General features: G+C 47.3%; 1 long non-coding RNA gene across 2 annotated transcripts; it reads left to right on the top strand.

Annotated features, from left to right (window-relative positions):
* The first annotated feature begins 22815 nt into the window (after positions 1–22815).
* On the top strand, positions 22816–31158 carry LOC129645045 (uncharacterized). 2 transcript variants are annotated; one of them, XR_008711130.1, is made up of 3 exons: positions 22816–24485; positions 25119–25254; positions 30266–31158. It is a non-coding gene; the product is annotated as an uncharacterized LOC129645045 (long non-coding RNA). The 2 variants fall into 2 exon arrangements; XR_008711131.1 differs by lacking the exon at positions 30266–31158 and adding an exon at positions 29289–29419.
* The last annotated feature ends 40772 nt before the right edge of the window (positions 31159–71930 follow it).

Raw genomic sequence — 71930 nt, 5'->3', positions numbered from 1 at the left:
AAAGATTGAAGGTAGGAGGAGAAGGGGATGACAGAGGATGAGACGGTTGGATGGCATCATCGACTCAGTGGACATGGGTTTGAGCAGATTCCGGTAGATGGTGAAGGACAGGGGAGCCTGGAGTGCTGTGGTCCATGGGGTCGCAAAGAGTGGGACAAGACTGGCTTTACTGAACAACAACTATCCAATTCATATTTAAAATTTCCCAGTTGCATCAGAAATGTCTTTTATGGCTGTGTGGTTTTCTCGTGAACCAGGATCCAATCAAAGGTCAGCATGTCTGTGTTGTGTGTCTTTGTCTCTTTCAATCTAGAGCAGTCTCTCAGCCTCTTTTGTTATGGCTTTGGTTTGTGAACTGCCCGGTCTAGTAATTGTATAGAAAGCCGTGTTCTGGATTTGTCCTGGCTGTGGATTTTTTTTTGCTTAAGCAATGTTAACAACCTTGTTTAATGTATCAAGCTGGGCCTCTGCCAGTAGACAATTTCCTCAAGATACGGTGCTATGCAGGTTTATTTATAAACTGTCTCTTCCTAGAAAGAATTTAAGGCCATTTACAATGAAATAGTCTGTTGAATGAAAGAGAAAATGTTTTTAACATGTAGAAAGATGGTGGAGGGGAAGGAGGGAGCAAATATATCATAAATGTATGTTAGTGTTGTTAGTGTGATGAGACGTGAGATTTAACTTTGAGTTTAGAGCTGCCAAAGCTCAAAGGAAAAAAAAATTTTTTAAATCATCCGCAGGAAACAGTCTTACACTTATTGATAAAAAATAATCTGTCTCATAGATCCTTAGACAAATGACACCAAGCAAAGTCATGAGCAGCTTCTTTAATACCTTCATAAAATGATTCAGGGACATTCTTCATGGAGCTGCTTCTCCGGAAGTCAACGTCAGGGATGTAACATTAAAATGTAACGCAGTGAAGTCATTTTTCTTTTTTTGGCTGCACTGAGTGGTATGCGGGATCTTAGTGCCCCAGCCAGGGATCAAACCTGTGTCCCTTGCATCGGGAGCTTACATTCTTAACCACTGGACTGCCGGGGAAGTCCCAAGTCATTTAAAAATAATAATAATAATTTTGTTTCTTTTTGGCTGTGCTGGGTCTTCGTTGCCGCATGGGGTTTCTCGTTGCGGCGAGCAGGGGCTGCTCTCTGGGTGTGGTGCGTGGGCTTCTCATTGTGGAGGCTTCTCTTGCTACCGAGCTCGGGCCCTGGAGCACAGACTCAATTGTTGTGGCGCATGGGCTTTGTCGGAGAAGGAAATGGCAACCCACTCCAGTATTCTTGCCTAGAGAATCCCATGCACAGAGGAGCCTGGTGGGCTGCTGTCCATGGGGTCGCACAGAGTCAGACATGACTGAGCCAACTTAGCAGCAGCAGCAGCATCGGGCTTAGTTGCTCCGCCGCTTGTGGTATCTTCCTCCCGTCAGGGATCGAATCTACATCTGCACTGGCAGGCAGATTCTTCACCTGTGAGCCACCAGGGAGGGCCCCCCCGCCCCAAGTCAATTTTAAGTAAGTTGACTTGGGCATCTAACCTGATACAGGGGAGAGCTGGCAGACTTGGGGGTGGGTGGGCTGCCCGGCCCTGCCTCTTGTACTCAGTTCTCCACTCTGGCCGCCCCGGGACGTGTCCTCAGGACCAGGCGGGTCTCAGCTGGATGCTCGATCCCAGCTGGACCCCGAGGACAGACACCTAGCAAGTGCCAGGCTGGCCCTCTAGGATGAAGCAGAAAGCCAAGCCATGGGTTCCCCAAGAAGGACAGCCCCCGGGTCTGACAACCTGTGCCCAGAGGTGACCGCAGCTGACTTTACAACCTCTGTCAAGATTTTCTGATATGTATTTTTTTCTTTCTGCGTAAGGGTCAAACCAGAACTCTGAACAGCACAGCTGTGCTTCTTCCCTCCCTCCCCAGGAAAATGTTTAGAGAAGGTGTAGCAGTGAGGATGGGTTCTTCGTTCAACATGAGGAGGGAAGTCTGGGTCCCTTGGGGCCATCCTGCCTTTGCCTCCAGGCAGGCCACCAGGATGAGTGAGCTGCATGATTTAGTTTGTCTGTCTGAACTTTGGAAAGTAGTCTGCCAGAAAACAAAATGCATGCTCTGCGTTATATATGACGTTGTAAAAATTGGGGGCAATAGAGAAAAAAATCCCCCATGATTCTGCCACTTCTGAATAATCAGTCTGCTCAGAGAAAGACCCTCTGCTCTCTGTCACTGCACCTGTTAATTCTCTTTGACAATACAATGTGTGATTATACATGGATTTATATTTCAGTGTTTATGTGTAAGCACATCTAAATTTGTATTCCTTTAAAGCCTTTAAAAAGATTCTGTATATTTCCAATCATAACCTACATTCAATTTTGCACAAGCTTTCTCTCTTAATTTTGCATCCTGTGCCCTTTTCCATTACCATATTGTCGTTACAGATGTATTTTTTTACAAATACGGTAGATAAGTGATTTTCCATTGAATGGATGTCCTGCCATTTAATTAACTGCTGCTCTGTTTTTGGATAGTCTATAGTTTCACCCCTCCTTTTCATCCTACATAAATCACAGTCCTGTGGCTCTAATTATATAGTAAGATCATGGCTTCCTGCTACACTTCCTGGCTTCGGATGGTTCCGTTCTCCCGTCCTGGGGGGCGGGGTGGGAAATATTGGCCTTCCCTCTCGCTGGGACTGGGCGAGATGGAGCCAGCACGTCTAAAATCACGTCCCGTTACCGCCATGTAAGTGTTGGGGGACGGGCAAGGATATGAGCCGTAGCATGAAGGAACCCAGAGCCGGTGGCATTGTGAAGAAGGGACACTGGGGCTGGCAATGGCGGGTAAATCAGAGGCTGCCTGCTTCTGGTGGGGGGCTTTGGGCAGGTGTGGCCAGGCCTGCACGTGGCCGGAAAGGAAGCTGGGGGTCGTCTTGCTGGGAGAGCTCTGTGATTGCGTCACCCGTCTCTCTCTAACACATTTGCACTGAACGCACAATGTGTGTTCAGATGTGAGGGTGACCTCAAAGGTCTCCGGGTATCACACCGGAAGATGTGGTCCTGTGAACTGTCCGGAAAGCACATGTTTCATCCTCCTGTGCCTGTCAGAGCACTTTCAAGTTCATGATTCTCGCTCTGGCTCCCCCAGGGGTTGTCCTGTGTTTCTATCATAACCGGTTTCAGCGGTTGACCTGGTGTCGTATTCCTACGTCACTCCCATGCCTCCCCTAGGACTCTGCTGCTGCTGCTGCTAAGTCGCTTCAGTCGTGTCAGACTCTGTGTGACCCCAGAGATGGCAGCCCACCAGGCTCCCCTGTTCCTGGGATTCTCCAGGCAAGAACACTGGAGTGGGTTGCCATTTCCTTCTCCAATGCATGAAAGTGAAAAGTGAAAGTGAAGTCGCTCAGTTGTGTCCAACTCTTAGCGACCCCGTGGAACTGCAGCCTACCAGGCTCCTCATCCATGGGATTTTCCAGGCAAGAGTACTGGAGTGGGGTGCCATTGCTTTCTCCGCCCCCAGGACTCTAGGATTCCTAAAAAGTGGAGATCGTGTCTTTAGAGGATGCATTTCCATCCCTATAGCTTCTAATCATATACTATAATTAAATGATGCATTTCTATTAATAGAATAGAAAAGCTTTTGGAAAGGAACACTTCACCCCAGTAAGCTGAATGACTCCTCTTTGCGTTCACCTCTGGTCCTGGGCTGCGTGTCTGGTCTCACTAATTTATTACCATAGTATCAGTGCTGCCCTGGTTTCTTTTGCTCTTTGTCTCTGGTTTAGTCTGATCGTCAGTATTTTCCCATGATGGCTCAGCGTCTATGGAACCATCATTTTTAAAGACTCTGTGATACTCAGAGACAGGCGGGCCTTACTGAACTCTCCCCACCAGGTTGGACACAGAGCTGAGTCCATAGTTGTAAGCTGTGAGCGTCTTCAAATACAGCCTTGATTCCTGGGGTTGAGTGTGGCGTTCCCCATCTCAACAGCCTGGAACCTAAGAGGTGAGCAGCACTGGGAGTGTCCTGACCACAGGGCAAAGAGCAGACCCCTCCCCGGCTCTCTATCCACCTGGCCTCTGCCGTCCCAGCTTCCTTCTTCCCACACTTGCTCGGGAAAGATGCTGCCAGATGTCCAGTCCTGCTTGAGATAAACCCCGCTCCATTACCAAGCGGCCCCCTCAATGTGTTCTCTGGACAGTTGGTTGCTATGCCCGGGAATTTTAGACCATGCTGAATTTACTTGTTTTATGGCTCGGAATTTCAGGAGCAGCAGCCCAGATGTTAACTCTTGGTGCTGGTAAAATAAACCTTCATCAAACAGGGGTGTCCTGACACCGGGTTCCCTAGCCCTGAATACATTGTGTCAATCACCAACGCAGATGGGGCAGTTGAGTCATCGAGCAGCCTGGTAACTTGATATGGTCAGAGAGCCAGCTGTGACTATTTAAGGGGGGGAGAACCCCTTTTTATTTCTAGACAAATATATTTCTGATCATAACTTAAATATTTTCTTTAGTCCGAATACTGACTTCTCTTTCTCACCGAAATCTCTAGAGAAGCCCTTGTGTTTTTCAACCCTACCAAAACGCAAGGCTTAGATTAGACGCTCACTTTTGAAATCAGTTTGAAGCACATACTTTTAAGGCTAACATTCTAGCTCACAGATAAAAGTCCCCCACCACCCCCACTGACCCATCTTGTTGTCAGCGGAGTAGTCTTCTCTGAGGGTGCAGGAAATCCCTGGTGCTGGAATGGGGACACTGAGGTTAGCTTATGTCAAGGTCCCGTGGTGGTTTCTGGGCAGAAGTTAACCTGTTCCACTCCCATCCCAGCTTAGACTATATTAACACTCAAGCTTTGCAATTGAGCACCCCTTTTCAGAGAAAATGGCTTTTGTGACTGAGCAAATGAATTTTGGTGGAAAAATAGCATTTTAATGTAGCTTTCATAGCTGCCTCGAAAACTTAAAGGCAACAATGACTTTCCCATGAATTGTTTTACATTCTTCTTCCTGTGCTTATAAATAAAGAGACCCCCAGAAACCCACATTTCCTCATTTGTAAAAGAAGGGAATTAGACTCTGTGAACTCTATACCTTTTAAGGATCAGTAATTCTGTTTGTTTTTTTTTAGAATCCATTTAGAAATACCTAGCATAGATGGACATAGTGTAATATCCTTAAGTGCCGTGTGTTATAATGAAAAGTAAACACATTATTGATTTAATTTTTAAAATGTATTCTAATTACATAGGTAATACAGAATACATTCTGCTAATTATAAAGAAAACAACCAGTATAGAAGAAAAGTGCAGTCCACTCAGATCCCCTCACCCCCAATCCTAATTCCTTCCTGCTCCTCCTAGGGACTGTTATTGGTTTGGGATGCGCACATAATAGAGATCTTTGAAAAATGCATTTACAGACACAGGCTCTCATATACACCTCTAAAATACACATAGTATTGTTTTTAGCGTTTCTTTTTTATGTAACTTGTTTCACATCTTGGTTTTTCACTCAACAGTCTATCTTAGGGATCCATGTTCATTTGAATTAATTTAGCCCTAATTCCTTTATGTGGGTTGTTGGAAGGTTTGCTCTGGTTTCCCATCTCCCCTTCCTTGACTCCACTGGGAGCATCTAGTAAGGCATAGGGACTTCTCTGGTGGTCCAGTGGTTAAGACTTTACCTGCCAGTCCGGGTGGGGTCAGATCCCTGGTCAGAAAGCTAAGATTTCACATGCCTCGTGGCCAAAAAACCAAAACATAAAGCAGAAGCAATATTGTAGGGGCTTTCCTGGTGGCTCAGTGGTAAGGAATGCACCTACCAATGCAGGAGGCTCAGGTTTGATCCCTGATCCAGGAAGATCCCACGGAGCAAGTAAGCCCGGGAGCCGCAACAACTGAGCCCAGGTGCCACAGCTGCTGAAGCCCCAGCGCCCTAGGGCCGGTGCTCAGCAACAAGAGAGGCCCCTGCAGCGAGAAGCCCATGGACCCCAGTGAAGAGTAGCCCCCGCTGATCGCAATTACAGAAAAGTCCATGCAGCACCCAAAAGCCAGCGCAGCCAAAAACAAATTTTAAAAATTATCTTTTTTAAAAAAGAAGAAAAACTTGTAACAAAATTAAATAAAGACTTAAAAATGGTCTACATAAAAAAAAAAATCTTAAAAAACAAAACCTCCTCCCACTGTTAGAAAGCACGTCCCCTGTCTGCCTGTTCGTTCTTCATAAGCCCTGTCAGCCATGCTGGGGACTCTCCCTGCCCGTCCACCTGTCGGAATTCCTCACTCCCTCTTTCTGTTATCTACGCTTTGTTATCTACACCTACACTTGGATTTTGCTTACTTACGTTTTTATCTTCACATGGACTTCCCTTAATTATGAACATAATTAACCTAACCCTAACCCTCTGACTCTTTGTGACTCCTGGACCGCAGCCCACCAGGCTCCTCTGCCCATGGGATTTTCTAGGCAAGAATACTGGAGTGAGTAGTCCCTTCTCCAGGGGATCTTCCTGACCCAGGGATTGAACCCGGGTCTCCTACATTGCAGGCAGATTCTTTACCATCTGAGCCACCAGGGAAGCCTAACCCTTGGACAGAGGAGCCTGGTGGGCTGCAGTCCATAGGGTCGCAAAGAGTTGGACATGACTTTGGGACACAACTTCCCAACCCATGGGTGGAACCTGCGTCTCTTGTGTCTCCTGCATTGGCAGGTGGGTTCTTTACCACTAATGCCACCTGGCAAGAATACTTGAGTGGGTTGCCACTATCTTCTCCAGTGGATCTTCCTGACCCAGGGATCGAACCTGTGTCTCCTGCATTGGCAGGTGGGTTCTTTACCACTGAGCCACCAGGGAAACCCTCTGGCACACAGTAGGTGCTGATAAAGGTGGACTGGCCTGCCAGGGTGGAGCACATGAGCTCGTGGGCAGAGACTGCCTCATCAGTTGAGGGAGGGAGAAGGCGAGATTGCCACAGACTCCTCCCTGAGTGGGGATGGTCCCCTCAGAGACCCCCAATCTCTCTCATTAGGGAGACTTGAGGCTATCTGTGGCTGAAATGGAATCCACAAACCAGTCCCCACAGTACTTCTGCTCCTGTTCAAAATAAACCCCATTCTATCTATGAGGGGTTTTATTTTTATTAAAAATATATATATTCCACATCCCTCCCAAACCTGCCTTTGAGCAAAAGCTTGATTGTTGCTGTTCAGTCACTCGGTTGTGTCTGACTCTGCGACCCCATGGACTGCAGCACATCAGGCCTCCCTGTCCATCACCACCTCCTGCAGTTTGCTCAATCTCATGCCCATCGAGTCGGTGATGCCATCCAACCCTCTCATCCTCTGTCATCTTCTTCTCCTCCTGCCTTCAATCTTTCCCAGCATCAGGGTCTTTTCCAATGAGTCGGCTCTTTGTATCAGGGGGCCAAAGTAATGGAGCTTCAGCTTCAACATCAGTCCTTCCAATGAATAGTCAGGGTTGATTTCCTTTAGGATGGACTGGTTGGATCTCCTTGCAGTCCAAGGGACTCTCAAGAGTCTTCTCCAACACCACAGTTCAAAAGCATCAATTCTTTGGCACTCAGCTTTCTTTATAGTCCGACTCTCACGTCCATACATGACTACTGGAAACACCATAACCTTGACTAGATGGACCTTTGTCAGCAAAGGTCCTTTGTCTCTGCTTTTTAATACGCTGTCTAGGTTTGTCAAACCCTGATCGAAGACTTACTCTTTAACTGAGACGCACGGTGCTGTGTAAACTGGCAGTGGTGGTGCAAATCCTTTAAATCTTCCCACAAAACCCGCCTCCCTGGAAGTTGTGCTCTCCGGTACCTAAGAGGCTGGGTCCATGGGAAGGGGACAGTTAGCAGGCACTTCTATGACACTAACATAATATCCGAGTGTACGGCAGTATTTTCTCTGCTTAAACTATGTCAAATGTCTGTGCCTTCTGTGCGTGTGCATGCTCAGTCGTGTCTCACTCTTTGGAACCCCATGGACCGTAGCCCTCCAGGCTCCTCTGTCCATGGGATTCTCCAAGCAAGAATACTGGAGTGGGTTGCCATTTCCTTCTCCAGGGGATCTTCCCGACCTAGGGATCAAATCCACATCTCCTGCATTGCAGGAGGATTCTGTACCACTGAGCCGCCTGGGAAGTCAGGTAGCGCTAATTTTTTAGACTAAGAAACATAAATAAGAAATGAGAGAAATAGTATGGGAAAGTGTCTAGATCTCATACAGCAGGTGAATGCTATTTTTTACATCAACAAATGCAAATAAAAGATAAGGGGAAATCTTTTAAAAAATCCCCCTAGCTGTTTATTCCTCAGAACCTCCTGCAAGTTACCAAGGAAGACTGTGATCACAGGGTCATATATGTGGGATAAGATCTGAATTTTTCAAATGATGGGAATGAGATGAGGAAACAAAGCAAGCTGTGCATTCTGAGTTAGAAACCACTTAATAGAAGTACAGATTGGGGAGGTTTTTTTTTTTTTTTTTTTTCCATTTAAGAAAACCCTTTGTATGAAAAGATACATCCTTTCAAACATGATTTGTGTGTCTTACCTGGAGCTTTCTGCTCAAATTATTTCTAATTCTAGTGAGGAGAAAGCATTTCTTTCTAGCCAAAACAGCCGTCTGGATGAATACAAATGAGCTTGTAAAAGGCTTGAGTTACTAATGGGGTATAAACTCCCGGCAGGTGACCTTCTTCGTTTGAGCTTTGTTGCTGAAGCTGTTCTAAGCCACCGCCTGGCTTACGTTCTCTTTGGCCTCAGTGGATGGAGGGCTATGGCCAGGTGAGGCTCACTCCAGAGCAGATTCTGCCTGTGGCAGAAATGAGGGAGAGGAGGAGAGCAGAAGCCGTTTCCAGAACCTTTGCCATCTCCAACGTGCGGATTATTTCACTGAGCACAATCGATTTGCCAGCAGCCAACCTGGGTCCCAGGATGAATCACACATCTCTGGGACAGGGCAAGGACAGACGCTCCCGCACGGATGGTCAGTTCGGGGGACCCACGTTCTTTAGGATCAACGGAAGGGGAGCGAGTCCCAGGCTAGCTCCTTCGTCTCAGGTGGCGCTAGTGGTAAAGGATCTGCGCGCAATGCAGAAGACCCTGGTTCGATCCCTGGATCGGGAAGATCCCCTGCAGGAGGGCATGGCAACCCACTCCAGTATTCTTGCCTGGGAAATCTCATGGATAGAGGTGCCTGCTGGGCTACAATGTATAGGGTCATAAAGAGTTGGACACAATGGAGCGTGTGCGTGCACACACACACACACACACACACACCAGTGAGAACCAGCCAAAATGAGACCTGCAGCCCAGTGGGAAGAACAGAAACTGGGAAGTAACTAGGTTGCCTTCTTTCTAAGAAGGGGAGTGTTAGCCTGTTTAAGAAAGAAGAGTTGCCTAGCACTTGGCTTCACCGATGCACAGAGGTTAAAAGTCTGAAGTCATTTTTGTGGGTTCAAATCCCAGTCAGCTGTGGACTCAGGCAGGTTAGTTTCCTCTCCAGCCTCCCTGCCTTAACTGGAAAATGATGGTAATAATAATGCTCGCCCCAAAGGGCAGCAGTGACTATTATATGACTAAAGTGTGGAATTCTCTTACCACACTGCTTGGCACATGTTAAAGATGGAAGAAACGTTCCTTTAATTGTACATTCTTTATTAACAAGTCTGCCATTATTACTTACTCATCTTTAGAAATAATTAGAGGGTGTGATAGCTAAAATAAATGTACCTCCTAGGGTGAGGTGAGAGAAACTGAAAACCAAGCCTAATCTTACAATATTGACAACATTGTGTCAAATAGTGAAGAGTAATAGCTAATACTTTAAAATGCAAAAAAAAAAAAAAAATTTGCTGACACATTTGAGTCAGTCTAGATGATAAAGTTGGACTTTTTTTCCACTAATTTTTCCCAGGTGGCTCAGTCGGTAAAGAATTGCCTGCAATGCAGGAGACCCAGGTTTGATCCCTGGGTCCGGAAGATCCCCTGGAGAAGGAAATGGCAACCCACTCCAGTATCCTTGCTTGGGAAATTCCATGGGCTGAGGAGCCTGGTGGGCTACAGCCCATGGGGTCACAAAGCACTGGGCACAACTTAGCGACTGAACTACCACTGCCAGTAATTTTCGCTACTTCAGCTCTGCATCAGACTGGTGTCTAGAAAAGAGACGTCCCAGTATTGTGACCAAATCCGGGCATCTGGGGACGCCTTCTAAAACCTGAGCTTAATTGTTTTAAGCAGCAGAAATAAGTTCCCCTCCCCACCCAGTAATAGGAAAATAAGCAATGAGGGGGAAATAATTAGGAAATTAAATCGAGATGTCCTGCTGAATGCCTGAACGGTGACGATTCCTTACTCCTGCCAAACCTGGGGACTGTTGTTTCTCCTATTTTCTCCCTAGAGAGGGACTAAATTATTGCATGATAAGTCATTTATCTTCAGTGCAGGTACGACAAGAATCTAACCGCATATTACCCAAAATGGGGAATTCCCGTCACATTATTTTCCATCAGTGAGTAATAGACGGGAAATGGGAAATGTCACCACAAGGCTGGCTGGCCATCTGGTCAGAGCCTCTCGATGAATACGGCAGCTGATCTACATGGAAATATTAAGGCAACAAAGTCTGAATCTGTTTTGCTTCTCCAGGGAACGTCAGTTCATGCATGGGAGGAAGGCAATAAAGTCCAATTATTCTGGACGGGGCTACACAAGGACTATGAAAATTATCTCAGGTTGTGTAATTCTAAAGCTAAGTATTTTTTAAAGTAGCCATCAGTCACTCCAAGTAACTAAATCAAACAAACCGATCAATCTCTGAGGAGCTAACCATTAATCAAAAGATGGTGGTGAGATGTTGGCAATTTTTCATGATTCCACGTGTAATATTTTACATCTGACACGCTGACAGGGTGGTCCGAATAGATGGAATGATCACATCCGAAAAGAAGAACAGTTCAGTTACATATGTTGGGCTACCTATGCACTGATCATTTAACATGGATCCTCAAGTTTCCCCTTTTCAAGTGTTTGCTTTCCTTTTATTTGGGGTGCACGGTACCTGTAGGTGTCAGTGACAATGATAAAAAGCTCTTAGTAGGGAGCATGACCAAAACTTTGGGGAAACCCGGTGCTTTTCCAGTGGTCCCCAGAGCCAAGGTTCTGTCCATCAGTGTCCCATGTCTCCGGAGGTCAGCATATTGTCCCCACCAAGCACAGAAGCAGCCTGACTGCTTCTGACTTCAGTAGTCAGATGGATTGTACTACTTAGTAGGTGATGGTAAAGCCTAGAGGAAAGGTTAGTTATCATCACACTGGAGTGAAGTCTGTCTCAGGTACAATTGCTCAATCAACCTCATGAGTGTGGTTGCCTGGCTAGACTTAAAGTGGATATGAATGAGCACACCTAAAATAATAATAATAAAATCCTTCATCTGTTTTTATTTTTTCTACACCAGTGAAAACACAAACATCCCAACGGGTCCCCATGGACTTTCAGATCTCTGAGTCTTTAGCCAAGTCAGTCTATTTCTCCAGGGCTCTGCTTCATCATCAGTGAAATGAGAGTGAACATTAGATAGGGAGCCGCAGGCTAGGACCTGTGGGCCAGATCCGGCCCTCTGCTTGTTGTTGTCAATAAAGTTTTATTGAAACACAGCCACGCCCTTCACTTCTGTGCCATCACGGCTGCTTTCACACTGCAAGGGCAGAGTCCAGCTGTTGTAACAGAGGCTGTATGGCCAGCAAAGCCTAAAGTACATACCATCTTGCCCATTCGAGTAAGAGTTTGCAGGCCTCTGCCCAGGTGATCTCCATAGAGGTTCCTTCCAACCCTGAACTCTGTGATTCTGGGAAGAAGGAAAGAATAGGACACCTGTGGGTACCTGAGTGGAAGGGGCAGTACAGAGGAGAGGAAAGGTCAGAAGGGAGGCTGAATGGGCTGAAATAAATGTTAGTTTTCCCTTGTGATGTTGCTTTGGCCCAGCCCATGGTGGAAGTGTGGGAGGTTGGCTGGGGGGGAATCAGAAAAGGGCCCCAGCTCATACTTTCAAGATAAGACAACCCTTTAGTGTTACTCAGTCATGTCCAACTCTGAGACCCCATGGACTGTACCCTGGCAGTCTCCTCTGTCCGTGGAATTCTCCAGGCAAGAATGCAAGAGTGAGTTGCCATTTCCATTTCCTTCCCCAGGAGATCTTCCCGATCCCGGGTCTCCCGCATGGCAGGCAGAGTCTCTACCATCTGAGCCACCAGGGAAGCCAGTTCCCAATAAGGCAATGGATGATGCCAGGGGCTCCCCACATGTCCCGAAGACCTGCCCCTCTGCACACAGGACAGTGGGTAGCAGGGGGTCACGCTGGGGACCTTATAGATGGCACTTCCCCAGCAGGGCCTGATTCCATCCCGAGGGTATCTGCTCTCTTCTGCTGTGCTCCGGGCACCCCACATGTGGCTGCCACATGGTCCCCACCCTTCCCAGACTGTCACTCACCTGCTCAGGAAGTCGCCCTTCGAAGCCTCTGCCAAGTTTCCGAAGCACCCCCCCACCGCCCCCGTCTAGCCTCCTGCCAGCTCCTCTGTTATCACCCATTTTCCCTGGCTTGGCCTGGGGGCTCCTCACCATCCTCTGACCTCTGACCACCGCAGTGCACCCACCCCAAGCACTGTGTTGCTCTTCTGGCACCAGAACCTCCTTTCTCCTGCCCTTAGCTTTGATGTCTGCATCCCTCAAGGCTCCGCTCAGTGTTCACCTCCTCTAGGAAGACCACCACTCTCTCCTGCCCCCTTCCCAACTCCTCTAGCATATTTCAGCAGACCAGCAGACCAGCAGCTACTGGCTCTGTGCACTTTGGTTCCATCCCTACACACAGCCACATGCCCTTGACATCAGGATCTCTGTCTCTTATTTCTCTTGAGGTCACAGGATCGGACCTTGATAGGAGTCAGTGCTTCATTGATTCTCAACCGGTGTGGGCAGCCCTGCTAAGGAGGGCCATGCCGTCTACTCTCCTTGGGAGATAACTGATCAACTGGCATATTTCACTGAGCTCATACATGTGGGTAGAGGTCCTGCTCAGCTGTATAAGGTCTATGGAGCATCTTCTAAGGGCAGCAGGAGGTGAAGAAGGCTCTCAAAGGGCCCAGAACTCCAAGGGCATGAGTCAGGGCCGCCCAGCAGAGCCAAAGCAGAAAGCACCCTGTGTCTGTGCCTTGCGTCCCCAGCATGCGCAGGGGTGACCTGAGAAAAGAGCGCTGTCTCTGGACCTACCCCCTCCCTGCCCCGCCAGGTCCCAGTCCTACCTCTCCCATGCGTCATGGCCTGATCAGGTGTCTCCACACAGGTCCTGTTCCCCATCTTACCAAGTGCCTACCAGCCCGGCCGGAAAGTGGCTAGTGACTGTGTGTGAATGTGACAACTTGAACAGCAAGCACCTGCATTCGCCCCAGTGGGCCCAGGTCCAGCAGATTCTAGGTATGTGATCCTGGCTATCACGTGGCACCAGGCAGACCGTGCCCCTGGTTTCTGGGCCTCCACCGTGGTCATGTGATGCCGGAGGGAGGGGGCATCTAGTTCTCCATGTCACCAGCTCCCCTGTTTCCCTCGTGCGGGTAGAAATTCAAGGCAGAGGTGCGCTGCCAGCAGCTGGCACTGCTGGGGGGTGGGATGGAGTGGCGGGGCTTCCTTGTGCTCGTGGAAGGCAGTCAGGCCCCGGTGTTGAGGTCACATGCCTCTCCGTCTGTCCTGTTACTGCTCCATGGAGTCTTCCGGGGAACAGAGGGTTGGAGCATCTCAGAGCAGGCGGTCAAGTGGTGGCGATGGCCCTTACTCTTTATCGTGTGCAAAGGTGCTTACTCCACATTCCACCAAACTGGGAAACTTCCTATATTCTTTTCTTTCTTTTTTTTTGTTTGTTTTGGCCATGCCACGAGGTTTGCAGGATCTTAGTGGTGGCTCAGTGGTAAAGAATCCCCCTGCCAATGCAGGAGATGCGGGTTTGATCCCTGAGTCAGGAAGGTCCAATGAAGAAGGAAGTGGCTACTCACTCCAGTGTTCTTGCCTCGGACAGAGGAGCCCGGCGGGCTGCAGTCCACAGGGTTGCAAAGAGTCAGACAGACTTAGCAGCTAAATGAACACACAGTTCCCTGACCAGGGATTGAACCTAAGCCCCCTGCAGTGGAAGTGAGAAGTCCTAACCGCTGGACTGCCAGGGACATCCTTAGATTATTTGCTAAATCACGGAAGTTTTGATCCTGAGTGCAATCCTTTTGTTTGCAAAAGTTTGGTTGAACACAGACCATCTAAACCAGGGGTCTCCAATCTCCAGGTCATGGATGGATACCTCCCATCAGATCAATGACAGTGTTAGATTAAAGTGCACAATATATGTAATGAGCTCGAATCATCCCCAAACTGTCCCCCACCCTATGAAAAAAATCGTCTTCCACAAAATTGGTCCCTGGTGCCCAAAATGTCAGGGACCACTGATTCTAAACAATGTAGCTTAAGAATGTTCCTTTTGGTGCACACACACACATATTAACACACACCATCACTCTGTGCCCAGATGAGGTTTCAGGAGATGGATCTGTGATCTCTAAAAGCTGGTTTCCTGCAAGATGTGCAGGAAACCAACCTATTATCTGAAGCTGTCTGTTTGCTCTGTACAAAGGCAAAGGAAAGAAATATGGGGGTGGCAGAGATGGTCGCCCTCGTGTGGGGAGCACACTGGGTCTGCTTAGGCTCATGCCTTGCTCCCTGGAGCTGGGAAGGTGGAAGCCTCGCGCGAGGAGAAGGCGCACTCAGGACCATGAGTGACTCGGGACAGATCGTGGGCTGGAGGACGACTGTCCACGCCAAGCACCCTGGTTGGTCTCAGGCTGGGTCTGCAGTTGACATGGGGTCTGCCCACACCGTGTCGTGTGTGACACATGTCATCTCCCCCTTCCCTTTACCAAGCACCTCTGCTCCCAGGAACGACCACGCACGGCCACCAGGGGTGTGTGGCCAGTGGTGCCGGGGCTGTAGAGGCACAGTCCTCGCTGCTCATGACCTAGTCACTGAGCCGGACATACTGTTTGTTGGAGACCCAGCAGATGATTGAAACAGAATGGGGGGAAACATCACCTCGGAGTCAAAACTACGCTCCTCTCAGACTTACCTTGAGCACAAAAAGGTCCAAGTTTGCCAAAGAGAGAAACGTCAATACTCGCCTTCCCACTGGGAGCTGTGGTTTGTAATTTACGTGTGGAACCCCGGGCACAGAAGCATCCTCGCAGCACTGTTCTCGGGTTACCCTCCCCTGCGTGTCTGCATCCTGTCCTCTGGAAGGGACCATACATCACAGTGTCCTCCGGATGCCGTCACCTAGAGCTGCTGAAATCCAGGGCCGCAGGGCTGGGGAGGGGGCGGGGGGAGTCCCGGGATTTGCTGGCCTTGGGGCAGGGATGTTCGCAGACCGCCACCCCCCACCCCATCCTGGGGAGCTCTCAGTGTCTCCAAGAGTTAATAAGTGAGGCCAGGAAGTGTACGTGTGCCAAGCCAGGGTGCACCGTTCGGTTTGAGTCACTCCGCTGTGGTCCTGATGCACTTTATTTCAAGACAGGCTCCTCACCCACCAGGGCAATCACACGTAGTCTCAGATAGTGTGGGGTCTGAAAATGGGAAAGGAAGTCTAGGTGGGTTGAGCGTGGGGTGTGGCTGCCTTGATTATATTGGACATGAAAAGAAGATGACTTTTATAATGAGTGTAGGTGCCATCGAGCCATTCTCTTACGTTGGGACACATTTATCCACAAGAGGAACACAGAGATCCTGCTGGGAGGTGCGGCCCTTATTTTTAACCTTAAGTCATGAATGGATTTCCTATAATAACTTGATGCTTCCCTGATGGCTCAGATGGTAAAGAATCTGCCCGCAATGCAGGAGACCCGGGTTCGATCCCTGGGTCGGGAAGAACCCCCGGAGAAGGGGATGGCAACCCACTCCAGTATTCTTGCCTGGAGAACTCCATGGACAGAGGAGCCTGGCGGGCTACAGTCCATAGGGTGGCAGAGAGTCAGACATGACTGAGTGACTAGGAATCCAAAAAAATCCAAATAACTTGATGGGGATTTTTTTAGCTGACATTTTGCCATTGATAGAGCATCCTGAAGCCTAAGAGTCTTAATAAAACACTAAATATTCTCCAGCATGATTTTTTTAATGTCTTTTTAATTGTGGTAAAAGTCACATAATATAAAACATACTGTTCACACCCTATTTAACTGTATGGTTCAGAGGCACTAAGTGCATTCACATGGTTGTGCAACTCTCACCGTCATCCGTCTCCCGACCTTGTCCCCTTCCTAAACTGAAACTGCCCCCATTAAATATTAAAGTCCTCATTCCCCCTCCCCACCTCCCCACCCCTGCCCCTGGCATCCATCAATGTCCTTTCTGACTGTGAATCTGACCATTCCAGGTACCTCGTTTAAGTGGAGTCAGGCGGTACTTGCTTGCACCTACTGTACCCTGGAATGCAGTTTTAAGGTTAACTGAATACACCCAACACATTTTTTTTTAGCGGAGAAATCATGACAGTGTTGCCAGTTCCCCGGAGAAGGGAGGGGCTGGGAACAGGGATGACAGATGCATGCCACAGTGCCCCCCACCACCCGCCCCTGCTACCCCCATCAGCCTGCCTGAGGCCCCAGCCCAGCGCCATCAGCATCAGGACCGAAGCACTCTCTCCAGCCCGCATTCCAGCCCCCGCCCTATTCCCCCTCCAGCAGTGACCACCAGCTCTGGGCCTCACTGAGTTGCTCTCAAGACATCTGCCCACACAGATGCACCTCTGATGCGTGGAAGATTATTTCCTTACTCCCCCCACCAAATTCCAAGCCATCTACAGGACTCGATTTCAGGATTTTCTCGGAATGTTGTGAAAATCTCTATCTTGGCCATGGGAACGTTCAGAAGTCGAGGTTTGTGTGGCTCTGGTTACAAGATGGTATGTCTGAAGCTATGTTGTTTTTAGTTGCTAAGTCATGTCTGACTCTTTCGCAACCCCATGGACCATAGCCCCGCCAGCCTCCTCTGTCCGTGGGATTTCCCAGGCAAGACGACTGGAGAGGGTTGCCATTTCCTCCTCCAAGGGCGCCTTCCTGACCCAGGGATCGAACCCGCATCTCCTGCATTGGCAGGTGGATTCTTTACCACTGAGCCACCTGGAAAACATCTGAAACTGTAGTCCTGCCCTAAATAGATATTTGGAAGGCCACTGCGCTCTCTTCTCCTGTGTATCCATGAGCTGGGAAAAGACGGAAACCACCTTTAGAAAAGGCTTCCGCCCATTCTACCTTCATTCTCTTCCTCCCTTCCTTCTCTTTCTCCCTCTCCATCCTTCACCAAGTGGGTACCAGAAGGGGACATATGAAACCTCAGCTTCTCCCACAGAGTGGCTTAAATGCTGCCAGGAACCCAGTGGATGGCCTGGTGGTTTAAGGAGAAGCTGATCTTTACAAAGCAGCCTCCATTTTCAGACATTCTGTGGTCGCAGCCAAGTTTTTAAATCTTTGCTACTCAGTGCCTATCCTCCCAAACGGTGGAATTTTTTTTTCCTTCCTTTTTGAAATGACAGCTTTTCGAGCAAGTCTGGCCTTCCCCCAAACCACTGCCGTTTTGGGCCTTCTGTTCAGCGCAGCTTGGAAATTGAAGTGAGCAGCTGCTAGGTCACAGCGTCTGATGGTCCATGATCCCACAAGAGTCGCTTTGCAAAGCTGTGAGCCTCGTCCACGGGGAGAACTAAAAAGGGGGCGGTATTCTGAGAGACATACCAGCTTCCTCCTGCCAAACGTCTAAGGAAAACGCACACGTTGTTTTCCATTCCCTGCCTGGGTGCCACAGGAGGGCCCCTGGGATGGCACCACGTAGGCTGAAAAGACCATGGAAAGAGATGTTTTACTTGGGGTCGTTGTGGCTTCTGAGGGATTGTTAGGTCGTGTGGAATCTGTTGAGAGTTGAATTGTGTCCCCACCTCACCAAGAGATGTTCACGTCTTCATCCCTCAAACCTGCAAATGTGACTTTGTGTGGCAACAGGGTCTTTGAAGATATGGTTGAGATGAGGTCATGCTGGAGGGCGTGTATGCAGGCTCAGTGCAATTTCATCTCATTGTTAAAATTTTTTGAAATTTTGTTGGGGAAAAGTCAAGATAAGAATAATATTTCATGACACATGAAAAATTATATTCAAATCATGTCCATAAGTAAAGTTTTCTAGGAACATGGCCACATTCATTTTTATTTATATATTGAAATTTTAAAATTTGGAAAAGAGGTGAGATTTGAAAGGTATGGAACTGGTTAGACTGAAAGCCACTTTCAGACCTCAAACTGAAAAATTGGGGTAATTGCATTCATCAGAAACAGAATCCACAGGTTGTACATCTGTGTGTGTATATGTGTGTGTGTTGTGTGTATATATAAGCAGAGAGAGATTTATTTTAAGGAATTGCTTGGCTCACATGACTGGAGGCTTAGCAGGTCCCACATCTGCAGGCTAGAACAAAGGCTGGAGACTCAGGGAGGATTTGGTGTTCAAATCCAAAGGCCATCTGCTGGTAAAATTTCCTTCTTGCTCAGGGAGGTCCTACTAAGGCCTTCCACTGGTTGAGTAAGGCCCACCTCCCACTATGCAGAGGAATCTGCTTTACTCAAAGTCCATCAATTTCAATGTTCATTTCATCCCAAATACACCACCCACAGACACATCCAGAGGAACAGTTGACCAATTTTCTGGGCTCTGTGGCCCAGTCAAGTCAATACAGAAAGGTAATCCTCACCATACTTGTCAGGTGACTGTTTCACAATGGATGTGCCACTGATGTTTGGAGCAGAACAGTTCTCCACTGTGCAGGGGTGCCCCCGCCATTGTGGGCTGTTTGACAGCCTCAGTCCCTGTCCACTCACACCCATGATGTCCCCAAATGGTAATGACCAAAGTTGTGCCCACGTGTTGCTAACGTCCCCTCAGGATGTCTCCTGTCCAGGCTGGAGGACGCTGATTTAGATGGGCTTATGCAATAATGTTGCAGAAATGGTGGCACCATCAAGATGAATGGCAGGCTTCTCAGTTCTTGATGTTCAGACCTCACATGGATACAGCTGAGTCACTTAAGTCGTGTCCAACTCTGTGTGACCCCATAGACGGCAGCCCACCAGGCTCCCCCGTCCCTGGGATTCTCCAGGCAAGAACACTGGAGTGGGTTGCCATTTCCTTCTCCAGTGCATGAAAGTGAATACATGGATACAGCTGTTGTCTGATCCAGGAATTGGTGAATTTTTTCTGTAAAGGGCCAGATGGCAGCTATTTTAGGCTTTGGGACTACATGGTCTTCATCAGAACTACTCAACTCTGTGCTGGTACAGCAAACACAGCCATGAACAATGTATAAGTAAAAATGAATGTGGCCATGTTCCTATAAAACTTTACTTGTGGACATGATTTGAATATAATTTTTCATGTGTCATGAAATATTATTCTTATCTTGACTTTCCCCCAACAATTTAAAATGTGAAAACCATTCTTAGCTTGCAGGCAGTCTGAATGTAACTCTCTCTTACTTTTATCCCCCACGAACTCAGTGTGTTCAGCTAATAATTGAATGAAGACTTCAATAAATGTTCATTGAATTGAATGAAACAGAAATTGATCAAAAACTGATTTTCAAACTTCGTTTTTATCAGCAGAAACTTTTTGGAGTTTGAATCTTAGAGAAACCCCAGTGTTTGAAACAAATATAGTATGTTAGTAGTAAAATTTTATTTTTTGAGTTCAAATGGATAACATTTGTATATTTTGATGGACACAAAAATCAAGGGGGAATTCCAGATGGCTGTGTCAAGATGCTCTTTGTGCAAACTGTCCAGATGCTTGAAAAAGGAGAGAGAGGGAAGTTTCTGTTTCAAAGCAGAACCACTGATGATATCTAATGGTGGTTTATATTCTTATTCACAAATATAAAAGTTAGACAAGAAGCGTCAAAAGCTTCAAATAAATGACAGATGTAATCTTGTGGTTGGGCATGTCACAAGGTGTTTTTATACAACGGGCTCCTATGGCTGTGACAAGCAGGTCATAGCTATGCTCCCATAATTTTATGCAACTGGATAAAGGCAAGTCTGAATTTGTAAAAGATTCGTAGCCCCTGACACATTTGCAATAAATGCAAATCCCCCAGAGAAATGCTGGAAGAAGCTTGATTCCCAGGAGAGCTTAAAGGAAGCCCAATTTAACACCAGGTGTTCTCTAACGTCTGCACAATTCATGTATATTTGACTATCTGGAAGTTTATGACGTTTCCATTATAGTTTTTTTTAGCAGTTAAGAGTTTTATAAATATTTTTTTAATTGTGGTAAAACATATGTAACATAAAACTTAGCATTTTAACCATTTTTAAGTGTGGAATTCAGTGACATTAAGTACATTCATATTGTGTAACCATCACCATATCCATTTCCAGACTTTTTCATCATCCCAAACAGAAACTCTGCACCCGCGAAACACTAGCCTCCTGTTCCTCCCTCCCTTCAGCCCTTGGCAATCACGACCCTACTTTCTATCTCTGTGAATTTGACAATTTATACACATGGAATCATACTGCATTTGTCCTTTTGTGGCTGGCTTTACTTCACTTCATGTTTTCAGGTTCATCCATATGGTTGTGTGTAACAGAACTTTACTCCTTTTTAAGCCTGAATAATATTCCAATATATGGATAGAACACATTGTGTTTATCCACTCATCTATCGGTGGACTCTTGGCTTATTTCCACCTTTTGGCTGTTGTGAATAATGCTGCCAAAAACATAGATGTTTGTATCTGTTTCAGTCTGTGCTTTCATTTCTTTGGGATATATTAATATATCTAAGCGTGGAATTGCTAGGTCTTGTATTTAATTTTTTTGAAGTATCTCCATACTGTTCTCCACAGAGACTATACTATTTTACATTTCCACCAGCCATGCCCAAGCGTTCCAATTTCTCCACATTCCCACCAACACTTGCTTCCTGTTTTTTATCTTGTTTCCCACGTGAATCGGGAAAGTGTTTAAATGAGACTTGTACACTTGCAGCCCCTGAAGCCCTTTCATGTCACTTTAGGTTCCACAGATTAGTTCAAAAGCCAGTGCTGGGTTTTTTTTTGACCCTCTTTCAGAGTTTGTGATTTAAAAGTAAACCCTCCTTGACTTCACTCCAAGAATTGAGTGGGATGATTGATTTCAAGCTGGAGGTGAGACCAGGAAACGAAACAGATCTCCAAGCGAGGGCTGGCGCTCACAGCCCACGTGAAAACCAGCCACCCACCTCTTTAGGATCAGGTTAAGTGAGAAATCACTTGGTCCCTCTTGCTCTCTCTTCCCAGTCTCTCTCCCTAAGTCTCTCTGTTTCTGTCTCTGTTTTTCTGTCTCTCTGTCTCTATCTCTCTCCCTCTATCTCCGTCTCTGTCGGTCTCTGTCTCTCTTTCTGTCTACCTCTGTCTCTGTCTTCCTCTCTGTCTCTGTCTCTCTGTATGTGTCTCTCTCTGTCTCTTGCTCTTCCCCCAGGCAACCACGATAAATCAGACTTATTTCCCTGCTCTGCCTTCCGGGACTCAGCTCCCACACAGCAATGTTTAAACTCCAGTTTAAAACATTTTAAATCAACATCATGTTGGGGATCACTGGAGTTTAATTCAGCTAGACTTCTCTACAAACCAGTCAAAACCGTCACCACTTCTGGGCAAATTCGTGGTGGATCCTGGGACACTGTGGAGGGCCATCTCCGGGGCTTTCTCACCTCTTCCCCACTGCGAGGTGGCGTGGAGCCACCTCCAAAACATTGCCACCCGGCCCAGGCACTGTGGGTCACAGCCCCCCGTGGCCCATGCTCAGCTCTGCGAGGTTGAAGCTGTGCTCCCTGTTCTGGCCACCACACACTGGCTTCAGCCCTAAGGAGGCTACTAACATGTAGAAGCCGGGGCTTTGCACTCCAAGGGAAGGACACATTCCCTCCAAATAGCCCAGCATTGTGATGGCTCTTTTGAGCCATCTCATAACCCCCTGCCCCACACCTGCAGCCTCACTCGCCACCAGGATGCCAGAAGAATGGGTGCCCCTGTCTTAGGAGGAGTTCCCTGCTTCCCCAAAGCTCCCTGTCTCCTTCCAGCCACCAGGCTCCTGACCTCTTCTCCATTCTGGAAACTGTTCCGTTGCCCCAGGACTCAAAGATGCCCCAAGTCCTAAGGAGCCTGAGACCTCATAAGCAGACAGGGCTCCTGCTGACTGCTATGTCAGTAAGGATGCATTAGGCTGCAAGTAACAGATAATCCTACCTCAACAAAAAGAACAGTGTGCCCTCTCACTAAGCAGAGGTCCAGAGATAGAGCAGCTCTGGGGTATGTTCATTCAGTGGCTCCATGAGGTCTTCAAAGACCCCAGTGTTTCCATCTTTCTAGCCGCATTCTCAGAGGTCAGCTTGGTCCCCAGGGTAGCTCCTCAAGGTACAGAATGGCTGCTGCACCACCAGGCTTCTCATCCAGGACACTAAGATATCCACCAGAAGGGAGAAGATGTGCTTTCTCTTCTTCATTCCTCCCTTTAAGAGCAAGGAAGCTTTACCCAGCAGCCTCCCATTGGCCATGATTATATCACATGATTAAGCTCAAGGAATCACTGCAGAGGGATGGGACCACAATGATTACCTTTGGTTTAATTACCTATCTATCATGAACTTGCTTTGTATTTTTCACTCTTTCTCCGTTTTTATGTAAGAAATACACAGATTTTTTTTGTTCTGAATAATTTATTCAGTACAGAAGTGTGTTGAGTAAAAATATGGAAAGTATCCTTTACAGCCTTCCTCAGTCTCACTTTCCTCCTGAGAAGGAAATTGTTTCAATTTTGGTGTATCCTCTTCCTGTTTCCTTTATGCATTTGCATACATATGGATGGTCATACATACTTAGGCACTTTGCTTTAATTTTTATGTAGATGGTATTTTGTTCAGTTGCTGGCCTTTTTCCACTTCGCATTCAGGACTTATAGATTTTCTTCATTCACTTCAGTGGGAGAATATTATCCCATAGGGCAGATATTCCACTGCTTTGCATTTTAACTAGGTTTTCAATCTTGTGTCTTATCCCGGTAGCTAGATTGTAAACATCCTGAAGACATATTTTTCTTTCTGTCTCCAAGCACCTGATACAGTATTTTCCTACAAAGTGAAAGTCAATTAATAGTTACTGATGGGAAGATTCTTTCTCTTGCCACACAAGAGATGTTTTAGCACTTCTGACTGTTTGAGGTGGAGGCTTTTTCAGAGTGAGTAGAAGGGACACAGCTCCATAATCTATCAGTTTGCCACTTTTTGTCTCTCGGCAGTGATAAGTCCATCTACTGGCCAGGGAGAGTTGATCATTTCCCACTTTCCTTTGGCAATGTTTCCTGGGTTCATTGCAGTCTCCCCAGCAGGTTGTCAATTCAGAGCACTTGGGCTCCTTGCAACATTCGGCTCACATAGGAGCACTGGGGCAGAGTTATTAACAGCCCGCACTTCCTGGAGAACTGTTTCAAGGGCTACTAATGGTGTTCACAGACAGTTGGGCTGGAGCAGTTATCCATATGCCTAGACATACACTCTTAATAACCTTTTCCAGGTTTCTTGAGCCAGTCACAACTACATAAAATTGGTTACAACTGAACCTATTCTAGACCCTTTGGTGGGGAGAAATTACTTCAATATGAGGCTCTCACCTCAAAACAGACCAACCAAATTTAGGACTGGATGAACTTCTCTGAGCAATCACTCTTGAAGCAGATGTTGGCGTTCAGACATGCTGATAGCATCAGTGAATATCATCTCAGACTTTGGTGGGGCTCCCGTACTTCTGAATCTGCCCAGCTTCCTGTAGTAGCCGGAAAAATTACCATTGTGAAGGAGCAAAGAAGAGAAACACATGTCTCCCAGATGTGCTCTTGCATTGGGGAGCACTCTCAAAATTTGGACCTTAACAGGAAATTTGGAACGATGAAAGGAAATCAAGCAATAGAAATGAGATTGAAATTAGTTTACGTCCCTCAGTTGATAACACACAAGGGGAAACTTTTGGATCAATCATTTTAATTACTATTGATTATAAAAACTCTGATCTCTACCACCAAGAAGTCTACAATTGAATTGGGGAAAGAGAGCATCCACATATGAAAAACTGGACAATAATACAAGTTAATATATGGGATTGAGACTAAATAAATGCCTATTTGGGTGTGGAGGGATAGCAAGGCTCTGCTTCCAAACAGAGCTGGTAATCTGTCTGGACACACTGACAGCGTCGTGCTTGACCAGGCCTACTCATTTTTCAGAAAAGCAATTTTCTCTGGGGACCCAGCCTGGATTTCTTTGCCAACCTGGATGCCTGTATATGTCTTCAGTTGTTGATGTCGAAAGGTTCCCACCCTGCCTCCTTCTGTCTTCCTACCACCTCCCTTACCTTGAAATAGCCATAGCCATTGAAGACCTTTCTACCCTTTTCTCTTTGCCCACACCTCCTATCTCATCCTAATTTGTTGAGAAAAATATTGCTGGCAGACAGAGAAGACAGAATCAGGAGAAAACCTAGATACTCCTTGTTAAAGGGGATTAAGAGGGCTTCTAATAAGTAGGTCAGAGCCTGGTTAGGGGGGTTTGGCTGAGGGGCACTCTGCAGGCTGCACCCCATGCCCAGGCACTCAGGTCCCTGACACTCCTTTTGGGTGTTTCTGTAGACAAATATTTTTTCAGGCCAACACTGGATTACATGACTGTGGACCTTGAGGTTCGAAAGGGGAAGATGAAATCTTTAGAGCAACTTGGGTTTTCTTTCAAGGGAAGTTTTTCCTCTACAGAATGTTTTGTTTTAACTGGTAATTAAAGGTGGGCAAAACAGTCCTGGAGAAATGGGTTTTCCTCCTCTCCAAACCTGTCTTTCTAAGAGAAACAGGCATAGGCAGGGCCACTGGGCCCACCCTCCTAACTGGAGCCAACTGCCCCTGATGGTTTATGGTCTGGTCCGCTTCAATTTCTCATGTGTTACCTTTCTAGGGGCTGCGAGGCCCAGCAACCTGGACCCAGGCCAAGAAGTCAAGAACTGCTGAAGTCCAGGCCTCCACGCTTGTACTGACACGAGCGACCACCCAGCCCCGCCAACCCATATGGCTCTGTTTTCCTGATGTATGAGGTGGGTAGAGTGCTTTCCCCCTAAAAGAGGACTCCAAGGGATTAATTAGTTAAAATCTGTAAACATGTATCATTATAATTAGTATTCCAGTTTCTAGTTAAAACCAAACTGGCCAAAAGGAAAGAAAATACCAGCCCTACCTCTGAGGGCAGCTACCTTTGCTTTTCTGGTATTTCCAGTCTGACCGGTGGGAAAATGTCCTGGGAAGTTCAGTGTTTGCTGGGTCTGAGCCTGTAGCTGTGTTCACCACGTTTGAGGATGAGGAGGCCAAGAATCCAATTGTGTCCCGGACCCACCTGGGCTCTGCTTGTTCAGACCATTGGCTCTAGCAAAGGCTGGATATCCCTCATTTGACCTAGATGCAGTATGTCTATTGTAGGGCCCCATGTCTTCATGTTCTTTGGGGATGGACAGGTTGTATAGGCCATTGTAAAGAGATTTTTGGTTTCTGAGGTGTTAATCTAAAAGCAGTGCCTCTGAGGTAGTGCCTACTGCTTTCCTCAAGAGAGGAAATGGGACCACTGAAGTTGTTCTATGGAGAAAAGTCCTGTATGGTAGGGCAGCCCTCCCCTCCACAGCAACTCGGCCCGGACCATTCTTTTTCATGGGAGACCCTCAATGGACCTCAGCCAGCTCAGCATGGCTCCCTTTTTCTGGGTCTAAATAAATCCACCCCATTCCCACTCCTGCTTCCAAGTGGTAAACACCACCCCCAAACGTCTACCCTTCTGGCAAGACCAAACAAAGTAAGGTCTCAGACCTTTCTCCCTGTGGACTTCAGGCCTGAGCACAGCCTCCTCCCAAGATGGCCGACACCGGAAGTGTGTGGCCTTCACCCACAGAGCAGGGGCTCCGCCTGCTCCACCAAGGAAGTTAGGGCCTAAAGCAGGAAGCACCGTAGCCATGCACAGGGCCAGGTGGAGACAAGATAACAATTTGCCACTGTTTAACTGGGTGGTATGAAAAGATCTGTTCAATATTTACTCAGAGGAAAGGCTGAGTCCTCTAAATAAATAAAGGAAGGGCCCAATAGGAGAAGAATTCGTCAGGAGGTAGCCTCAGCCTGTCCCCCACCGCCAAGAAATTCATTTCTGGCCCCACATTTGCAGCAAACCCTCCCCCCACCCCCACCTCGGCAAAACAGAAGCCTCATGGTTAAGGGCACCCACCTATCTCAGAAGACACTGTCCCCCGCAGGCCCCTCAGAACCCCTCATTCCAGGCCCTATTCCTGCGATCCTTCCCTCTCCCACCCCACCATTTCCCCTAAAGGCAGATCTGGAAGACTGTTGTCTGTCTTGCTACTGTTTTCAGAGATGCTGCAGCTGTAGGGCCGGCCCACCCTGACTGAAAGGAAAGAAGTTTCTTTCCAAGAACACCGGGAGGCCTGAGTGCTCCGCTGTGTCTGTAAGGGGTGGCTGTGTGTCTGCCTGCCCCTTGCCCCCCACTTCTGGCAACCCAGGCCCCCTCAACGTGTGTGGGATAAGTAAGTCATGACATGGGCAGAAGTTAGGAAGGATTGCTCTTTGGGCCTTTAGAAGTTTAATCTGGCTTCTGCTTCCAAAGGCCTCTCACGTGCCCTTGGTCATCTCTCCTGGGCGCACAGGGCTGCTTGTGGCGCTGCCTAAAGTTGCAGAGGACTTCTGTCCCCGGGGCCTCGCTGACCTTCATTCACCCTCTGCTTCCTCCACCATTTCCATGAGGGCAACTTGAGCTGCCTGGAAACTGACTTTCTGACATCCAGCGTACTATTCTTTTGTCCTCTGAGGCAAGTCCGAACACCTTTTACTCAAAACTATGGCTGGAACATGAAATAAATGATAGAAAGAAAGGCCAAAGCAGAATAAGCAGTGTGCTTTTCAGCGCAATTCGGAAAAGCTCTGAAAATACTCATTAGCCAGGAGTCGTGTATCATGCAGTCTGCTGAGCCGAAGGCCCGGAAGGCGACAGGGGCTTCCCTCGCAGCTCTCATCCTTAGAGTGCAGGTTGTGGTGAGGGGCGTGGGAGAGTGTAGAAATTACACGTAACTTTTAAGGTAAGTATTTCTGAGACCAGGGTTATCAGAATGAATCAGCATCATGTGGGGTAGAATTAACAAGACATGTGTGTGTCCCATTTGCAAATAGTAACAACACTGCTCGTAGCTGAGACTCTCCCTCTGTGAAGTGGGCCCAGGCAATCATTTTTTGTTTGTTTTTGTAGGGTTTTTTCAGATAACCGACCCCTTTCCATTTCCACACAGTTATTAAGTAATCAAGCGGTTGTCTCTGGGTTTCAGCGTCCTTCCTTTGCTTACAATCGTGTGTTGGAACTCTTTGCACACTAGAACTTTGAGAAGCATTTCATCTTTCACTGAGGGTGTCCTAGTTTGGTCTACAGGTGCCATCAGTTAGCTAGTCTCTTACTGACAACATTTAGCTTTGATCTAGTTTTGTTTTTCTCTGACAGAGCGTCAATGAGTATTGGGTATTGTGTGTCTTTGCTTGCTTTAAGAGTTTAACTATAGGATGAATTTCTACAGCTGGGTTAAAGAGTAGTCACAATTTACATGTTGATAATTATAACCAAATTACTTTCCAAAAAAAGATACCGACAGTATGATAATGCAACAGGGCAGTTTCTAGAGAAGCAAAATGGCCAATTCAGTCATCTGTAAATGGACATGGACAGTGCATTAAGCTTCCCTTCCATCAGCGCCAGCTGATTTGGGCTGGATTAAGCCAGGAAGCAAGTGAGCTATGGACTTCTCTCCATGCTTCTATTCTGAAGCTAAATATGTAAGATTTGGGCTATCCTGAGTGGTTTTGTATTTTCTTTTCATTGCAGTCCCTGAGTCCCAGGGTCAATTGCTGTGTGTTCATTGGGCAAGGCTCAGAGTGATGACATGGGGTCTCTGAGCCTTTGTAGGGCTACAGGGATGTGGATTCTGGGGTGAGCTGCCAACTGCAGGCTCAGAGGCTGGGGCCCCCCAAGGTGTGCTATTTTGGGATTTCTTTTCACTTCTCTAGTCATCCTATCCTTCACAATCCAAGTGCCCCTGTTCTTCAACTCTTTTCTACCTGTATTGAAATAGAAATAATAGTTCTTAGTGATAGAAAATTACTAAGGGGATTAATAAGGTCATGCTTCTGGGATCTCCTCCTTTGGTGGCTCAGGGTGGGTTTCTGAGTGCTTCCCTGGTTATTTGAGGTGAAGTACTACTGTACTCTTTTTATTTTAAATTTCCAATCTGTTATAGATCAATACTTTTGCAAAATACTAAAAAAAAATTGAATTATGAGAAGTGACATAAAAAATAAAGACATACAAAATACAAACCCAATTTCTTTTTCTTATGCTTAACACACCTAATATTACTTTGCTATTTTGCTATAAAAGTGTTTTGAAATGCTTCCTCCAAATTTCTGCTCTCATCTCACTGGAGATGGGGAACAGTTTGAGTCACGCTGCTTGAAGTTGGTCTTCAGAAGTTTCTTTGAGCTTCTAAGTCCTCTTATCATTTTACTGGAAGACAGATTCTCATCCCAGTTTTCAGCGTGGAGGCCCCGGGGTCAATCCCCAGGGTTAACATTACATTTGGGTCTAAGCTCAAGGCTCTCCCACCGACCCTAGTCGCCTCCCCTCCCCCCAGCTTTTCCTGTGTGGGAAGCAGTAATTCATGTGTGCAAGGTTCCATCATCTGCTGTCTACCAACCAAAAGACATCATAGTCTTTTGTTCATGTTTTACTTTTAATTTAAGTCAGACATTTTCCTATCAGTATTACTTCCCCCTTCTCTATAGCCCACTGCAGACGAGACAGAATGTGGAAACTGAGGATGTGGAGAAAAGGGAGGTGATAATCTTTTCTACAAAGTCTTTAAAACTTTTCAATTCACCTTTTAAATAATTTTACACTTTGTGAGATACTTAGGATGGATGTTAATAGAAGGAAATTATGAGCAACAATCTCTCAAAACATGAGGTTTTAAAAGTCCTTTGTCTTTAAAAGTGGCTTACTGTTTCAATTTTAAATACTGAGAAAATTGGTTTTCAGATTTCGTTTTGGAATCTCAAGTAGCAGATCACAGCGGCATCTAGTGGACATTAGTGGTATAACAGGTGTAGTCATCATCAAAGTCGCTCACTCGTGTTGGACTCTTTGCGACCCCATGAACTGCAGCACGCCAGGCCTCCCTGTCCATCACCAACTCCCGGAGTTCACTCAAACTCACGTCCATCGAGTCGGTGATGCCATCCAGCCATCTCATCCTCTGTCGTTCCCTTTTCCTCCTGCCCCCAATCCCTCCCAGCATCAGAGTCTTTTCCAATGAGTCGACTCTTCGCATGAGCTGGCCAAAGGACTGGAGTTTCAGCTTTAGCATCATTCCTTCCTGTAGAACTCTCTAAACTATAACTAGCCAAACAACTCTTCTCAGAGATCTTATCTAATTGGTCTAAGGGTGAAACCCGCACAATAGGAACTTGTAAAAGTTTCTGAAGCTTTTAAATTCTAACACGCAGGCTGGGCTGATAATTTCTTCCTTCAAGTCAGATGCTTTTGAGATTATATATGTTTTTTAATAGTTGAGAAATATTAGGTATATTGTTTAATAGTAAACAACTCATTTCTTATAACCATCATAATTATGAATGCCAAGAAACTCGACTTTTAAAGCAATAGTGGACAATGCTACAATCATGATATTTAAGAAAAATTCTTTCCTAAAGCTATCAGGATTTATTCTTTCCTAAAGCTATTTAGGATATCATTAAATAATGTACAACTTGCATTTGATTCTTACACACTGACTCACACAGCATTATTTGAAGTGAATACCACAATGAGATCCGGAATGCTGAATAAGTGTAAAACAGTAGCTATAAAATTTTTACAAGACGTCACAGTAATATATCTTTAATGCACCATAACCCTCTCAAGGAATGTCTACCAACTAAGGAAAAAAAATATCTAAGATATCATTTCCTTGGAATACTCTTTTCTTGACTGAGAGTGAACGCTGCTAATTCCAGGACTGACTCTGAAGCATACTACTGGGATGGCATAATTGCTCTTGACCTTCTGGCTGATGCAGTAGTAGAATGTGATACTCCGTCAGGCCACGGCAGAGATGAGGACCGTGTTTCATGGGAGACTGCTTAGAGAAGAAAGGACCTCGTTTATTTCTGGGCTCTGCTGTTGTTGTTGTTGTGTCTGGCTCTGTGCAACCCCATGGACTGTAGCACACAAGGCTTCCCTGCCCTTCACCATCTCCTGGAGTTTATTCAGATTCATGTCCATTGAGTCCGCGATGCCGTCTAAACCATCTCATCCTCTGCAGCCCCCTTCTCATTTTGCCCTCAGTCTTCCCCAGCGTCAGGGTCTTTTCCAATGAATTACCTCTTTGTATCAGGTGGCCAAACTATTGGAACTTCAGCTTCAGCATCAGCCCTTCCAATGAATATTCAGGGTTGATTTCCTTTAGGATTGACTGGTTTGATCTCCTTGCTGTCCAAGAGACTCGCAAGAGTCTTCTCCAGCACCACAGTTCAAAAGCATCAATTCTTCGGTGCTCAGATCTCTTTATGGTCCGGCTCTCACATCCGTACATGACTACTGGAAAAATCATAGTTTTGATTATGTGGACCCTTGTCGGCAAAGTGATGTCTCTTTTTTAATACATTGTCTAGGTTTGGCATAGCTTTCCTTCCAGGAAGCAAGTGTCTTTTAATTTCATGGCTGTAGTCACTGTCAACAGTGATTTAGAAACCCAGGAAAATAAAATCTGTCACTGTTTCCATTTTTTCTGGACCCTACCAATTGCTTGCTTTATAATCTTGTACAAATTACCAAACTCATCAAATCTCTTGTTCCCTAGTATGCAAACCTAGGGTAATAACACCAACTTCAGCTTTTGCCGATAGAATAGCAGTTACTATTGTTCACAGTGGTTTCTTCTTAACTGCTTTTAGCTCATGGTAGTAAGTCAAAAGATGATGTTTTCCGGAATAGTCAAGCAGCATAGTACCATTAACCCCTGCCAGCCCACTTCATCCAGCCGCTAGGAGCTAAGGTCCGTGTCTAAATAATATCTTAGCCTCTTTGGGGTTCGTTAGATTCAATCAGTAACTGGGGTTTTTAAATTCACAGTACTCTTTTTTCCTATTCTTGAGTGTAGAGAGAATCATGGGTCCTTGAACAAAGGCCAGGCTGTAAGTCTCCGATGATCAAAGTGACCTTGTGGGTTTGGGACAGGAGAGCTGTGTCCATGTCTCTGCCATAGAAACTATGGAACAGAAGAGTGAGAAGGAGGTCTTCAAGTAGGAAATTTGGGAGACTGTGGATCTGTTCCCTAAAGCCCACAACTTCTGGTTTAGTTTCACCCAGCCCCTAATGTCCCAGATTCCATCCAGCACGCCTTTGATTGCAACCAACCCTGGATCAGAGGGTGGCGGCCACATCCCAAGGGTCTTGCTTATGTTCCATTTGGATTTTAAACTCTTTCTACCCTTGTGGGTCAGCTGGTAAAGAATCTGCCTGCAATGAGGGAGACCTGGGTTCCATCCCTGGGTTGGGAAGCTCCCCCTGGAGAAGAGAAAGGCTACCCACTCCAGTATTCTGGGCTGGAGAATTCCATGGGCTGTATAGTCCATGGGGTCACAAAGAGTGGGAGACGACTGAGAGATTTCACTTTCACTTTCTACCACCCACACTAGTGAAGCTCAATCATGCTTTTCATTTTTGTGAAATAGAAATGTGATACGGTCAGAAATTCCCCTTAATAGTGTATTTTACTGCCCTGCAGACGTGTCATGGGAAACCCATACCTTTCCTCAGTTTTCATTTTGCTAATATAAAATGGGCTGATATACTTAATGCAAAGAGGAGCTAGACTCAGGTGAAATTTTTCAGGCCTTGGTAAACCATTGTTAATCCCTCCACTTTTAAAAAACTTTTTATTCGCGTATAGTTGATTTACAAAGTTGTGTTGGTTTCAGGTGTACAGCAAAGCGAATCAGTTATACATGTACGTATTTATACACCCACTCTTTTTTAGATTATTTTCCCCTATAGATCATTACAGTGTTGAGTAATGTTCCCTGTGCTATACAGTAGGTCTTTATTAGTTATTGATTTTATATACAGCAGTATGTATGTGTCGCGTTTGTTCCTTAAGGCAAGGAAAGAAGCTTTTGACGGGAGTAGGTCATCACCAGTGGCCAGCCCCGCTGTCGCTCAGATGGGGTGATCCCTGGGCTACTCCCTCCCCATTTATCAGCTGGGTCACCTTGGGTCACTCACTTAACCTCTCTGAGTTTGCTTTCTCATCATTAAGTGGGATCTAATAACACCCTCCGCATGGAGTTTTGTGCGGATTAAAGGATACGATGTAAATGGACTCGCTGGCACAGCCCTGGTGATTATCATCCAAATGTAAGGCAGCCTCTGTTTGCAACTTGAGAGCAAATATCAAGAAGGACCCGCAATTTGCTGTCGAAAGCTAGTTGAATCTTTTGAAAGATAAGAAAACATGTAAACAAAATAGGAGCTAACAATGGAACACATCCCTGTCCTGGGAAACAATTCCTTCAGAGCCTGTTGTTGGGCAGTAGGAGGCTGTTATTATCCCATGGTCCAGAGGCCTCACTGCCCAGGCCAGGGGCTGCAAGGCTGGCTCCCACCCTGACCTCAGGTTACCCCCCAGGCCAAGAAACCAGCATGCGGACACGCCCTCCAGCCCACCCCATGTTTCATTTCGTTCGTCTGCACCCTGATTTCTGTTAGAACCAGTGTTTGACTCCTGGATCTGGGGCCGAGTGCTAACTTGCAATAAATAGACTAGAAAGGGGGAACTTTGCAGCCAAGCCAAGGCAAACACCACTCTGAAAACCTATCCTGAGTTGCCCTGAGGTGTTTCCAAAAGCAAAGCAAACATTAGCTCTGAACAGCATGCTCTAATTCTCCGCCTGGGGTTGGGGGGAAGGGGACCAGCAGGGGAAGACAGGTACACTCTGTTTGTGGCTGGGCTCAGCACTGCCCACGGGTCACTCCAAAGACCCTCCAGATTCTCCTCCTGGGCCTCTGATTTTGTGAGAATGTCACTAGACCTCAGGAGAGAACCCTCGCTTTTGAAGTGATGGGTCACCTAGGAAGCAATGAATCACTTTTGGCTTTGCCCAGCTGGCTCTATGAGCTGTAAGAAGTCTCTTGTTTATCTTCAGCTCTGCTAGAACATCTAGAATCAGTATGTATCATCCACGTGTCTGGATCCATGACTCTCAACTTTACCACGCATAAGAATCACCAGGACAGGAGCCAGCGCTGACATCAGCGCTCAGTTCCCCAGACTCACCTCCTAAAATTCTGAATCAGCAGGTCTGGGTCAGGGGCCTGGAATTTCCCTTTTAAAAAGCGACTCTGCAGGCTCTGAAACAGGCAGACCTAAGGCCCACCTTTAGAAACTCTAAACACATCCCATAAAACAATTAAAGTCTAATCCCCCATCCTGTTGTGTTAACATCCCAAACCGACTCAACCCCTAAGAAGTAATTCTCCGTGGCAACCCAGGCTCATAAAGCAAAATGGCTCCATGCGTGCAAGTTCTAAGTGAAAACTGATAGAGCCTTCTGGGGTCCTGGGTGGTGCCGGGGGACTGAAGCACAGATGGGTTGTGGTCTTAACTTTCAGAAAGCCCAAAGTCTAGCTGGGGAGATGGCTCGTCAGCAAAGCACCAGCGAACTAGAGAGGCTATGAGCAGCTCAGGGAAGGAGCGACTTCCGGCATCGGTCCCGGAACTGGAAACAAAGGGTATGGGGAGGGGCTGAGACAGCTCAGGAAGCCAGCAGGGAATCCCGTTCAATGGAGCAAGCCTGCACTGAGGCTCCACCACCTGAGGGACAGAAGCTGTACGAGGAGGAGGGGGGTGGGTCCTGCCAGGGGCAGGAGGGAGTGGGGAGAAACAGGAGAGCAGCCTGACCAGGGTCGGGTGGGCTAAGAGCAGAGAAGGGTGAGGCCTGGGGGATGGGGTGACTGGCAACCACATCAACAGTAGGCAGATTCAGGTCCATCAGAGGGTGAGGAGACAGGTTGAAAATCCGGGTGCGGGAGTTTAGACTTGGTTAAACAGGTTAGGGCTTCCCAAGTGGCTCAGTGGTGAAGAATCCACCTGCCAATGCAGGAGACTCGGGTTCAATCCCTGGATCAGAAAGAGGCTCCCCCTTGCAGAAGGAAATGACAACCCACTCCAGTATTCTTGCCTGGAAAAATCCCATGGACAGAGGAGCCTGGTGGGCTACAGTCCATGGGGGTCACAAAGAGTTGGACACAATCTAGCAACTAAACAACAAAAGCAACTAACAAGTAAAAGATAAATGGATTTCTTAGAGCATAATAGGAGAAGAAGGGCTTCTTCTGGAACAGAAAGGAAAGCTGCTGGGACAGGCAGAGTCAGAGAGTCAGTGGGCTGCAAGGCTGGGACCATCTATGGGTTAACTCTGTGGGATCCCAGGGGTCAAGATCCATGGATTTCAGTGTCTGTGGAGGATGGGGGTGGACTGGGTTGAACAGTGAGCTCAGGAAAGACAGTAGGGAGCACCATTCAATGGAACAAGCATTGCTCCCAAATTCATGTCCTCCCTAGGCTCTCAAAATGTGACCTTATCTGGAAAGAGGGCCACTGCAGACATAACCAGTTACGCTAAGGTGAGGTCACACTAAGTAAAGTGGACTTTTCATCCATTCTGACTGGTGTCCTTCTCAGCGGAGCAAAGACACAGAGACTGGCATGCAGGCCACCAGCAGAAGCTGGAGAGACGCATGGACAGACTCTCCTTCAGAAGCCACAGGAAGGAACCAACCCTGCCCGCACCTTGATTTTGGACTTACAGCCTCCTGAATGGTGAGAGGATACATTTCTGTTGTTGTCAGCCACCACGCTTGTGCTTATTTGTCAGACAGCTCTGAGAAACAAATACAGGGGCTTTGGGGAAGAAAAGAAGCTGAAGATAGGCCTCTAGGGAGTGAAGGATGGCCAGGCGAGGGCCCAGGGTCAGCTTCGACCAGGCTGGAGCCCTTGGGGAGCCTGGAGTCACTGCCTCTCCCTGCCTCAGCATCCCTGGAAGACAAGGGGCCATGTTTTCAGAGGAGGAAGTGGGCAGGCCCAGTAGCCACCCTGCTCTGCACGCCGACATTATCTTCTGATGCCCTCTTCCGCATGCCTCCTAAACGGTTATCACGGTGGCCACGTGCTTAGACAAGATTTCTGAGCCACCTCCGGAAATTAAAGGCTTTTTCTGGTCATTAAGTGTGTACCAAATAATTGTTAAGAGTGGGCCTTGTTTTCCCATGTAGGCACTGCATCATTTCAAAGAGAAAACACAATGGCCCCCTTTTCCTCACAAGATTATAGTCCTGGACTTCCCCTATAAAATCAAAATTGGAGAAGACTGAAGGCAGAATGGCCCCATTCACACGAAAACTCTACGGCCGAGTTCCCCATGAGTTGAGGGCTTCACGAGTCTCCCCAGACCAGTGTGTTATGTCGCTTACTTCTCAAGGCTTGCCATCCTCGGGGTCATCTCTCTTGCCCTCCCTTTGCAAAATTTCTTGCAAGCAGCCCTGATTCTGTTAGATCAGGGTGGCTTACATGCCCGGAGATGGTGCAAAGTGGGGGAAAAAAAAAAGTGCCTTATCCAGGAGGATGGACTGCAAAAAGACACCTTTGTCTGGATGGCTGACTTGCAAAAAAGTGTCCCTGCTGAGTGAGCCACATAGAGGAAAATGACCTCCTGGAGCAGAAACGAGTCTTAGCTGCCTGGGCCCTGGTTGGATTTCAGCTCTCCCAAGGCCCGTGTTTGCACAGGACTGACGCTGCCCAGACAGACACCGCCAGCCAGATCCCGGGGCAGGACCCAGGCTCATTTTATCATCTCTTTATGGAGCTAAAAGACCCTCCTAGGGGGCCGCTCTCATCTTTCAGGGGCTGCCGGACACTTAACAGCCGCTTCCTGTGTGTGCATCTTTCCCTGGGTGGTTGGAAGGAAGGCTTTGCTCTCTGTCTTAACCATTTTCACATTTCCATCACCAAAAACAGCACCCAGTCATCACACATCCTCCCAAGGTGTCTGTTGAACACAAGTGCCACGTATCCAATTCAAGATAGATAGCATCACCGACTCGATGGACACAGACTTGAGCAAACTCTGGGAGATAGTGGAGGACAGGGAGGCCTGGCGTGCTGCGGTCCATGGGGTCGCAAAGAGTTGGACACGACTGAGCACCTGAACATCCAGTTCAATACTGGAAACCTCTTCTCTTGCTCAATGAACCTGCTGCCAAGAGACCCAGTGCAAGCTGTGAAATGACCAAACTTCAAAGATTTCGCACAAATCATCTGAAAGGCCTGACCTAAGCCCAGGACTTTAAACGCTACTGACAGTATTTTTCCCATCAGTTGTTCTATTGGTCTTTAATAGCTAAATCCAGACGAGAAATGTAAAATAAAGGGAGAAGGAAAGGTCAAATTTTAATCCTCCAGGACTGGAGAAAAGGCACCATTATCACTACCATCATCGTCATCACCATCATTATTTTACTTTTTTTCTTCTCTCTTCTCACACTTCTCCCAGCTCACAGGCATCCCACCTCTCCCATCAACAATATCGCTTTGCACCATCACCACCAGTGGCCGAGACTAAGACTGACTGCCGCAGAGAACCATCACTTCCACCCACTTCCTGCAAAACCACCCCAACAGCAGCAAAGGAAATTAAACCAAAGCCTTGGTGAGGCCGCCCCAGCCATCACCCCCCTGGAATAACATCCAAGCTGCTGCCAGCAGACCTGGAGCGCAGCGTGTTACTCAGCCTTTGGAGGGTGGATCATGCAGGTGTCTTGAGGTGGTTGGGACCCCAGCGGGGCCGGTTAAGGTGACAGGTGTGACCTGCAAGGTGGAACAACGTCTCAGTGACACAGTGCTGAAATAAGGAGTGATTTCTCAGCCTCCTTCGGGCTTTCCTGAGCTTAGGTCAGGCCTTTAAGATGATTTGTGTGAAACCTTTGAAGTTTGGTAATTTCACAGCTTGCTCTGGGCCTGCTTGAGTTTGCTGAAAGATAAGAGTTATTGGAGACGTGAAAGACCAATTTGAAGGGAAGAGGGAAAAAAAAAAAACAAAACAGACTCGGGGCTGCTGCCTGTTGGAAAGCTAAGAAAACCTGTGTTCTCTGCCATCCATTTCCTCCCTCCTCGGTGGGGTGGGAGGGAGCCCTGGTGGCCAGGAGTGGGGGTGGGGGGGCATTTGCTCTTCAGGCTCTAGGTCAGATGGTTTAAACCAGGAAGGGAGAGCGAGGCATGCTCAGGGAGGTGCCCTGCAACCTCTTGTGCCCCCAATTCACCACGTGCTCAAAATCGGAAGTAATTTGCTCTCGGAAGGAAGATTTCTAACTCTGCCTAGATTGAGTGAAATCCTTCTGAAAGCTTGATTTCTATAAAGTTGTATATTTTAGCTTCACAGGACTACAGTAACAAAGCTCCACAAATTAGGTGATTTAAAACAACTGAACTGTGTTGTCCCACAGTTCTGGAGGCTGAAAGTCCAAAATTAAGTGGTCAGCAGGGGCATGCTCTCTCTGAAGTCTCTAGGACATGGGTCCCCAACCTCCGGGATCTAATGCCTGATGATCTGAGGTGGAGTTGATGTAATTATAATAGAAATAAAGTGCACAATAAATGTAACACACTCAATCATCCTGAAACTATCCCCCTACCCCAGTCCATGGAAAAAGTATCTTCCATGAAACTGGTGAGAAGTGAAAGTGTTAGTTGCTCAGTCGTGTCTGACTCTTTGTGACTCCATGGACTGTAGCCTGCCAGGCTCCTCTGTCCATGGACTTTTCCAGGCAAGAATACTGGAGTGGATAGCCATTCTCTTTTCCAGGGGATCTTCCTGACCCAGGGATCAAACCCGTGTCTCTTGCATTGCAAGTCGATTCTTTATCATCTGAGCTACCTGGGAAGCCCCATAAAACCAGTCGCTGGTGCCAAAAGGTTGGGGGCCACTGCTCTAGGGGAGAGTCCTTCCCTGCCTCTTCTCGATTCTGGTCTTGGCCAATGATTTGTAGTGTCCTTTGGCTTATGACAGCGTCACTCCAGTCTCTTCCCATCTTCACATGGTTTCTCTCTGGTTGTCCTCTCTATGAGTGTATCTGAGGATGACAGTCATCTTGGGTTGGGGCCTACCTGTAAGACCTCATTTAACCCTGGTCACCTCTTTAAAGACCCGATCTCCAAATACAGTCATGTTCTGAGGTGCTGGGAGTTAGGACATCAACTTAGCAATCTTTGGAGGGACACTGTTCAGCCATAACCATCATCCTTCCAGGCCAGGGTGGTGAGAACTCAGACTCACTTCCCCCATTCAGGTGTTCTGGGGCCATGAACCTTCCATAGTTCTCTTCCATGCTAGACTCTCTCCCACGGGCATTAGAGGGGAGTAATTTGTCGTTATCTCTGGTTGAAACGATTGCCTTCAATGGACACAGGCTTCTGGGAATATTTGTTGATAGATTTCAACTCTCCTCAGTGCTGTTCGCTCCTTCCCACCCTCATACCCAAGGTAGCAGCTGATGCACAGAGAAACTCATGGTCCCCGTGGGTAGACAACAGGTCTCCTGGTCTTGTCCTGACCCTGCACGGGCCCCTTCTGCCAGGCAGCTGTGCTGGTCGCCCTTTTGGACTTCCCGCTGATGTCGCTGCTAAAGACGAGGGACTGAAGGCCTGTGCTTGGGGCCTCTTGAGTGTGACCAGGTCACCGTGGAGATCCCCTAGGTCTGGTGAGATTTCTGCTTCATCCCTGGCCAAACTGGGGCCCTCACAGCCACTGGCTCCCAGCAGCCCTTGGTTACCTGCTGTACTGTTGTGGGGCATCTGAGAGAATCCCTGGGTCCCCTCCATGCTGCAGAGGAGTTGAAGGAGCCCAGGAATCCTGGTCCAGCACGTTTACTGCTTCTTCCTGCCACTGCACTGGGCTCCCCAGCACCCACATGCCTCTGTATTAGGATGTGGGCACGTCCACCAATGTTCCAAACAAGGAGCAGGAGAAAAGCCCATCTTCCTTGGGCTCCCATCCAGAACCTTCATTTTGCAGGGAGTTGGAGCAACCCGTGTGACCTCTGGCTTCCCCTTCCTCGGCTTCCTTCCTTGTCCTCATCCACCCCCGTCCCTCATGGCAGAAACTCATCTGTGATGTCCTGAGTGATCTGGATTATAAGAACCTTAAGGATCAAATCTCTGAGTGAATTATATGGGACTAAGAGCTAAAGGTCATAGCACTGCTCATAGCAAACACCCTCTTCCAACAACACAAGAGAAGACTCTACACATGGACATCACCAGATGAGTTTGATGAGTTCATCAATACCGAAATCAGATTGATTATATTCTTTGCAGCCAAAGATGGAGAAGCTCTATACAGTCAGCAGAAACAAGACCGGGAGCTGACTGTGGCTCAGATCATGAACTCCTTATTGCCAAATTCAGACTTCAATTGAAGAAAGTAGGGAAAACCACTAGACCATTCAGGTATGACCTAAATCAAATCCTTTATGATTATACAGTGGAAGTGATAAATAGGTTTAAGGGACTACGTCTGATAGACAGAGTGCCTGATGAACTATGGATGGAGGTTCGTGGCATTGTACAGGAAACAGGGATCAAGACCATCCCCATGGAAAAGAAATGCAAAAAAGCAAAATGGCTGTCTGGGGAGGCCTTACAAATAGCTGTGAAAAGAGGAGAAGCGAAAAGCAAAGGAGAAAAGGAAAGATATAAGCATCTGAATACAGAGTTCCAAAGAATAGCAATGAGAGATAAGAAAGCCTTCCTCAGCCATCAATGCAAAGAAATAGAGGAAAACAACAGAATGGGAAAGACTAAAGACCTCTTCAAGAAAATGAGAGATACCAAGGGAACATTTCATGCAAAGATGGGCTCGATAAAGGACAGAAATGGTATGGACCTAACAGAAGCAGAAGATATTAAGAAGAGGTGGCAAGCATACACAGAAGAACTGTACAAAAAAGATCTTCACAACCCAGATAATCACGATGGTGTGATCACTGACCTAGAGCCACACATCCTGGAATGTGAAGTCAAGTGGGCCTTAGAAAGTATCACTACGAACAAAGCTAGTGGAGGTGATGGAATTCCAGTTGAGCTATTTCAAATCCTGAAAGATGATGCTATGAACATGCTGCACTCAATATGCTAGCAAATTTGGAAAACTCAGCAGTGGCCACAGGACTGGAAAAGGTCAGTTTTCATTCCAATCCCAAAGAAAGGCAATGCCAAAGAATGCTCAATCTACCGCACAATTGCACTCATCTCACATGCTAGTAAAGTAATGCTCAAAATTCTCCAAGCCAGGCTTCAGCAATATGTGAACCGTGAACGTCCAGATGTTCAAGCTGGTTTTAGAAAAGGCAGAGGAACCAGAGATCAAATTGCCAACATCTGCTGGATCATGGAAAAAGCAAGAGAGTTCCAGAAAAACATCCATTTCTGCTTTATTGACGATGCCAAAGCCTTTGACTGTGTGGATCACAGTAAACTGTGGAAAATTCTGAAAAAGATGGGGATACCAGACCACCTGACCTGCCTCTTGAGAAACCTATATGCAGGTCAGGAAGCAACAGTTAGAACTGGACATGGAACAACAGACTGGATCTAACAGTACTTCCTAACAGTCCAAATAGGAAAAGGAGTACGTCAAGGTTGTATATTGTCACCCTGCTTATTTAACTTCTATGCAGAGTACATCATGAGAAACGCTGGACTGGAAGAAGCACAAGCTGGAATCAAGATTGCTGGGAGAAATATCAATAACCTCAGATATGTAGATGACACCACCCTTATGGCAGAAAGTGAAGAACTAAAAAGCCTCTTGATGAAAGTGAAAGAGGAGAGTGAAAAAGTTGGCTTAAAGCTCAACATTCAGAAAATGAAGATCATGGCATTGGGTCCATCACTTCATGGGAAATAGATGGGGAAACAGTGGAAACAGTGTCAGACTTTATTTTTCTGGGCTCCAAAATCACTGCAGATGGTGACTGCAGCCATGAAATTAAAAGACGCTTACTCCTTGGAAGGAAAGTTATGACCAACCTAGATAGCATATTGAAAAGCAGAGACATTACTTTGCCAACAAAGGTCCATTTAGTCAATGCTATGGTTTTTCCAGTGGTCATGTATAGATGTGAGAGTTGGACTATCAAGAAAGCTGAGCGCCAAAGAATTGATGCTTTTGAACTGTGGTGTTGGAGAGGACTCTTGAGAGTCCCTTGGACTGCAAGGAAATCCAACCAGTCCATTCTGAAGGAGATCAGTCCTGGGTGTTCATTGGAAGGACTGATGTTAAAGCTGAAACTCCAATACTTTGGCCACCTGATGCAGTTGACTCATTGGAAAAGACTCTGATGCTGGGAGGGATTGGGGGCAGGAGGAGAAGGGGACGACAGAGGATGAGATGGCTGGATGGCATCACTGACTCGATGGACATGAGTTTGAGTGAACTCCGGGAGTTGGTGATGGACAGGGAGGCCTGGCGTGCTATGATTCATGGGGTCACAAAGAGTCGGACACGACTGAGCGACTGAACTGAACTGAACTGAAGAGCCAAAGCCGGCTTCCCAGGTGGCACTAGTGGTAAAGAGTCCACCTGCCAGTTCAGGAGATGCAGGAGACCTGGGTTTGATCCCTGGGTTGGGCAGATCCACTGGAAAAGGAAATGACAACCCACTCCAGTATTCTTGCCTGGGGAAATCCTATGGACAGAGGAGCCTAGTGGGCTACAGTCCATGGGGCCTCAAAGAGTTGGACATGACTGAGCACACAAGAGCACACACACAGGACCTAAAGGAATTTTGAAAATTATCTCTTGCCAATACTTGGCCTTCAAGAACACTGTCTTGCTGGAGACATAACCTATATTAGCTGTCAGAAGCCAAAACCTGGTCCTTCCTGCTACTTCTCCATGTCATGCCTCCTCAGGAAGCCAGAGGGGCAACTGTCTCTACTCACCATTTCCCAACTCAGCTGGGACATTTAGAGGACCCCACCTGTCCATGGAGGTGACCCTGAAGGTCACTCAGGCTGTCTTCTCAATCCTTGAGCCCAGAAGAGTCTTTCTCTCTCTTTCAGTGAAAGGAAAACAAATCAAAATGGAAAAAAGAAAAACTATATCAATATATTATTTCAAAGTCCATTCTGCCCTACTCATGGACTTATGCTCCTAACTTAGGGGCCAAGAATTTGGTCACGTTGTTGTGGCTGTTATTTAGTCGGTAAGTCATGTTCAACTCTTTTGTGACCCCATTGATTGTAGCCTGCCATGTTTCTCTGTCCAGGGGGATTCTCCAGGCAAGAATACGGGAGCGGGTTGCCATTTCCTTCTCCAGAGGATCTTCCCGACCCAGAGATCAAGCCTGTGTCTCTTGCTTGGCAGGCAGATTCTTTGCCACTGAGTCACCCGGGAAGCCCTTTGACCATGTTCTTGGTCCTAATATGCCCCATCTGTCCCAGCCTATGCAGCTCCCAGCCATAAAGGGGCTGCCCGAGTTTCCATAATAATTCATCACAAACTAGGAAGCTTAAAACAACAGAATGTTATCCTCTCCCAGTTCTAGAAGCCAGAAGCCCCAAATCAAGGTGTCAGCAGGGTGGTCCTCCCTGAAGGCTCTGAGGGCTGTAGAGGAGAATCCATCCAGCCTCTTTCAGCCTCTGCTGGCTCCTGGCATCCCTTGGCTTCCCTTGGCTTTTAGGTGCATCATCCCAACCGCTCTGTCTTCATATGGTTTTCTCTTCTGTGTGTCTCTTCTCTTCCTGTGAGGACAACAGCCATTCAATTTAGGGTTCGCTCCCATCTAGTATCAGTTCAGTTCAGTTGCTCAGTCGTGTCTGACTCTTTGCAACCCCATGAACCGCAGCACGTCAGGCCTCCCTGCCCATCACCAACTCCCGGAGTTTACTCAAACTCATGTCCATTGAGTCGGTGATGCCATCCAACCATCTCATCCTCTGTCGTCCCCTTCTCCTCCCACCCTCAATCTTTCCCAGCATCAGGGTCTTTTCAAGTGAGTCAGCTCTTCTCATCAGGTGGCCAAAGTATTGGAATTTCAGCTTCAACATCAGTCCTTCCAATGAACACCCAGGACTGATCTCCTTTAGGACCAATCTAGTCTTTACCAATCTAGTCTTAGCAATCTAGTATGACCTTCACTAATTAAATCTACAAAGACGGTTTCCCAATAAGGTCATGTCTGAGGTTCTTAGGGCTTCCCTGATGGCTCAGTTGGTAAAAAATTTTGCAGGAGACCACGTGCAATGCAGGAGACCAGGGTTCCATCCCTGGGTTGGGAAGATCCCCTGGAGAAGGAAATGACAACCCACTCCAGTATTGTTGCCTGGGAAACCCCAGAGACAGAGGAGCCTTGCAGGCTACAGCCCATGGGGTCACAAAAGAGTTGGACACGACTGAGTGGCTACACCACCATTACCTGAGGTTCCCAGTAGATGTGAGTTTGGGGCTCCTAGGTTAATGTTTCCTAATATTGTTCTTTTTAAAAATAATTATTTATTTATTTAGCTGTGTCAGGTCTTTAGCTGAGGCAGGCAGGATCTTTCACTGTGGTGTGCAGGCTTCTCTCTAGTTGTGGTGCGTGGGCTCAGCAGTTGTGGGCTTGCTTCTCAAGTTGCAGTGCTCAGACTTAGTTGCCCCCAAACATATGGGATCTTAGCTCCCCAACCAGGAATCGAACCTGTGTCCCTTGCATTGCAAGGCAGATTCTCAACCACTGGACCACCAGAGAAGTCCCCCTAATATCGTTCTGACTCCTGTGATAAAACCCCAAGCCCAGAACGAGAGCCTGGGAAGAGAGTGGTGCCTTCTCCTCACTTGTCCTCCCAAACATGCCATATTTACTTGAACCCAATATATGTTTTCATAACAGCCTGACACGTCCCTTCAGAAGTCAGAGCTCCTGTAAATACTGGCCTTTCGCACTTGCTCTGGGTTCACCTTCCCCTCCTTCCGAAACAGCCCTCCTCCTCCCCCTGGTCTTTTATAACCATTTGCTTATTTGTTTATACCCCTTCTCTTTCCAAAAAGGATTTCAGGCAGATGGTTTTTATTACTGGGCTAAATGAACACAGCAAGATCTTGTAGCAAACACAGTCTCCTCTGCAAAAATAAATTTCCATGAAACCAACATGAAAAATCCCCCAAGCACTTGGAAAAAAAAAAAAACAAAAAACTCGTGTTAAGTTGACCTTGGGCTCCCTTTCTTTATTTTCCTGGTCTCGCTGTAACAGTACCTTCTCCGCTGCTCTGCCTTCACAAGCTTCGAGTGCACGGTCCTGGGTTCTGGTGATCCTCTTTACGCGAGAGGCCGCCGGCTGCGAAGGGAGATTCTGGATCATGGAACACTGTGGAGAGCAGTGGAAGTGACTTGTTTCAGAGCGTGAGCCTTAGAGAGGAGACCGTGAGGGGGGACCCTGGTTCACAGACTGGAATGTGCCCTGCGGTCCCCACATGGCCCTGTCAATTTGCTGGAGTCAAGGCTCGGGGAAGCCACTGCCCAGTGTTTGGGACTGAACGTGGTGAAGGGCATTCGGCATTTAGCCTCCTCATTTCACCTGATGGAAGGAAGCTCTTTCTCTGGTTCAAAGTTGTTCTCCTTTTTACCTTATTTTTGATATTTTAAGTATTTATTTTTGGCTGTGCTGGGTGTTCGTTGCTACACAGGCTTTTCCCTAGTTGTGGTGAGCGGGGGCTACTCTTCCTTGCAGTGAGCAGGCTTCTCGCTGCAGTGGCCTCTCATGGGCTCCAGGGCGTGCAGACATGCAGGCTTCAATAGTTGTGGTTCAAGGGCTCAGTAGTTGTGGCTCTCAGGTTCAAGAGCACAGGCTCAGTAGTTGTGGTGCATGGGCTTAGTTGCTTGGAGGCATGTGGGATCTTTCCAGACCAGGGATTGAACCTGTGTCTCCCACAATGGCAGGCGGATTTGTTTTTTAACCCCTGAACCACCAGGGAGGTCCTCCTTTTTACCTTATTTACAGAGGATTAGAAATATTCAGCTTTGCTGCTGCCAAAATTGACTTTAAGAAAAAGTGTGGGTCTATGTGTTTGTGCGAATGTGTGTGCTGCTGTGCTCAGTTATGCCTGACTCTTTGCAACCCCATGGACTATAGCCCACAAGGCTCCTCTGTCCATGGGGATTCTCCAGGCAAGAATACTGCAGTGGGTTGCCATGCCCTTCTCCAGGGGATCTTCCCAACCCAGGGATTGAACCCAGGGCTCCCACATTGCAGGCAGATTCTTTACCATCTGAGCCACCAAGGAAGCCCTTGAAGCCCACTGTGTGTCCATGGGTCCATTGTGTGTGCACAGGTGCGCATGTGTATAAACAAGAGAGGATGGGGCAGGAAGCAGAGGTGGAGGGCAGTGTGAACAAGCATCTTCCCAGATGATCAGAGTCAATATTCAGGTTCCTCTCCCTTTTGAAAAGGCCCTGGTAGTATCTAAACACATCTCAGGAGCCTCTGACTCTCATCCATGTGCTGCCTGGGTAAATTCATGGCAACCGAGGTATTTTTGAAGGTGTTTCAAGCAAGACCCTGTCCAAGTCATCCTGGCCCATTAGCTGTAATGGATGTAAGCTAGCCTCCAGGGTGGAGGAAAGACCTTTCACAAAACTGTGCTGAGACCCACGCTTGTTCACTCAGTGAATCTTGGCCATGGGCTTGGGGCTTGCTTCCAGAGCGCCACCTAGAACCCAGCTGCTCATAACCACCAGCTTTTCTAATAGCCAGAAGGAGGGTTGGTGACACCGGGCTGGCAGCTTGTGCAGGAGAGAACTCCGTGCTTAGATCAGGAGCTCGGCTCTTTCTCTGATTGTCTGTGAGGGCGGGACCAGATGCCTGGCGATGATAGCAGCTGCCTCTTAGAGGTGTCTGCGTGATTCAGTAACAGTCTGTGCGAGAGCACTTAGTAAATTACAAGGCACGAAGCACCCCAAGGTGAGACACCTGGCGTCACGGGATTTTCTGAGTCAAGGGGTAGCAATTAGGAGGAGTCCAGGGAGGCCGGGTCGGCAGGTGGATGACCTGGCAGCCTTCTCCAGCCCCACCTGATGCTACCCGCCTGCAGAGACCTATGGTCGGCTTCACGGCTGCACACCACCTCCTCCTGTGATGCCAAGCCTGCCCACTCAGGCAGAGTGGTATAACCACGATGAGCCCATGAGAAAGGAAGCATTTGCTGCAGAAAATGCTCATGACCTTAAATCCCCTGAGACCAAGTGGTTCATCCTGCCAGGTGGCCAGGATCTGGATTTGGCATTAGTTGTCAGATGTAGCTAGAAGAGGGATGCTTCTGAATCCAACTTGACTCGCACTACTTTGGTGGTGGTTTAGTTGCTAAGTCGTGTCCAACTCTGGCAACCTTATGGACTGTAGCCCAGCAGGCTCCTCTGTCCATGGAATTATCCAGGCAAGATTACTAGAGTGCATTGCCATTTCCTTCTCCAGGGGATCTTCCCAACCCAGGGATCAAACCCAGGTCTCCTGCATTGCAGGTAGATTCTTTACTGTGCTACTCAGACCTTATAAGTTAGCTGAATCATATAACAGTGACCTGTTGTGACTGGATTATTTCACTTAGCATAATGTCTTCAAGGTTCATCCACGTGGTAGCATATATCAGAATTTCATTCCTTTTTAAGGCTAAGAAATATTCCATCATTTGGCTAGTCCACTCTTTGCTTATCCGTTTACCCGCCTATGAGCATCTGGGTTATTGTGAATAGCCACCTCTTGGCTATTGTGAATAGCGAGCATTGCTGTTGTTGTTCAGTTGCTAGGTTGTGTGCAACTCTTTGCACTCATAGACTGCAGCATGACAGGATTCATTGTCCTTCACTATCTCCCAGAGCTTGCTCAAACTCATATCCATTGAGTCCATGATGCTATCTAACCATCTCATCATCTGTCGTCTCCTTTTCCTCCTGCCCTCAATCTTTCCAAGCATCAGTCTATTCCAGTGAGTCAGCTCTTCTCATCAGGTGGCCAAAGTATTGGAGCTTCAGCATCAGTCCTTCCAATGAATATTCAGGGTTGATTTCCTTTAGGATTGACTGGTTTGATCTCCTTGCTGTCTAAGGGACTCTTAAGAGTCTTCTCCAGCACAATTCAAAAGCATCAATTCTTTGGCACTCAGCCTTCTTTATTGTCCAGCTCTCACTTCTGTATAGGACTACCAGGAAAACCCTAGGTTTGATTATACAGACTTTTGTGCAGATTTCTGCTGAGAACCCACGTTCCATTCTTTTGACCTCTTTATAGTTTAAGACATAATTTTTTGGTTGTCACTTATCAGATGATCCCTGGCTTCTCAGCTGGAAAGTTACTGGTATCTATCTCATCCAAAAGGTTAAATCTTCCTGTGTCCAGAGTACACGAGAGCAATTAGCAAACACTGGATTGTGTTGAAATGTCTGTTGCTGACACCATGGTCCACTCAGGTATGCAGCTGGGCTGGTCCCGGCTTTCTCACCCCACCTAAGCCAAAGGCAGGTGGGAAAGGAGTCTCTTCCCCCAAGATGGGCCTGCCGTGGATAACGACATCATCAGTGCTGGGATCCCAAAGGTCCCAGCCCCCAAACCAGCACTTAGCCTGCGGGTGCCCACCACAGCCCTCTCCACAAAGGGGTGACAGAACCTCTCCTTCAGTGATCCCTGTGCTGGACAAGGTGCCATCCATCATCCCATTCAACCGCATCCTCACCAACCGTGAGGTCAGGTTCTTTCAACCAAAGATGGGGACTCCCTTTCCAAGACTGACTTGTGCTTTCCAGTTACCTGTAAGCAGAGAAGAATCCCCCTGTCCTTCACCATGTGACCCCTCAGAAGGCCTCACGAGAGGGAGCTGCCTTGAGCTTTGCTTTCTGGACCTCACGGGACACAGCGTCTGCAACCCCAGATAGAGAGTCAGGAACAGTCCAAGGCCCAGCCAGGCAGTTCCTCTGCAAACAGGTTGATGGTTTGAAAGAAAGTGACAGCTCTGTGCTCACAGTACAGCCCGTGGTCTATGAGATGCAAAGCTGGCCAGGAACTGAGCTCCGCCCACAGGCCACCTGAACCCAGCAGAGATGGGGGCAGAGCTGAGTCAAAAACAAATCCACCTGTCAGTGCAGATGGCTCGGTGATGCTGAGCTGAGCCGGGGTTCGAGGAGAGCTTGCCGCTTCCAGCTAACTTTGGACATGTCACACACACCCTTGTCCCTTGGTATCTGCAGGTAGCTGCGCCAGCCTCCTCCCCTGAGCCAAAATGGAGGATGCTCAAGTCCTTTGTATTAAAACGGCATAGTATTTGCATATATAACCTATGCACATCCTCCCATACACGTTAAAGCATCTCAAGTTCCTTATAATACCAAGTATAATATAAATAGCTGACAGTTGAGTCAGCTCAGTTCAGTTGCTCAGTCGTGTCTGACTCTTTTCAACCCCACAGACTGCAGCATGCCAGGCTTCCCTGTCCATCACCAACTCCTGGAGTTTGCTCAAACTCATGTCCATTGAGTCGGTGAGGCCATCCAACCATCTCATCCTCTGTCATCCCCTTCTCCTCCTGCCTTCAATCTTTCCCAGCATCAGGGTCTTTTTCAATGAGTCAGTTCTTCGCTTCAGGTGGCCAAAGTATTGGAGTTTCAGCTTCAGCACCAGTCCTTCCAATGAATATTCAGGACTGATTTCCTTTAGGATGGACTAGTGAGATCTTGCAGTCCAAGGGACTCTCAAGAGTCTTCTCCAACACCACAGTTCAAAAGCATCAATTCTTTGGCACTCTGCTCTCTTTATAGTCCAACTCTCACATCCATACATGACTACTGGAAAAACCATAGCTTTGACTGGATGGATCTTTGTTGGCAAACTAATGTCTCTGCTTTTTAATATACTGTCTAGGTTGGTCATAACTTTTCTTCCAAGGAGTAAGCGTCTTTTAATTTCATGGCTGCAGTCACCATCTGCAGTGATTTTGGAGCCCAAGAAATTAGAGTCTGTCACTGTTTCCATTGTTTCCCCATCTATTTGCCATGAAGTGATGGCACCGGATGCCATGATCTTCGTGTTTTGAATGTTGAGTTTTAAGCCAACTTTTCCACTCTCTTCTTTCACTTTCATCAAGAGGCTCTTTACTTCTTCTTCACTTTCTGCCATAAGGGTGGTGTCATCTGCATATCTGAGGTTATTGATTCCAGCAATCTTGATTCCAGCTTGTGCTTCATCCAGACTGGCATTTCACATGATGTACTCTGCACATGAGTTACATAAGCAGGGTGACAATATACAACCCTGACCTACTCCTTTCCCAATTTGGAAATTGTTCCAGTCTATTGTTCCATGTCCAGTTCCAACTTTTGCTTCTTGACCTGCATACAGATTTCTTAGGAAGCAGGTCAGGTGGTCTGCTATTCCCATCTCTTGAAGAATTTTCCACAGTTTTTTGTGATCCACACAGTCAAAGGCTTTGGCATAGTCAATAAAGCAGAAGTAGATATGTTTTTCTGGAACTCTCTTGCTTTTTTGATGATCCAACAGATGTTGGCAATTTGATCTCTGGTTCCTCTGCCTTTTCTAAAACCAGCTTGAACACCTGGAAGTTCACAGTTCACATACTGTTGAAACCTGGCTTGGAGAATTGTGAGCATTACTTTGCTAGCTGTGAGATGAGTGCAATTGTGCAGTAGTTTGAACATTCTTTGGCATTGCCTTTCTTTGGGATTGGAATGAAAACTGACCTTTTCCAGTCCTGTGGCCACTGCTGAGTTTTCCAGATTTGCTGGCATATTGAGTGCAGCACTTTATCAGTATCATCTTTTAGGATTTGAAATAGCTGAACTGGAATTCCATCACCTCCATTAGCTTTGGTTGTAATGATGCTTCCTAAGGACCACTTGACTTTGCATTACAGGATATCTGGCTCTAGGTGAGTGATCACACCATTGTGGTTATCTGGGTCATGAAGATCTTTTTTGTATAGTTCTTCTGTGTATTCTTGCCACCTCTTCTTAATATCTTGTGCTTCTGTTAGGTCCATACCATTTCTGTTCTTTATTGTGCCCATCTTTACATGAAATGTTCCCTTGGTATCTCTAATTTTCTTGAAGAGATCTCTAGTCTTTCCCATTCTACTGTTTTCCTCTATTGTTTTGCATTGATCACTGAGGAAGGCTTTCTTATCTCTCCTTGCTATTCTTTGGAACTCTGCATTCAGATGGTATATCTTTCCTTCTCTCCTTTGCCTTTAGTGTTTCTTCTTTTCTCAGCTATTTGTAAGGCCTCCCCAGACAGCCATTTTGCCTTTTTGCATTTCTTTTTCTTGGGGATGGTCTTGATCCCTGCCTCTGGTACAATGTCAAGAACTTCCATCTGTAGTTCTTCAGGTACTCTGTCTATCAGATCTAATCTCTTGAAGCACTTCTACTGTATAATCATAAGGGATTTGATTTAGGCCACACTTGAATGATCTAGTGGTTTTCCCTACTTTCTTCAATTTAAGTCTGAATTTTGCAATAAGGAGTTCATGACCTGAGCCACAGTCAGCTTCCAGTCTTGTTTTTTCTCATTGTATAGAGTTTCTCCATCTTTGGTGGCAAAGAATACCCCACATCCAAGGCAAAGGAGAAACCCCAGCAAGATGGTTGGAGGGGCAAAATCACATTTAGAATCAAACCCCATACCTGCCAGAGATGCTTGGAGGGCTCAAACAAAATCTTGTATGCACCAGGAGACCCCACAGAGACTGAGCCAGACCTGCCTTTGAGGGTTTGAGTGTCTCCTGTGAAGGTACAGGTCAGCAGTGGCCTGCCACATGGGCAGGGGCTCTGGGTGCAGCAGACCTGGGTATGGCATAAGCCCTCTTGGTGGAGGTTGCCATTAACCCCACCATAGAGCCACCGGAACTTACACAGGACTGGGGAAACAGACTCTTGGAGGGCACAAACAAAATCTTGTGTGCACCAGGACCCCGGAGAAAGGAGCAGTGACCCCACGAGAGACTGACCCAGACTTGCCTGTGAGTGTTCAGGAGTCTCTGGTGGAGCTGTATGTCAGCAGTGGCCTGCTGCAGGGTAGGGGCACTGGGTGCAATAGTGCATGCATGGGACCTTTTGAAGGAGGTCGCCTTTATCTTAATTAACTCCACCATAGTTTGGTCTCAGATCAAACAACAGGGAGGGAACACAGCCCTGTCCATCAACAGAAAATTGGATGAAAGATTTACTGAGCATGGCCCCGCCCATGAGAACAAGACCCAGTTTCCCCCACAGTCAGTCTTTCCCACCAGGAAGCTTCAATAAGCCTTTTATCCTTATCCATCAGAGGGCAGACAGAATGAAAGCCACAATCACAGGAAACTAATCAAACTGATCACATGGACCACAGCCTCGTCTAACTCAATGAAAGTATGAGCCATGCCATTTAGGGCCACCCAAGACGGACGGGTCATGGTGAAGAGTTCTGACAAAATGTGGTCCACTGGAGAAGGGAATGGCAAACCACTTCAGTATTCTTACCTTGAGAATCCTATGAACAGTATGAAAAGGCAAAACGATATGACACTGAAAGATGAATTCCCCAGGTCGGTAAGTGCCGAATATGCTACTAGAGAAGAGTGGAGAAATAACTCCAGAAAGAATGAAGAGACAGAGCCAAAGCAAAAACAACACCCAGTTGTGGATGTAACTGGTGATGGAAGTAAAGTCCGATGCTGTAAAGAGCAATATTGCAGAGGAACCTGGAATGTTAGGTCCATGAATCAAGGTCAATTAGAAGTGGTCAAATAGGAGATGGCAAGAGTGAACGTTGACATTTTAGGAATTAGTGAACTAAAATGGCTGGAATGGGTGAACTTAACTCAGATAACCATTATATCTACTACTGTGGGCAAGACTCCCTTAGAAGAAATGGAGTAGGCATTACAATCAACAAAAGAGTCTGAAATGCAGTACTTGGATGCAATCTCAAAAACGAATGATCTCTGTTCGTTTCCAAGGCAAACCATTCAATATCACAGTAATCCAAGTCTATGCCCCAACCAGTAATGTTGAAGAAGCTGAAGTTGAACAGTTCTATGAAGACCTACAAGACCTTCAGAACTAACACCAAAAAAAAAAAAAAAAAAAAAAAAAGATGTCCTTTTCATTATAGGGGACTGGAATGCAAAGTAGGAAGTCAAGAGATACCTGGAGTAACAGGCAAATTTGGCCTTAGAGTACGAAATGAAACAGGGCAAAGGTTAACAGAGTTTTGCCAAGAGAACGCACTGGTCATAGCAAACACCCTCTTCCAACAACACAAATATCTGACAGCACATGGCAAATTCAAGTTTTGCATTTTGGAACTTTCTAGAAAATTTTTTTCACATATTTTTGACTCATGGTTGATTAAATCTGTGAATGCCAAACCCACAGATACCAAGTGCTGACTATATCATGATATGAGCCCAGATGATGAGGTCAATCTGCCTGTATTCAAATCCTGCCTACACCTATTAATGTGACCTTGAACAGGTTATTTAACTTCTCAGAGCCTCCATTTTCCCATCCATTAAATTGGTGGAAGGGCTGATACTATACCCAAGCATCAGGCTGTTTTTAGGATAAAATTATTAAATATATGTGATGTGCTTAAAACAATAACTAACCCACAATGAGTTCAGTATCATTGTTATTATTAATACCAGGAATTCACTGAAAGTCAGAGCTCTGCATAGTTAACATGAAACCACTCAGAAAGGATTCCATGGAAGTCTTGTGTGTCTGGCAGGATTTACTGCCAATAAATTGATCAAGGTCAAGTTTTACAGGGGCTTCTATCCCAGCAAGATAGCTGAGTCCACTCCAAGGGGACCCAAAGTATTATAGTAACTGAAAATCATAACATTCTTTTTACTTATCCATTTATTCTACAAACTTCTACCAACTTCTTAATGTATGTTAGCCCCTAGCCTGGCTCTATGAGGAATCATAAAATAAATCAAGCTTCAACGACCAGTCTAGATAGAATAAAGATTATCTATTCATCCACCAATGGGCTTCCCTGATGGCTCAGTGATAAAGAATCTGCCTGCCAGTGCAGGAGACAGGGGTTCAGTCCCTGGGTCAGGAAGATCTCCTGGAGAAGGAAATGGCAACCTTCTCCAATATTCTTGTCTGGGAAATCCTGTGAACAGAGGAGTCTGGCGGGATACAGTTCACGGGATCGCAAAGAGTCAGACATGACTTAGTAGCTAACCAACAACAGTATTCATCACTCAACTACACATTCATCATCTGTCTGCCACCCATTCATCCATCATCCATCCATTTATTCCAAAATATCTACTGGTTTCAATCATATCCGCAAAGACAAGTTGCGCTAACTCAATGGAATGACTGCCTATACATGCGTGCTCAGTCGGGTCTGACTCTTTGAGACCCCATGGATGGTAGCCCACCAGGCTCCTCTGTCCATGGGATTCTCTGGGCAAGAATACTGTAGTGGGTTGCCATGTCCTCCTCCAGGGGATCTCCCTGAGCCAGGGGTTGAACCCGCATCAGTCTCTGGGATCTCCTGAATTAGGAAGCAGATTCTTTATCACTGTGCCACCTGGGAAGCCCTAATGGAGTGATTGGAGGTGTTAAAAAAAAAATGCTCACCACCATCCTTTCCCAAATCCTCCTGTACACCCTGATTGGTGTTTGAAATTTCACTACTAAATCTTTATCCATTAGACTTAAAAATACCTCCTGGGAGGAACAATATGTTAAACCGTTATTAGTCATTTACACCTTAGAGTTTAAAAAAGATCTAAGGGCAGATCTGGATGGCAGTGGGGAGGAGCGATGATGAGAATCCTGGGTGGGAGAGGAGGGCTGGAGCCCCACACCTAGTTCAGTTCAATTCAGTTGCTAGTCATGTCCAACTCTTTGTGACCCCGTGGACTGCAGCACGCCAGGCCTCCCTGTCCATCACCAACTCCCAGAGTTTACTCAAACTCATGTCCATCGAGTCAATGATGCCATCCAACCATCTCATCCCCTGTCATCCCCCTCTCCTCCCGCCTTCAATCTTTCCCAGCATCAGGGTCTTTTCAAATGAGTCACCTCTTTGCATCAGGTGGCCAAAGTATTGGAGTTTCAGCTACAACATCAGTCCTTCCAATGAATATTCAGGACTAATTTCCTTTAGGACTGACTGGTGAGATCTCCTTGAAGTCCAAGGGATTCTCAAGAGTCTTCTCCAACACCACATTTCAAAAACATCAATTCTTTGGTGCTCAGCTTTCTTTATAGTCCAACTCTCACATCCATACATGACTACCTGAAAAAGCATAGCCTTAACTAGACAGACCTTTGTTGGCAAAGTAATGTCTCTGCTTTTTAATATGCTGTCTAGGTTGGACATAACTTTCCTTCCAAGGAGTAAGCGTCTTTTAATTTCATGGCTGCAGTCACCATCTGCAGAGCCCCAAATATAAAGTCTGTCACTGTTTCCACTGTTTCCCCATCTAGCTTTCCCAAGCCTAGCTTCCTTGCCTAATGATCACTGGTGCAGCTGCTCCATGTACCAGTGACCCCCATAGTCTGAGGATGAAGCGGCAGTGTCTGTCTTCCCATCAAACTCACACATGCTGTAATTCAAGAAATACTCAACAAATGAAAAATAGATCGATACTTTTACACTTGGATTGAGTCACAGAGAGCCCCTCTGACTTTGCCCTCAGAAAAGTCAGAGGGCAAAGGCCCTTTTGTCCACCAGCAACCACAGACCAGGGCTGCAGGCCTGGGAGCTTTCACTCTTCAGCCCAGAATAGGACTGAGTTGTTCCAGAGGAAAATCAAGTTTTTACGGAAGTCTGCAAAACGTTAACGTTATGTTCACCTCTTTCATTACTAAGTGCAGTGTTCTCAAAAATGTCATGATATTTTATCACAATTAGAGGCTGTCTCTCTCTGCAGGACTGCCTAAGATTCTACCATCAAGGTCAAGAAATCAAAGGCAGTTGTGAATGAAATGTATCACATGGAGCCGAATCATCCCAGAGGCAAAATTACAAAATAATTTCAAAGAAGTTCCCAGCATAATATTATAAATAATATGGGTGCATTTTTTTAGTATATAAAATATAGTGAGCTATCTCTAAATATTAATAGAAGAGGATCAGGGCTTATGAATGACCCTGAACTAAAGATGATCTTGTTTAGGACAGTTATTTCTGGAGAAGAGACAAAAAAAAAAGCAAGCTATGTGGATGTGGGTTGTTAATCCTCAATCTTTGATAACTCACAGGCACTTCTGAAGACCCCAGACACAAGATGCTCCCATCCCTGCCTTCCCAGTCCCATTGCCAGGGATACAGGACAGGCTCAGGTCCACGCCCAGGCCACTATCCCACACCTGAGTCCCTTCACCGTGTCTTTTCCTAAGCACCAGCCAGAGTCAGGCAGGTTGATGAGCGCTGGGGAAAGAACTCAGGAGCATAGTCACTGCTCTTGGAGATTCATTGATGATATTAATGAGGCAGGGACAGATGTGTGTGACAAGTTAGTTGTGACAAGGGGTTCTCAGCCATTCTGAATCCCAGCACAGCCCAATTCCCTTAGCCAACCTCTCCTGCAGTCCTAACTTTCAGAAGAGCCATCTGGGGACTGTTACTGATGGTATTGAATTCGCTGGGTTCTTGAGTCATGCTTGAACATGCTTCTCCAACTAATCACAAACCGTCCCTTTATCTGCCCTGTGCCTACAACACACACACACCCCACCGACGTCCCTGAACCACCCATGTCTGCAAATGTAGGCAGAAATAACAAAGCAAAAAAAACAGTTGCATGTTGATCAGAACTCACTGACAGATGCCCAGCAGCCCGCTGGTTGAGAAACTTCGTGTTGCTCAATGGAACAAAAGTCCAAAGCAACAAGGCGATGGCCAGGTCACCGGCCCAGAGCAGGCTGGGTGGTCAGGGCAGCAGGAGGGTATGCGTGCGGGTCTCAGTCACTGGCAGGAATTGCACGGTCCCTTGCGGGGTGATGAACAAGGATGTGGAGAAGTGAGGATGCAGAGAGCAGGCAGGTGGGCCAGTCTGGACGTGGATGGCCTTTGACACCCCGCGGAGTGGTCCAGGCTTTGTCCAGTCCCGGAGAATCTCCAGAGAGTGTTTTAGGGAGGAGATGACGATGCTCTGATGTATCAGGCGTTTTTTCCAAAGGGCAGAGATGGCATTTCTGGTTGGTCCTGAATGTCTGCCTTGGCCCAGCGGACAGGGCAGTTAACCATCCAACCAAATGACACGTGTGCCTACACAGGCTCATCCCAAAGGACACAGTAATTGTCTAGCTGCCAGCTGCTCAGATGCCCTGGCCTTGAAGCTGCCAGTCAGTGAAAGAGGGAGGTCGGGAGGGCGGCAGAGTCCGGTGGAGTCCGTGGGTCAGGCCGCCTGGCGCCCGGCCAGTTCCCACAGCCGCTGGGAATCCAGCGAGGCGGCTGGGACTACAAGGGCGCTGCATGTGAGTGTGGGGCTGGGAGACGCGGTGGGAGGGCTTGGGGTCAGCAGTGGTCTGTCTGGGGTCTGTGTGCAGGCGGGGGTGCTCTGGGCGGGAGATGTCACCCCCTGCAGAAGGGCCATTGTACCTGGGCCTTGGGTGGGGAGCACCCTGGGGACCCTGCTCCGGGTATGGAGACAGCCCGGCTTCTCAAGAGCCAGGAGGGACAGACAGAGTCCAGTTCCTGAGCGTTTGGGCAGCAGAACACTTTCATCACTGGCAGAGCCTGGGGCTGGGGGGCTGGATCTGTGAGTGTCAGCTTACAGAGCTTGTTGTCACTGCCCCTCATGTACTGAGGGGGGTCAAGGGCCTCCAGACTTGGGAGACGTATCCCCCCCTCACCCCCCAGCACGCAGACACGGGCCTGGAAGGGGGAGAGGAAGAGCTGGATCTCTGGTTAATGAGGGTCAGGTCTGGTACTGAAGAGGGGAAATCCATGCAATCTGATCAGTGAGTTAATCCTTCGACTGCCTTGAACCCCACATCCCCAGCAGCTGCTGGGGAGGACCACCACCTACTCAGAGCAAGTGCTGGTTGCTCAATCGTGTCCGACTCTAGGCAACCCTGTGGACTGGAGCCCACCAGGCCCCTCTGTCCGTGGAATTCTCCAGGCAAGAAGACTGGAGTGGGTTGCCATTCCCTTCTCCAAGGGATCTTCCCGACCCAGGGATTGAACCTGGGTCTCCTGCATTGCCAGCAGATTTTTTACTGTCTGAACTGTCACTGGGGTGGCCACAGACAAAGGAGACCGGGATCTGGGACTAGTGCCCTGAGGAGGTCCCGGACCCTGGAAAGCACTCAGCACACTGGCTTTTGGCGGCAACTTCCTACTGGGAGGTTTCATTCCTGCTGTTTGCAAGGCCTCCAATCGCTTGATTACTCTGTTTCATTTTAAAGTCTCGGGAAACCAGAGCGCAGTCCCACCATGGAGTTACCCCAGCATCTCAGCCCCGGGTCTCCAGTTGGGTTGGCGTCAGTGAAGTCCTGATGGATGTATCTGAAACAATGACAGAACTTCAACAGCACACACCTTCCTGTACTGGGTGTCCTTCCTTGCAGAGCTTATGGGTTTTTACATATATTATCTTAGCATCTTCTAGACAACTCTGGGAAGCAGCTGTTATGATGTAGATAGCCAGGTGAGTCATGTATGACTCAGCTGTTTATCCAAAATCAGTTTGACCAGATGCCAGCCTCTGTTCTTATCTGGCTCCACCTGCTCTGTTGTTGTCAGTCGCTAAGTCGTACCCTACTCTTTGTGACCCTGTGGACTGCAGCACGCCAGGCTTTCCTGTCCTTCGCTATCTCCCGCAGTTTGCTCAAACTCATGTCCATTGGGTCCGTGATACTATCCAGTCAGCTCATCCTCTAACTCTCCTTTCTCCTCCTGCCCTCAATGTTTCCCAGCATCAGGGTCTTTTCCAATGAGTCAGTTCTTCACATCAGGTGGCCAAAGTGTTGGAGCCTCAGCATCAGTCTTTTGCAAATCTCTAAAACTTACCATGCTTTATTTATCCATCTGTATAACGGGGTTGATGCCACTTAAGCATCTGCAGAGAAATCTGTGGAAAGAAAGAGATAATTTCTTCCCTTGTTGTTGTTATTGTTTAGTTGTCATGACCCACTCTTGTTCGACCCCAGGGACTGTAGCCCACCAGGCTCCTCTGTCCACAGGATTTCCCAGACAGGAACACAAAGTTACCATAAATATTTCCTGCTTTCCAGTTAGTTTTTTTTTTTTTTTTCAATTATAGCTCATAAAAATTGAATATATCAATTTGGGGTTTTAAAAAATCATTTTCTCAGAGAATATCTTGCATTACAGAGAACAAGAAGTCGAAAAGCCTCTTTTCAAGGCTTCTCCTGATGTCTTTTTTTTTTTTTTTAATTCAGACAGTCAATCCAGCCAGTTCAAGAGTGATTCTTGGCACTTTTCAGTTCAAACCTTCCTCCTTCCAGCTGATCTTCAGAATCAGCTTGAGGTGGAGTCCTTACTGTTTGCAGGATGAATGGGTGCCAGGGCCATAGGCTCTCGGCTGGGCAGCCAACAGCAACCATGAGCAGAAATTTTCCAGGGGGGTTATCTGCTGGGAGGGTGCCCTGAGATTGTCCTTGAAGGCAAGAAGGGAGCCGATGGGACTCCCATTCCTCACCTGGGGTTGGGGGTCCCCCGCCGGGGTACAGGGAGGCTGTGGGCAGGATCTCTGGACCCGAGAGGCAAGCGGTTCACCCTTGAACTTGGATGTGCGCACACACCCACACACCTACAGCTTCCCTGGAACAAGAAAGACATGAAAGCTGAGATTCAGAACATCAAGTCTGTTTCCCCTGGCGGCCTGTCCTGGGCACAGGAGACCAGCAATAGCTTTGTTTTCAAAAGGCTCCTCCTTGGCAGGTGTTTACAGAGGCATCTGGGCTCCACTTAAATGAAGAAAAAGAAACCAACACATGAAACCATATTTTTCATTCGGCAGAACACTGCATAAGTGTCTCTTGTCCCTTTCAACATTCAAACTAGAACTCTTTGGTTTAAGGGAGGAACATCTCAACATCCAGGTCGCGTGGGCCTGCCACTTCCATGGGCGCCCAGGACCCAGTGCCAGGGAGGGCACCTGCTGGGTTTGCTGGTCTGTGGTTACCATCTTGAACTTCTTAATCATTTTTGAACAAGGGATTCATTTTCATTTTGCACTGTTTCATTTGCAAGCTCCTTATGTGAACTTCTGCAAGCTGGAATCCCAGACTCGGCCCAATTCATTCTAAACTTCTCAAATGTTTTATAAATACATACATCAAATTAGCACTGGCCTCTCTCCAGGACTGACCCCATCATTCCTTGCCACTGCCAGTATCATTCTTTGGAGCCAGAAAGAGTTTTGTTTTCAAGGGCCACCCAGTGAAAGCTAAATGCCCCGGGGGGTAACTTCTTGGCTGATATTAACACCACAGGTGGGCTGAATGCCCAAGAGGGGCTGGAATCCCAGAAAAAGGACCCAGGTGGTAGGAACAAGTTTGGGGGGCAGGATACTGGGAGGGCAGGAGCCAGAAGGTCGAGGGTGAATCAGGAAACCGCCTCTTTCTAAGATGCTTGGCCATCGAAGAGGCAGCTTAGGGGTAGATGGAGGTGCAGGATCAAGGATGGACGTGGGACTTGAGTGCAGGTAGGACTTGTGGATGGAGAGGTGGTTCTGATGGCAGAGGTGGTGTGAGGGTGAAGGCTTGTAGGTAGGTGAACACAACTGTCTCCATCTTGGGCTGCCCAGAGAAGGCCCCGAGTCAGCCAGCAGAGCCAGCAAGCAGAATAGACATCGGTACTGTGCCTCTTGGCTAAACAATTTCAAGCTCTTTTTGGGGGGAAGGTGGGGGGAGGATTTTGATAAATTTGACTTTGTATTTCTTTCGTTGTTGTTGTTTGTCTTTATCACTGATTAACAGTGTTGTGTTAGTTTCGAGTGTTTGGCAAAGTGATTCAGTTACACACACACCTGTATCTGTTCGTTTAATTCTCTTCCCATTCATTATAGAATACTGACAGTGCTAGACGTTACGCCCTTGTTGGTGACCTATTTTAAATACAGCAGGAACTCTTTGAAAGCTCCTGATAGAACCTTTACAAGTCACATGAATTAAGGCAGCGATTCTCAAACCTGACTGCACATCCCAGCACCTGGAGAGAGGGGGGAAGTTAAAAGTGTCCATATTTTCTGAATGAAGCAGTGAATGAATGGATGAACCATGCTGTCTGGAGTGGCTGGGGCTTCGGGGTCTTTTTAAAGCTCTCCAAGGGATGCTGACCCATCGGGAGAGTGGAGAGCTGCTGAATTCAGTTTCCTTGGCTGGAATACTCAGAGTTGGGTGAGCAACAGGGTGAAGCCTAAGCAGCCTCCTACTTGGGGGAGGCCCGGCCACCTCTCACGCAAGCCAGGAAGCTCCCTTCCAGCCGAGACCTGCCCCACAATTTATTTGTCAAGCTGTCTGGGGTCGCACAGAGCAGCATGCAGTGTGTGCATTTCCGGCTCGGTTCATATGCAGTTCCTCCCCTCTGTGTCTCCCAGCCAATCTTCCAAGGTACGAAGCTACTGTCCTGCAGTCCCCCCTGTTCTGCAGAGAAGAACAGGATGTCAGGGGACAAGGACAGAGGGTGGCTTAGGAAAACACAAGGCGGAAGAGCGAGTTCCAAGACAGGGTGTTTATCGCACGGCGCTCCTGTGGGTGAAAGGCCTGAAGGGCAGAAGGGAGAGCCGGGCGAAGGCTGACTTGCCCGTGCCCAAGTGGGTACTTAACAGACATGCAACTTGCGTGCTGTTCCTCTTTCTAGCCTTGTGTGTCTTTCTCTCAACTTCACGGGCAGAGAATAAGTCCATAATCAGGGAAGATGCAACTTCTCAAACCACGCTGAAACCACCAGATTATAGACTGTGCTAAGTCATTCATGGTGGTTCCCTATCCACGGCTGGTTCTGCCCATCAGTTCCTGAACCCGTCCCTTCCCCAGCCGTTCCTTGCACCATCCCTGGTGGTCCCACGCATCCCCATTGTCTTCTTCGACCTCCTGCTGTGGCCCACCAAGGTTACTGTGTTTTGCGTCTCAGTCTCCAGCCACGACCTCCGGTCCTTCCAGCTCATTCCTCCCTGTTGTTCCTCCCCTCCTCCGCAGCACCATCCTCCGCCCACCATTACAGTCACTCCCCTGTGTGCACGCCAGTCTCCCTTCTGCTCTCTGCCTTCATCATTTCTCCTAGAAGAATTCCCAGTCCTTTACCCTCCCTGCACCCATGTAGTCCCACTGACTGTCCCGGAGGAGGCTGTCCAGCGGCTGATGGTCACAGAACCCTCGGGGGCCCTGGCTTCACATGAGCATCTGCTGCTGACCTTGTCTTAGTCCATCAAGCTCCCATTCTCCAAGGCGACCAGCACCTCCCTCCTCTCCTCTGCGCAAACCTTAAACACCTTCCCCACCATTTTTCTTCCCAGTTCATCTCCTTGCTTCTTCCCCTGAGAAAACCGGGACACTCGGAGAACATCACCAAGTGCCCCGTGGCCACGTTCCCCAGGCTCCCCATGTTGATTCACCCTCCTGTTCCGGCCTGAGCCTGTCTCTCCAGACATGTGCCAGGGTCCCTGACGTCCTCTGTTCAGTGACCTGTCTTCACCATTATCAATATCTGCTTCTTACGGGGTCACTTCCGAAAGCAGGCAAACATGCTCTGGGTTCTCTCATCTTCAAATCAACAACCAAACAAGCATCCTCTCTTGACCGCACATCCCACCGGCAGAGATGCTTAACTGTTTTGTGTTTATTTATTTTGTTATTGATGTTGTTATTGTTTATTGGACTGGTGGTTTATTTTGCCTAGGATTCAATGAAGTCAAGTAAGTGTCTCTTCTCCGAATAACACTTTTAGATGTGTAAAATGATACCCAGGATTGTAAAGGAAGCCGTTTATATCAAAATTCAGTTATCAAAAAATTTTTAAATTTATTATTGATTTATTTGGGGCTGTGCTAGATCTTCCTTGCTTTGCCTGGGCTTTTCTTTAGTTGTGGTAGGAGGGCTTCTCCTTGAGGTGGCTTCTTTTGTTGCAGATTTTAGCAACTTTTGTTACAGATTTTAGCAACTTTTGTTGCAGATTTTAGCAGGCTTTAGGGCCTGCAGGCTTCAGAAGTTGTGGTGTGTAAGCTCTGTTGCCCAGAAGCATGGGGGATTTCTTTTTTAATTGGGAATGTCTTATTTTTTTAATTTAAGGATAATTGTTTTATAGAATTTTGTGGTTTTCTGTCAACCACCAACATAAATCAGCCATAAGAACACCCATGTCCCCTCCCTCCCATCCCATCCTTCTCCGTTGTCACAGAGCCTCTGTTTGAGTTCCCTGAGTCATACAGCAAATTCCCATTGGCTATCTATTTTACATATGGTAATGAAAGTTTCCCTGTTACTCTTTCCATACATCTCACCCTCTCCTCCCCTCTCATCATGTCCATAGGTCTGTTCTCTATGTCTGTTTCTCCATTGCTGCTCTGAAAACAAATTCAGCAGTAGCATCTTTCTAGATTCCATATATATGTGTCAGAATACGGTATTTATATTTCTCTTTCTGATTTACTTCACTCTGTATAACAGGCTCTAGGTTCGTCCACCTGTTTAGAACTGACTCAAATGCGTTCCTTTTGATGGCTGAGTAGTATTCTGTTGAATATATGTGCCACAGCTTCTTTATCCATCCATCTGTCAATGGACAGATGGTTGCTTCCCTGTTCTAGCTATCATAAATAGTGCTGCAGTGGACACTGGGGTGCACGTGTCTTTTTCAATTTTGGTTTCCTCAAGGTATATGCCTAGGAGTGGGATTGCTGGGTCATATGGTGGTTTTGACATGTGGGATCTTAATTCCTGGATCAGGGATCAAACCACAGTGTCCCCTGTACTGGAAAGCGGATTCTTAACCACTGGGCCACCAGGAAAGTCCCTATCAAAGTATCTTAATATCATTTTGTCCATGGTAATTTATGCTTCTCTATCAGACCTAGCAGGGGTCTTATAACTAGCATAGTTTTGAAATAGCAACCATGGTAACTGATCTTCCCAGATACCTGCAATGCTGGTAAAACCACTATTTCTGTTGGTGATGAAGTCACAGGCACTAATCAGATTACTGTAAGGGGGTCATTATACAAGGACATGCTTTTCAAGGAGACCATAGTGAAATAAATGATGCAACTGTTTTTCCCATTCAAGCTGACTGATACTGTGAATTCTATGGGCCCTCGACCCCAGATTAAGAACCCCCCCTCCTGCAACAGTTGCCTCATCTCCTGGTTCACTTGATGGTCCAAATCTTGGAAAGAATTCTCCGGGCTCATTATGTCCTGTGCCCCTCTCTGTAGCTTATCCTGAAGCCACACCCATCACTTGGCAGAAACTGAGCTTGTCAAGGTCTCCGATGTCCTTCATGTTGCTCAATCCAACCATCATTTCCGGGGCTCAGATGATGTGATTCACCTGATGACTTGACCCAGTGGGTCGTGCCCTCCAACTTGGAACTCTCCTCACTCACCCATCTCGCTCTGGGTTGTCTCCTCCCTCCCGCCACTGTCTGTGGTCCATGGCTGGCTCCTCCTCCTCACCTCCATCTCTGCTGTTGGAGGCTTCCTGGGATCAATCATCAGGCATCTGCTCTTCCTGGTCCACACTCGCTCCCTAGGGGCTCTTACCCAGTCTCACGGCTTCTTTCAATCCTGCCTCTTTTTTTCCCCCCCTGTGCTATGAGGCTTGCAGGATCTTGGTTCCTTAACCAGGGATTGAACCTAGGCCACCACAACAAAAGCACCAAGTCCTAACCACTTGACCACTAGGGGATATCCTCAGGCCTGGCTCTCTGCTGTTGAGTTCCGAGTGGACTTCCCCACTTTCGTGCCCTCCCCGGACTCTGCACTTACACATCCAACCATTGTGTCCCCCTCCCCCACCAGATGGTGACAGCCATCTCAACCCAGCATGTCTAAAACCAAACTCCCCTTGTCTGCCCTTCACCCTCCAAACACAGGTCCTCCCATCCCCCACTGTCTTCACCCTCAATAAATAGCAGCTCCATCCTTCCAGTTGCCCAAGACCTTAAGCCACTCTCACCTCCAAACATCTCTCTTCTCAGCACCCACCTTTGCTACTGCTGGGATCTCTTACCTGGGTGATTGCAGGACTCACCTATGAGTCTCCCTGATTCAGCCCAGGTGTGACTTTGGACAAGTTACTTAACCTTTCCAAGCCTCAGTTTCTCCATCTGTAAATGAGGATGCCACGCACATTGGAGATTTGTTGACGGATTAAGTTAATGCCAGTGAAAGCACGACGCCCATGTCTGGAATATCATGAACACTGAACTGTGATTGTTTCTACCCTCATCATTAATAACGCACAGCTTCTGTGCACCTGGGCTTGAAAGGCTAAATTCACAGAGAATTTGTTTTTGGCTGTGCTGGGTCTTTTTTGCTGCTCAGGCTTTTCTCAAGTTGCACCGAGTGGGGGCTTCTCTCTAGTTGTGATGCTCAGGCTTCTCATTGCGGTGGCTTCTCTTGTCACAGAGCAGGGTCTCTAGTGCACAAAGGCTTCAGTAGCTGCAGCTCCGGGCCTCTAGAGCACAGGCTCAATAGTTGTGGCTCATGGGCTTAGCTGTTCAGCAACATGGAGGATTTTCTCGGATCAGGGATCGAACCTGTGTCCCCTGCATTGGCAGGCAGATTCTTTACCACTGAGCCACTAAGGAAGCCCTAAACATCATTTTTTTAGCAGTATTTAATTTAGCATTTATATATCTCAGTCTTACCTTCTCATCTGACACCATATTTTTAGTCACTGCTGTATAATCCCAGTTCAATGCTCAAATAAATCATTTTCTCAGGTTTACAAAATCCATCAGATAGTTACCTTGTTCATGGAGGTTTCCAGCCCAGCTGGAAGTAACAATGTCCTGTTACTTATTTCTGTTTTGATGTAAGTCCTAAAGGGAGGTCCCTCTGAGATCTACTGGATTTCCAAGAGAAAGCTTGGACAACGTAGGAGTTGCCTTATCCAAATCTGGCCTGAACCCCAAATTTAGGTTTTTATGGTCTATGAAACCAAGACATGTTGACTTAAGAAAACCAGACATGCCGGCTGAAAGGACTGCTATGTCTCTGAACGCAGCCCAGCCAATTACACAAAAGTGAAGAACTGAGCCCCCCAGACTCTTTGTGGGGTCAGTGGATTCTTGCACTTTTCCGAGCTGGAGAAGCTGAGTCATCTGACCGCTGTCTGGGTTACTTACTGTAGTTGGCACTTGCTCTTGAGTTTTTACAACCACAGAAGGGCTTTCAAAGCCCCTTCCCCATGTTCCCTCTCTCCCTGGATTCTGTCCTCCACACTTTGGGATGTGAAGCCATTAGACCCTGCTCAGTGCCTCCTCCGGAAGGGAACTCACTTCTCATATTCAGACATGGGTGTTTGTTTCTTTTTTTTTCTGTAATTCCCCAGGCTGCCATTCAGGGATCCTCCATGTTGGTCTCCTGGGGCTGCCTTAACAAAGCACTGCAGACTAGGTGGCTTAAAACAATACAAATGTACTCTCTCACAGTTCTAGAGGCCAGAAGTCCAAAACTCAAGCAGCCAGCTGGCCCCTTCTGCAGGCCACAAGGAAGGATCTGTTCCAGGCCTCTCTCCTCGTTTCTGACGGCTGCTGGTCATCCTTGGCTGTGCTTGGCTTGTAGCAGCATCACTCCAATCTCTGCCTCCATCTTCAGATGGTGTCGTCCGTGTTTCTTCATCTTCCCATAAAGACACCAGTCTTACTGGTTTAAAGATCTACCCTACCCCATAGGTCCTCATGGTAACTAAAAGTTACATCTGTAACGGCCCTATTTCCCAATAAGGTCATATTCTGAGGTCTTAGGGGTTATGGGGCTTCCCAGGAGGTTCAGTAGGTAAAGAAGCCGCCTGCAATGCAGGAGATGCAGAAGATGCAAGCTCTATCCCTGGGACAGGAAGATCCCCTGGAGGAGGGCATGGCAACCCACTCCAGTATTCTTGCCTGGGAAATCTCATGGACAGAGGAGCCCAGTGGGTTACAGTCCATGGAGTCACCGAGTCAGACACGACTGAAGTGACTGAGCACAGGTATGCAGGGGTTACAACTTCAGCATATCTTAGTGGGGAAACACAATGCAACCCATAGCCTCTCTTACATAAATCTTTCCTAGAGAACACTCAAACTAGTAGCTATCTAATCATCATCTAACACTTATGAAAATAACCATATAACCTATGAGTTTTGTTTTTTGCTTTTCTAATATTTTTCTTGTATGGCAGATTTTTTTAGTCGCCTGTCCCCTGAAAAATGAAAACAACATAGCCAATCTATACAACTATCTTGTCAGGAAAAAAAAAAACCTATGCAGAGGCACCAGGGTATTTTATTAAATGAAATTCAATCACTTCATTTTAAACATATTGATCTACTGCATTTTTAATGGATTCTAATGAAGTATGGTGAGTTGAAATGAGAGAGATAATGCCTCCTGGGAAACGGTTTAGGATTTTATAGTCATGGTAACTTAAGCTTATAGATTTCACTAAATCAATAGTTTGTTCAATCTCACTGAGTTGAAAATGGCCTCTGCAAGCATTTAACCACATCCCATGACTTTTATGCGTATTAACACAGGATTTTCCCCCAAACCAGCTCTTGTTATGAAAAAGTAGATTTTTCTTTACTCATCCAAAATAGAGGGGAAGTTTTCATCTATAAACTGTCATTCTATATGATTTGAGCAAGATATTTCACACCAGTTTTCCTGAATAATATCAACTATCTGAGCAGTCAATAAGTTAATTATATAATTCTTCTGTCTCTGCCTCTTATGGAAAGACTGCAGTTCTTCCACACCGTATGTACATGGCATGAAAGTCCTCATAAGCTTAAAATACAGATGGCTGCCAGTCTGAAAAATAACCCAAGGAAAGTTACAGAAAGCTTGGAATACTAATGAAGGAAACTTTGTTTTTAGAGCCAAAAAACCCACAGTCCAGCCCATCCTAAATGAATATGAAATGGTTTTTCCAAGGTACGGCTTGATCACTTTGTCATAATTTTGACATATTTGCACAAAAAGAAGTACTAAAATAGCACCTTTGGAGAATACCTAAGTTTCTAGGAAAGAAATCCCCTCCCTTTGCACATAATGAAGTAGCAAGCATCCAGCATGTGATTTAAGCATTACTGGTTGGAATTATTTCATGCCGATAGTGCATAAAAGTTCTTTTTCTTTTCTCCTGTTGGGTAGTTTGGCTAATGTAGCTCATTTAGATGAATCCAAATTTCCCTGGAGTTTTTATTTCCCAAGATTTAGCATTTATTAAATATCTAAGCTATAATGAAGTTTAATTGGCATGACAGGAAGGATATTTTTTTAAATAATTTTATTTTATAATGCAGTATAGTTGACTCAGTGGTAAAGAACCCATCTGCCAAGGCAGGAGATGCCAGAGACACAGTTTCGATCTCTGGGTCAGAAAGATCCCTGGAGTAGGAAATGGCAACCTGCTCCAGTGTTCTTGCCTGGAGAAGTCCAGAGGAACCTGGCAGGCTACAGTCCATGGGGTCACAAAAGAGTTGGACACGAATAAGGGACTGAGCACACACGCATCATTGATATTGTTAAATACTGTGTTAGTTTCCCGTGTGTACAGCAAAGTGATTCAGTTATACATACACATGTATCTATCAGTTTTTCAAATTCTTTCCCACTTAGGTTATTATCACAGAGCATTGAACAGAGTTCCCTGTGCTACACAGTAGGTCTTTGTTGGTGGTGGTTGTGTTCAGTCGCCCAGTCTTGTCTGACTCTTTGCGACCCCATGGACTGCAGTATGCCAGGCCTCCCTGTCCTTCACCATCTCCCAGAGTTTGCCCAAGTTCATGTTCATTGCATCTGTGATGCCGTTCAGCCGTCTCATCTTCTGATGCCCTCTTCTCCTTCTGCCCTAGACCTTTCCCAGCATCAGGGTGTTTTCCAATGAGCTGGCTCTTCGCATCAGGTGACCAAAATACCAGAGCTTTAGCTTCAGCATCAGTCCTTCCAGTGAATAATCAGGGTTGATCTCCCTTAAGATTGACTGGCTTGATTTCCTTGCTCTCCAAGGGACTTTCAGGAGTCTTCTCCAGCACCACGGTTCAGAGGCATCAATTCTTTGGTGTTCTGCCTTCCTTACGGTCCAGCTTTCACAACTGTACGTGACCACTGGGAAGACCATTGCCTTGACTCTACGGACCTTTGTCGGCAGAGTAATGTCTCTGCTTTTCAATACGCTGTCTAGGTTTGTCATCACTCTCCCACCAAGAAGCAATCATCTTGTTGGTTATCCATTTAAAATATAGCAGTGCGTACATGTTGATCCCAAACGCCCAGTCTACCCCTCCCAACACTGCAATTGGTTGAGCCAGACTTCTTTAATTGCTGAACATCAGAGCTGGGGCAACTCAGCATTCTCTCAGAGTCCAACAACCATCGTGCTTGGAAGGCAGCTCTTCGTTTTTCTGATAAAGCTCTAGGAAACAAAGTCCAAGGTGTCTCAGGGGATCCGACACGTGTCAGGAGCCCGTGGAGCCGTCCTATAGGCGATGGCCTGTTCTCAACTGGCTGTAGATCCACTGTGACTGCAGGGCGGCCAGAAGCTGAAATGAGGTGCAAGAGCTCAAGTCGTCCAGCTCTTCGCCAAGGCAGGAAGGGCCCAGTGGTTCTGGGGTGTAGAGCCTTCCACACACCTGGCTCGCCCCCAGCATCCCAGGTATAACCTGCACGGCCTCTGCTCCAGGGCTGACATGCCCTTCAGCCGTGCAGGTGGAAAGGACAAAGGACACGTGTGTCCACTGCAGAGCTCGTCACAAAAGGGGCAGAGGGAGCCGGGGCAGTAAAGGAGCAGGAGCAGGGGCCGGGCAAACAACCCACACGTCCCTCGTCCCGGCAAAGCTCCCCCACTGGCCAGGGCTGTTGAAATGACCTAATTCAGAGGCTAGCTCCAAAGCTGACACAGCTGGGGTCCAGGCAGGCGGGGAGGAAACCCACCATGTGCTCTGGGTTCCTGTCTTGTTTTTTTAAAAAATTCCTTCCTTTAAAAAAAAAAAATGTAGCCTACAGACAACAGAGGACGGAGACAACATAAAAGTTTTTATGAAAAAGAAACAAACCCTCGCCTTTCGGATGTGGCGCTCATAAAACCAGATCCAGTGTAGGGGGCCCACAGTCACTCTGCTGCACTTCACAGCTGCCCTTCGCAGACTTTCACATCAGTTTACAGCCCTGGGTTTCCCTGAGTCTTTCCGGGGGCACATCAGCATGTCTTGCTGTCCCTCCTATTTGTGCTCTTTCAACTCCTGCCAACATCAAACTTATCCTTTTAAAAAATCAACCCTCTCTCATCATTCCTCCATTAAACTTTCAACAGACTTCCACCCTCTAAGTCCACTTGCCAAAGTGATCTGACTTTAAGCTGTCCTTTGGCAAAATCAGGGAGAGGATGTCTCCAGTCAAATAAACTTAGGAAATGCCACGCAAGAGACTTTTCTGGGAGATTCCAATGCATAGTTGCATGTGGCCAAAGATGAGAGGTCCTGCCATTACCAGGTTTTCTCCAACATACCTGTCAAAACCATGGTTTTCCCAGTGGTCAGGTATGGATGTGAGAGCTGGACCATAAAGAAGGCCGAGTGCCAAAGAATTGATGCTTTTGAACTGTGGTGCTGGAGAAGACTCTTGAGAGCCCCTTGGACTGCAGGGAGATCCAACCAGTCCATTCTGAAGGACTGAAAGGACTGATGCTGAAGCTGAAGCTCCAGTCCTTTGGCCACCTGATGCCAAGAGCCGACTCATTGGAAAAGATCCTGATGCTGGGAAAGATTGAGAGAAGGGGACAACAGAGGATGAGATAGTTGGATGGCATCACCGACTCAATGGACATGAGTTTGAGCACACTCTCAGAGATGGTGAAGGACCGGCAAGTCTGGCGTGCTGCAGTTCATGGAGTGACAAAGAGTCGGACATGATTTAGTGGCCGAACAACAGCAACCTGGCATTTATGTCTTCCATGAGACATCCTGCCAACATAGCACCTCAAGAAGCAGCCACTGGGAAGCTTGGCCTGAAATCCTGCTCGCGTGTGTCACTAAGCCACACACTGCTCAGCCAGGAGGGTGCTTCCAGGGCTGTGAACCCCAGTGCAGGCCCAGTGTTTCTTCCTGGAAGGCGTCCTCTTGTTACATGCAGCCCCACCCATCCAGCTGGTCAAGGTCTTTTCAGAACCTGATCCTTAGAACCGTTATTTGTCCCAAACGCACATCTGTCTATGAGCACGCACACAGCTGCAGGAAAAGCGTAGCCCATGGGTGAAGCCAGCTGCAGACCAGCTGACCTCTCCACACACCAGCCCCCCTGGGAGGCCATGCTTGGGCAAGTTTCCTTCCGGAGCTCCAAGATGAGTGGTTTCCAAGGAGATTCATTCACCTGAGGTTGTTTTTCCATCCAGGGGCCCCAAAGTGAAAAGTGGCTGGGCTGGGAAGTTGAATTATGACCTAAGACCAGTAGCAGCTGCTGGTAACTCCAGGGGAAGTGGGTGGAGAGCTGGGGTCTGGGAGTTGGGGGCTCATTAACACTCACTTCTTAAATTAGCAACTCCTGCTGGCAGGAGTTTAAATATAGCAACCTAATGGTTTCTAAAATTAGCAGTCCTTGCTCTCCATAAATATTTAGAGGTCCAATAAACTCCAGTCCCCCTCCCTAGACCAGTGGGGTCAGCAGGCTTAGCTTTCATGCCACATTCTTTAGGCTCAGGATACTGAGCGATTGACCTTGACAAGCAAGATCCCGGAGGAGCCTCAGAAGGCCCAGCATCAGGGACAGACAGTGCAGCCGCCCAGCTGGAGCTGGCCTGGGGGGGTTACTGGGAGGATCCGAGGTCATCTGGAGAAGTCCCCAGCCTCCAGACTCCCTGGAGGAATTGATCGTCCTGGTTTGCCTGGGGCTGTCCTGATTTCAGCACGGAAAGTTCCCCCACCCCTGGCCACCTGAACCACTGTAGAAAGATGTCTTCGGACGGGGTGGGGCGAGTCAGCTACAGAGGATATACTCATAACACCACTGCTAGCCCTTACTCGAACTTCAATCCTGCTGAATTCAAAAAGGAGGAAGTAAACCAGGGAAAATTCTAGCCAGGCCAGAAATGAACTTTCATTCCTGCACCCAGGTCCCCCCTGTGGAAAACAGGGCAGGGAACAGCTGCTGTTCCACGCATCGGCTCTGGCCCCCCATATCAGAGCGGCCCCCTCTGCTGGCCCCGCCGCCTCCCTGGCAGTGACCTTGGGACAGCTGGCCCCCACCCTTCCCTGGGCAGCAGGGACTGGGGGGATCTCCCCCACGCCCCCATCCCGCCACTGCAAGCCCAGCAGCTGCACAGAGTGGCTACTTGCTGAATGGAGGGAAGAAGGCCTCCGAAGGAAAGCCAGCCCATAACTAGATGCGTGTGGTCGATCAGCTC

The sequence above is a fragment of the Bubalus kerabau genome, chromosome 2 (genome assembly GCF_029407905.1).
Source record: "Bubalus kerabau isolate K-KA32 ecotype Philippines breed swamp buffalo chromosome 2, PCC_UOA_SB_1v2, whole genome shotgun sequence".
NCBI lineage: Eukaryota > Metazoa > Chordata > Mammalia > Artiodactyla > Bovidae > Bubalus > Bubalus kerabau.
This window is presented reverse-complemented; position numbering and strand designations above follow the sequence as displayed.